The sequence below is a fragment of the Chenopodium quinoa genome, unplaced genomic scaffold, assembly GCF_001683475.1.
Source record: "Chenopodium quinoa cultivar QQ74 unplaced genomic scaffold, ASM168347v1, whole genome shotgun sequence".
Taxonomy (NCBI): domain Eukaryota; kingdom Viridiplantae; phylum Streptophyta; class Magnoliopsida; order Caryophyllales; family Amaranthaceae; genus Chenopodium; species Chenopodium quinoa.
In genome coordinates this window covers 3,856,910-3,928,817 of record NW_018742205.1, presented here as the reverse complement: position 1 = coordinate 3,928,817, position 71,908 = coordinate 3,856,910, and the positions used below count along the sequence as shown (strand labels likewise).

At 33.1% G+C, this 71,908-nt stretch overlaps 6 protein-coding genes and 1 non-coding gene across 8 annotated transcripts; 3 read left to right on the top strand and 4 right to left on the bottom strand.

The window, feature by feature from the left end:
• Positions 1-5,509: 5,509 nt before the first annotated feature.
• LOC110732176 (F-box/FBD/LRR-repeat protein At1g16930-like) lies at positions 5,510-7,018 on the bottom strand. The gene is made up of 3 exons (XM_021912093.1): positions 6,221-7,018; positions 6,072-6,138; positions 5,510-5,733 (listed from the first exon to the last, which is right to left on the bottom strand). The coding sequence occupies exons 1-3, from the start codon at positions 7,016-7,018 to the stop codon at positions 5,510-5,512; spliced, it is 1,089 nt and encodes a 362-aa protein (XP_021767785.1).
• A 4,018-nt stretch (positions 7,019-11,036) lies between these two features.
• LOC110729681 (peroxidase 57-like) lies at positions 11,037-13,871 on the top strand. Its single transcript, XM_021909458.1, has 4 exons — positions 11,037-12,098; positions 12,761-12,940; positions 13,032-13,191; positions 13,361-13,871. The coding sequence occupies exons 1-4, from the start codon at positions 11,148-11,150 to the stop codon at positions 13,765-13,767; spliced, it is 1,698 nt and encodes a 565-aa protein (XP_021765150.1). The 5' UTR covers positions 11,037-11,147; the 3' UTR covers positions 13,768-13,871.
• Positions 13,872-14,691: 820 nt separating this feature from the next.
• On the top strand, positions 14,692-14,763 carry TRNAK-UUU. The gene has a single exon. It is a non-coding gene; the product is annotated as a tRNA-Lys (tRNA).
• Positions 14,764-22,511: 7,748 nt separating this feature from the next.
• On the bottom strand, positions 22,512-23,930 carry LOC110732169. Its single transcript, XM_021912080.1, has 4 exons — positions 23,607-23,930; positions 23,161-23,515; positions 22,918-23,071; positions 22,512-22,821 (listed from the first exon to the last, which is right to left on the bottom strand). Exons 1-4 carry the CDS (start codon positions 23,928-23,930, stop codon positions 22,512-22,514), a joined length of 1,143 nt encoding a protein of 380 aa, XP_021767772.1.
• Positions 23,931-40,427: 16,497 nt separating this feature from the next.
• Positions 40,428-43,806, bottom strand: LOC110729698 (UPF0426 protein At1g28150, chloroplastic-like). Its single transcript, XM_021909477.1, has 3 exons — positions 43,640-43,806; positions 43,401-43,529; positions 40,428-40,785 (listed from the first exon to the last, which is right to left on the bottom strand). Exons 1-3 carry the CDS (start codon positions 43,679-43,681, stop codon positions 40,606-40,608), a joined length of 351 nt encoding a protein of 116 aa, XP_021765169.1. The 5' UTR covers positions 43,682-43,806; the 3' UTR covers positions 40,428-40,605.
• Positions 43,807-63,327: 19,521 nt separating this feature from the next.
• On the top strand, positions 63,328-65,160 carry LOC110729709 (ubiquitin-like). The gene is made up of 4 exons (XM_021909486.1): positions 63,328-63,607; positions 64,059-64,179; positions 64,568-64,634; positions 64,748-65,160. Exons 1-4 carry the CDS (start codon positions 63,418-63,420, stop codon positions 64,796-64,798), a joined length of 429 nt encoding a protein of 142 aa, XP_021765178.1. The 5' UTR covers positions 63,328-63,417; the 3' UTR covers positions 64,799-65,160.
• A 230-nt stretch (positions 65,161-65,390) lies between these two features.
• On the bottom strand, positions 65,391-67,694 carry LOC110729667 (beta-fructofuranosidase, insoluble isoenzyme 1-like). Of its 2 annotated transcripts, XM_021909450.1 has the most exons (5): positions 66,841-67,694; positions 66,430-66,588; positions 66,096-66,337; positions 65,878-65,971; positions 65,391-65,787 (listed from the first exon to the last, which is right to left on the bottom strand). In XM_021909450.1, the coding sequence occupies exons 1-5, from the start codon at positions 67,687-67,689 to the stop codon at positions 65,602-65,604; spliced, it is 1,530 nt and encodes a 509-aa protein (XP_021765142.1). In that variant the 5' UTR covers positions 67,690-67,694; the 3' UTR covers positions 65,391-65,601. The 2 variants fall into 2 exon arrangements, with proteins under 2 accessions (XP_021765142.1, XP_021765134.1); XM_021909442.1 differs by having other exon boundaries at positions 65,391-65,971.
• Positions 67,695-71,908: the final 4,214 nt, after the last annotated feature.

The following is a 71,908-nucleotide window of genomic DNA, read 5'->3' as shown; positions in this document are numbered from 1 at the left end:
ATTACAGCATTGAAAGCAATTAATTATTCATAAGCCTTAAAGGCTTAAACAAACAACCAAACTTAATACACAAACAACAACTCACCCCATCCTTTCTACTACCACCACTTCCACAAGCATCTGAAGATTTCTTCTTTGTCATTATCCAATCTTGGCAAATTAACACAAGCAATTACTCATCCATTTTTACATAGCCAATGGAATCAATATACTTCAATTACGCAATAATTTACTTCTACATTGACCAACAACTTTAAAAAAGGATTACAAACAATCGTACCACTTAGTCCTACAATCATCAATAACTTTAAAAAAAGATTACAAACAATCTTACCAACACTCCACATAACAATGGAGATCACATACAAAGGGAAATCATTATCCTATCTTCACATTCCTAACTTAGACACCCCAAATTTTACATATTCAACATTCTTAGCAAAATACACTCATAATTAAAGGTTTTAAACCTTCTCATACATAAATAACTAAATAACAGAGACTATAAAACACATCTGACTTAAGTCCACACCACACTTCAATTTAGGTCCCATTAACTTCAACCTAACAATCAACAATTACCCAGACACTAGCACACATAATAAATTGATGAACAACCCACGACAAACCCATTTTACAACACCACTAACAATTTTGTATAATAACTTCAGAATTTGTAACCCTAATCACAAACCCTAAGTCACTTGCAAAACTCGAAATTCGAAGCTAATAAATTGCAAACAATTAAGGAAAAATTCAGAAAATGGAATGCACAAACTTTCCAATTGTAATTGTACAATCTAACAACAACACAGCCAAGCAAAGAACACGTTCAACACCCAAACAATTTCAACTAACAAAACCAACAACTACGTAGCTTCAACAACACCAAAACGCCACTTTACTTAACACGAAACACCACTTTACTCAACACGAAACCACCGTTGTAGCTAAGTTGAACCGTCCAAGCGTATACGACGAAGGTCGGAAGAAGAGAGACAAATAAACCAGAGAATTCGAAGAGAGAGAAACAAATGGAAACCAAGGAGAGAGAAACAAGTGAAATAATGAAAAGTTCAAAAGTGATATGACTTTTCAATTGCAAAAAACTACTCCATTACATTTCAAAAAATAATGGGGTTATCAAAAGGTTAACAAAAAAATAAGGGAAACTCATTAATGTTTATTGAGTCAGCAACCGAAGATTGCGATTTTACCCTCCTATGTACAAACTTTGCATATAGGAACTATGCGCCTATATGGACTCAAGAGAGGGAGATTTGAGGTGATAGGAGAGAGAAAGTAAGTATTGGAGTACCTATTACTTATTTATATACTCCCTTCGTCCCATAATATAGTTCTTGTTTGTGTTTTTTCACGGTATTTAAGAAATAGGAGGAAAAGTGGATGAAGTACATTAATAAAAGCGAAAAGTACAATTATATGTACAAAACTTAGAGAGAGAAAGTGGAAAAAAGTACAAGACATGCGCAAAATTCAAGGGTAATTTAGAATGTACAATGAATAAAGTTAAAAAAGTGAGGGTATAATGGTTTTTACACACTATTCAAAAATAGAAACAGGAACAACATTTTGGATCACCAAATTAGGAAAACAAGAACTATATTATGGGACGGAGGGAGTACAAGTTAAAAATGAAAGTGATCATCTAAATTTAATAGAAACGAAAGAAGTAATACGGAGTATTGTCCCACAAGTCCATTAAGAGTACGAAGTAATTGCATCTCCTTAAAAGATTGCTTTATACGAAAAATTTAATTTAAGTGATTGTTTGATTGCAATGTGAATTAATTTTCACGGTAACCTACATTTTATGGGAATCAACCTTCCTTCTCTATTTCCTAGGAATTAACTTGTGTTTGGTTGAGACTATGGAAATTACATTTTCTACTTTTTTTTTTATTTTTTTTATTTTTTTCGAAAACCATTTCTTATGAATTTTAAATGACCTAAGGGGATTAGTGGAATGAATTCCTACATTATGTGAGATTGTAGGAATTTCAAACTCAAAATTCCAATTCCTCCATTGTGCACTTTTTTAGTTAACCAAATTACATAAGAAAAATGTTTTTCTAAGGGATTTTGAGTTCCTATAAAATTTGGTGCAACCAAATAAGCACTTAATAAAACTTTTAACTTGTTTTCACTCTCCTCGTCAATATATGTACCTAACATACCCATGCGGAAATGTGGTCATCTGAATATCTGAAATTTGACTTTTGTACGCATTATAACGTGAGTAGACACATACTTCCTTCGTTATAATAATATTGCAATAACTGGACTTTTATATTATTCATAACGCTTGTTTGACCACATATTATGATTTATACATAAAGTAAAATATAGTCATGTGGAGTCTTGTTAAATTCATCTCGTAAAATATTTTCACAATATCAACTTTTTATAATTTTTACTCTTATATAATTATAGATATTTAGCATATAAAATGTTCTTTGGGATGCGTAATTTCATCCTTGTTGCAATATTTGTGGAATAGATGAAGTATATTAATATGAGAGATAGACCGAGAAAGACTATGTTTAGTTCACCTTATTTTTTACTAATTTCATATCAAATTAGAAAAAATAAGTTCTAATCATACTTATCAAATGTTAATTTGTTTTAACTAATAATCTTATCTAAATATATCTAATCTAATTAGACTTTATTAGAACTTATTTTGATTATAAATTAAATTCGAATAAACTTTTATTTTCTTGAAATAAATTTAATAAGGTGAATATGACAAGGTCTAAGCAGGAAATTTGATGGGGAAGACCGGAAGAGTATCATAACAACTCTTCATTTCTTTTGGTGGTAGAATTTTCTTGAGTTTTCCGGAAAAAAAATACTCCCATTGTTTTTATTTAAGTGTTTCATGTTGACTTTTTGCAATATTTACATACGGAGTAATGCACTTTGACCAATGTTAGTGATTTATACATACAAAAAATTATAGATAGTTGTTAGAATCATTTTAAAATGTACAGTTTTTGAATACTAACATTTTATAATTTACTTGTTTTGATAATTAAAAATATTATTATCACTCAAAGTTCTACATTAACACATGTGACCAATCAAATTTCGACAACTAAACATAAACAAGGGGAGTATAATGGGAGATTGGGAGGTATATTCAATGTTTTAATGAAGTGTTGATAAGTCAATAATAAAAAAATAAAAAAAAAGAAAGAAAGAAAGAAAGAAAACAGAATACTATTGCCGTCATTTTTATAAAGATGCACCCATTTACTGTTGAATACGTTTGTGTGCGACTGACCACACCATGTGGCCGTTTGTAAACTAGCAAATTAACCCTTATAACAGTGACCGAGTATTTCCTATAATATTGACCGAATAGATCTTATAGAACTGATAACTCCTGTAAAATTGACTAGGTGATCCCCATAACACTAATGAAGTAACCTCGACCCTATAATGAATGACCACACAATGTGGCCGACCACATATAAGAATTTGTGTTTACTGTTTAACCATGAATTACTACTGGTTTACTTACTTTACTACCCCTCCGACTCTATTTGCTTTTCCCATTTTTCGGCTAGAGCGAATCAAAAAGTTTTTTAATATTCCAAAATTTTCCAAACATATTATTTATCAATGAATATGTCAAAATTTATTACGAAGTACCTTATTATCTTTTTCACATACTTCGTAGTATTTAAACAATTTTTTATTAATAATATATAGAAAAACATGGTGATATGAGATTTTGTTAAAATCATTTCAATATCTACTTCCTCCGTTTTCAAATATTTGTCACTTTTGATGAAAATTCACGGGAATTAAGGTGGAGAATGTAGAGTAATGAAAGTATATGAGAAAGTGAAATTCCCGATCAATAAAGTAATAAAAGTGCATGGAAAAGAGAAATTCTCAATTAAAAAAGTAATTAAAATACATGGAAAAAAAATTGAGAGATTCAAGAGTGTAAAAAATTAAATTAGTCAAAAGTTGGCACAATTTTTATGGCAAATGTTAGGGCAAAATAGGAAGAGGACTAAATAAGAACAAAAAAAATGAGGATATAAAAGTCTTCATGTATCTTAATAATTATGAAAATATGAAATACAACAAACTTTTAGGGGTACCCAAAATGACAAAAGTGATAAACATTTAGGGATGGAGGGAGTAATATTCAAAATACTCCCTCCTTCCCAAATGAATGACCCCATTGAGCAAATTTCACGGGAATTGAAAAAGTGAAAGGAAGTAGTAAAAGCATATTGAAAAGTTAAATTCACATGAGATTTGAAAAAAAGTAGAGAGAGAAAGTAACTTTGCACAAATATTGTTGCAAATTGAAAGGTATTTTAATGCAAATAGAATTATCATTTTGGGACTAGATTTTGGCTATAAAGGTCATTCATTTGAGAACAGAGGGAGTATATAACTTTCAGACTTTTTAACAATACATAATTACGGAGTATTATTAAAGAAACGCATTGAAAATAGTAGAAAAAACTACTGTAGATAAAAAAAAGTGTTCCTAAAAAGGTTTAAGTGTCATATGGCACTCACTCATTTTGTTTTTCATTTCATGAAAGTCATCAACTTATATTACATAGTATAAAAAAGCAATTATTTGTATAAGATTTGAATACATAACCTCCAACTCAAACACTAAATGTCTTTACCACAAGTCCACAAATCTAGCTATGTCTTTCCTTTCTTTTTTTAATAACAAAATACGAAGTATTCCTACGTAAGTATGTTGAGAATGACAATATGAATAACAAATTTAATTACAAAAATTGAAACTGAGTCATTATTTAAGTATATACTAATGGTTAACCCTATATAATAACGACCCGGGACATTTTTAGAACCCCTATACTAGTGAGTAGTTCAAAAGAAAACAAAGGTAAAACTTCATATAATCGTACTAATTAAGTGAACCTAATTTAAAGGTAAAAATGAACTTTTTTGGTCGAACTACCATGTAGAAAGAAATACTTGAATATGTTCAAATAGTGTGTTAATTAATATACTGATTATGAGTATTCATTTAAGTTCTGCAATTCTAAGACAGAATGTGCAAATCAATCTCAGACATTCGTGAGCACAAGATCCGACGATCCTCGCGCAAGGTTTGAGCAACATTATAGTATCTAATTACCTGTGAGATAAAGAAGTTAACATCATATGCAAGTATTCGGAAGAAATATTAAGGGGTACCCTGCCACTAAAGTTTAAGGCAGTTGTTGAGGCAACTCTTAGAATTAGATATGCATTACAATATAACAACATTAAAAGAGTTTTAAGACTTTTAAGTTCTAGTCTTAAAATTAAAGGGCATTGAGCAATAATATATCTTACAACTCAAAACTCGAAAGAGAAGGATATATATAGCAAAAGAAGATCATAGGAACCATTACCGCGTATTACTGTTCTGCTGTTTGATGAAATCCACGAACCTCAGCAATATCGGATCATCGTACATTATCCAAGGAGAATTGTATTAGATAGAACGAATATGTTGGAAGTCTCCATCAAATAATACTTCCAGTAAATCCAAATCTTTCTCAGAAAGCTTCCTCTTTACCTTCTCGTAAACATGGACCTCACAAGTCTCGGAAGCTGTATCAAACATCAGTATTTCCTCCTCCATCTCATCGTCTAGTGGATAAGGATCGGTTGTGATCACCATAGCCTGTAGCACTTGACCATTTTTCAGCAGATACTCTGCAAGTTAGAGCTCATCTTCGCGTCCTTCAAAAGATGAGAACTGAACATACTTCAGAGACTTTTTCAAACAATCAGGAATATTTTTAGGTGGATTCCACAGGAATTGGTCATTGTCATCATCCCAAGGGTAGTCTTCTCCATTGAGTAGTTCCTATTAGATTAGAAAACTCAGCAGCTGTAAATATGACTGTATCACCACTTACAAACTATGAACGATTAAAAAAGAACTCCTCAAACTATGTCGAAAGGCTCACCTTGTTCAACCGTAGGGATTCTAGTTTAGGCGAGTTTTGGAGAAAATGTGGCAGCAATTTCCAGTCAAGGGACTCACTTGCCCCCAACTCCAACGCCGTCAAAATGGGAAAATTGTGGCCAAGGGCGACTGACAGATGATTTCAGATTCTACAGACACACAGACAAACAATTTCATTTCAAAGAAAAGTTAAGGTTCATACAAGTTATGCTTTAGGAATGGAGAAGTTACCAGTAAAGAATCAACAGATATTGATAATTCCTTAGTCTTAGCAATGCCAAAAAGAAGCCCAAGCAGTCGACGAATATGATCATCTTCAGGAACATCGGTCCAAGAGGCTTCATAATCAACATCAACAAAATCTAAAGAACCCACATTCTTCATTACATACTCTGCACAAGTTCCATCTGCTATATCGAAATCTTCCAGCTTCGGGGCATCAATGGTGACAGTGTGTGGATGAACTCCGTGTACATCAGTTTTCAGATTTAACCTCAATCGCTTCAGAGTAGGAACACATAAATCAAACTCAAATTCAGCTTCTGATTCAAGATATCCCTCAAGGTGTAAATCCTCTAACACAGGACTGTTAGAGAGTAGTCTGTCTAATGCAGAGCAATGGTTTTCGTAAGGAAACCAGCCCGTAAACTGCAGGATTTTGAGACACGGAAAAGAGGCCAATGATTCAGGTATCTCAATCTCGAAGCATGACTTCAACTTGAGGATTACAATCGTGTTATAGGTAATGCTGCAAGTAGGGTACGAAGAAAGTACGATTTCTCTGAAATTGATAGTATCACCAAACAAATCCAAGATAAGCTGTTTAGGTTTTCGACTCACTGCAGAAGAAATCCAATCGTCTATAAGGCACAAGTCCCTTGATTCTCGACAAGCCAAACGGAATTTTTCCAAGTTAATCGACTTGCAATGTTGTAAGACATGACTAACAAACCCATCAAATTTCTCTGGCCTTTCATCTTTAAAATCAACCAATTCAAGAGTGGTCACCAAAGTCCAAAGATACTTCATCTCAACGACAAAATGCAAGTTCTAACAGCTTCTTTAGTTGGAATCAAAGAAAGAATTTTGCCCAACACATGATCTGGCAAACTGCTGATCCTATCCTCCCCTATGTCCTCACGCTTGGCCGAACACCGGCCTTTTCGCTTCATTTTAAACAAGCCTTTTCTCTTCATGTTGAACAAATAATGTTCTCTTCACAAAGATGACAATGGAATTAGAAGATTGTTGGATGAAATCATGGAATTGTTAAGCAAAAAAATACCCAACAATAGCAAAAGTACATAATGCATTATAATTGTAGTTTTAGTGTAAGGTCTAGCAAAAAATACATGCACCCGAGAGTATGTACAATCAAATTCCAGTTTTTGAGCACATAATGACATAAACATACATTTACTAAGTATGAAAAGATAAATTTCATTAAGCACTAACACAATTACTAAGTATGCTAATTGCGTATTGAACAAAAAATTGTAATTAAAATATTGTTTGTTGAAATCATGGAATTCTTAACAATAAAATCCCCAAACCAGTAGTACAAGTGTACAAGTACATAATACATGATAATTGTAGTTTTATTGTAAGGCCCAACAACTAAATATATATGCACCCGAGAGCATGATGCACACTTGGATTCCACTTATTGAACCTACTTGTTAAACCGAGAGATTGTGAAATGTTAAAAAATTCATTAAACACTAACACAAATAAAGTGTGCTAATCGCAGATAAAATAAAATATAATTGTTGATTTCTTGAGCATAACAAATAGCAAAAAAGATAATTGCACAAAAAAAAGGACACATTAATACTAAACAAAAGCCAATCTTGTTAAAATTGAACATAAGTTAGTTAGAATTTTATAATAGCACAAAATTGAGAAGACTTACCACGTAAGTTGGGTTAGACCGTTAGAGCTGAGTAAAGTGAAGATGGCAGTAAAAACCAAAATCAGCAACCTAACTTCCTTCAGATTACGCGCGCTTTTAATTATGTGTCGCTCTCTCTTCATTTTCCCGCCAATAATTTGTTATTCATTCTTCCTTTTCCCGCCAATTTTTTTTAATATTACATAACCATTAAACTCTTCGTTTCCCACCCAGTGGCGGACCCAATTAAGTGACATGGAGGACAGCTGTCCCCCCATTTTTAAAAAAAAATTAAAAAAAAAAAGTGAAAAAAAACCAAAAAAAAGCAAAACGTGACACTGCTACAGAACGAAGAACAGCCAACAACACTCAGTCTTAACTCCTCCAATTCGCCATTGCCTCCACTGAGATCGACCGTCGAGGCGTGCATCACTGCTCCACCAACCAGGCAACCACCGCCCTGCTGCGTCGCTGCTCTCAGTTCCTCACCACTCACCAGTTCACCAAGTCACCACAGCACCACTTCGGTCTTCGCAAATCGGCAGCCTCTTCACTAGCTGCGTGCATCGGCGCCGCCTGCGTGCAACTAGGCAACCACCTTCTGACCGTCGAGCCTCGGCCGTCCGTCACTGATGGTATGTCTTGCTATTTGCTAACCCTAATTCGAAATTCCCAATTTGAAATCCCCAATTGACAATTGTTAACCCTAATTTCTAGATTTTTGTTTAATTATTGTTAATTTTAATTGCAATCTTTGTTGAATTTTAATTTTAATTGCAATTTTAATCTTAGGTTTTACCGTTTTATTAGTATGCATTCTATGCAATGATGTGAATTGTGGAAATTGATATATATTTTTCAATTTAATTAGGAAATGTCAAATGATTCACCTAATTCAAACAAATCCAAGGCTACTAGAAAACAACCCGATCTTCGACAATTCATGTTTAAAAGAAAGAAACTCCATGAAAATGAGTCCAATAACTCCCCCTCATTAAGCTCCCCTCAAAGTCAAGAAGATGATATGGAAATGGGTGGTTCAAGTACTTGTAATGTACCATAGGAGAAAAATTTGGTATACGATGTTGAACTTCTTCCTCATGATCCGGGAAAAAGAATAAACATAATGGATTACCCTGCAAATGAACGAAATGCAGTTAAGAGGGGTTATATTTTTAAAAAACCTTGCCAACCAAAAACTCATGACTTTCCTCAAAGACAAGTGTCTGGTTTACGCCGCTTTAGTGTTCATTGGTTCAAGAAATGTAATTTTTTTCATCATTTTGAATTGTATGACTAAGTATGTTTTTTATTTTGAAATTTTAATACTAAGTATTAACCAATTTGTGTGTTTGAGTTTTTTTTGTTTTTATTTTTTGTTAAGCTTTTTGTAAGTTAAGCATTTTGTCCCCCCGAATTGAAAATCCTGGATCCGCCACTGTTCCCACCATTTGTTTTTTTTAATATTCCATAAACCATTAAACTCTTCGTTTCCCGCCAAGTATAGTTTTGGACTCTTCGTTCAATATCTAAAAGTTTGACCAAGAATTCTTACTACGGATTACTTGACGGGAAACTATTTATAATTTATATTTCGTATTTATTGATAATTAAAATATCCTTTATCTCTTTTTTATCTTTATGGTTACCATTTTTCTTTCACAAAAAGAATCAAAATATAAAGATTAAAAAGTGTATGTGCAGTCAAAATAGGTTAATAGGACATTTAAATTAAAAAAGAAAAGAAACATGAAGAGGGAGTTCCCTTTATCCTTATAATCTGTTTGTTTCCATATAACTTTATATAGTTTTCAAAATACGTCATACAATATATATATATATTTTAAAACACGAAGTAGCACCTTTATTAAGAAATAATAGACAACTTGTCCATGAATACACAAGGCGAAACAACGTGAGGGCAATGTTTCTCTCAAACTTGTTTGTTTCCAAAAGGTACTACTCTAGCAAGATTATGAGCTACACTATTTCCTTCCCTTCTAACATGTATTCAAGAAATAAAATCAAAATTTGAGCTGAGAAAAGGCACATCATCAAGGAATTTATAAAGGAGGATACGTGATTTGATAATTAGCCATATGTACTTACATTTATCAATAACATCACTCCCTTCTATATTGGTTTATACCGTTATAAATGACAATATTCAATAACTTTCAAATAGAATTACATGACAATAAATTTAATTTGATTAATCTTAAATGATTTTTTTTAAAGTAATTTAAATATTATCAAAAGAACAAAATTGACTTTAATAAAGCTACCATATTCTTAACTCTTGAGTTAAATAATAGAGACAATTTATTATTATCTGTCATACTTCGTAGGAATTTTTTTTTATTTACTAGTAAAAAAATTAATGAGTCAAATCTCATGTGATACTAATAAATTAAAATGAAAGAATTTCTTTTATTGTTTCAAATTGAAATCTTTAGCTAATTAAGGGGTAATGGCCCTAATGGGACATTGGAATTACTTAAAGGATTGAAAAGATAAATAAGAATCACTAATTCCTTTGGTTTCAAAAAAAAAAAAAAAAAAAAAATCACTAGTTCCTTTCAAATTTGACAACCAGGATGATAATCAAGTAGATTGTTTCATTGACTTTGTATAATATTCCAAATCGTTCATCACCTGTTGACTTGTTGTAACCGGCTTTAGTGCTGAGCAACTCATCTTTGTAATATGCTGGCTTCTCCAATGAAAACAAAGACAAATGAATAAAAGAATTGGCACCATATATTTCTTTTATTTCAAAATAATTGTACTTTGTAACACCTTAATTAAATGCTAACTAATACGAAGTATATAACATTGAACACTAATATCTATAACTGCATATTTAAATATATCTAAACATCTATTATCATGAAAATATACAATAATGAAACAACTCGATCCAATACTTCGATCTGGTACAAATTAAAACAAGAATTATTATTAGAATTAGTTTTAAGAATCTACTAGTATGAAGATTGTAAGCCTAAGATCAACACGGATTTTATATTACAGAACACTAAGCTACTAGATTAATTTTCTCATTAATTTCATCAGTTACATGATAGCACGTAAGCACGTCAATGTCGTATAAAAGATATGGGAACCCATTACTTTATATGGCACGTAAGTTAATTATGTCAACTCAGGTATAAACTACTATATAGTTAGCCAAAATTGGCTCTGATTTTCATAAATCGTTATAAAAAAAATTATCCAAAACAACAAGATCAAAGAAGCTAGCTAGCTATGGGGCTCTTGTATGCACCATTGTCTAGGCTCGGTTTAACTCTAGTTGTTGTACTAATCATTTTAACAACGAGCCAAAATGTTGATTGTAAGAGACACAACTTGTTGAGTGTTGAAGCCGGTGTGGTTATCACTTCCAATGATCGTCCTAACCCTCCACCAAAGCCGTCACCTTCCAATGACCGGCCTAACCCTCCACCTAAGCCATCGCCTTCCATTGATCCTCCTATTACCCCATCTTCGAGTCCTCCTAGTCCTCTTTCGACTCCTCCAATAATGGAGCCACCGAGTCCTCCTAGTCCTCTTCCGACTCCTCCAATAATGGAGCCACCGAGTCCTCCTAGTCCTCTTCCGACTCCTCCAATAATAGAGCCATCGAGTCCTCCTTTGCCTATAGACGACACATTTACTCCCGTGCCTTCTATTGATTCTCCCCTCATCACGCCTTCTCCTGAAGCCTATCCTCCTCTTTTGCCGCCACCTCTTGCACCATCCCCTTCTCCTGTTGGCCTTCCTCCTCTTTTGCCGCCTCATATTCCTCCTGTTGTTGCTCCTTATCCTCCTACAGTTGATCCTCCTCCTTCTCAAGTACCTTCTCCAAAGGACGATGCTCATTATGAAGAACCTTCTAATCCAGCCTTATCACCCCCTTCTCCTACTGTTCCTCCTCCGCCTCATTCGCCATCAAGACCTCCTTCAACGACGCTCTCTCCACCTCCGCTTTCTAAACCTTCTCCGTCTCCTCCTTTAAGACCTTCTTCCCCTAACTCTTACCCTTCTACCTCTAATGACACTCCTAAATTGCAAGTTGGTTACTATCAAGGGAAATGCTCTAATAAGTCCATGGATGTTGAAGCTCTCATATCAACTATTGTTGAAGAACATTTCCTAAATGATACTTCTATCCTTCCCGCCCTACTTCGCTTACAATTTCACGATTGTTTTGTCCATGTAAGTATATATGCTCGTTTAGTATCAACATTTACCTATTCAGTTGTGTTTAGTCTGTTTCAAAATACTGGTTACACTTTAATTATTTTGATATTTCCAAAATAAGTAGTGGTTTTACTTTCATTTTTTTTTTTTTTTTTTTTTTTTTTTATGTTTTGGGTTATATAGCTCACAATTCTATTACTTCCAAAATTTACCCCACTTTACTTATCATACTATTCTTTTGATCTCTTGCAACATTTCACCACTATACTAAGTATTAAATTATTATTCTTCATTTTTTTTTTCCTTTTTTCTCTTACTTTCCAATAATTATACATACATTTATATAGTCTCACTTGTGAAACAAAATGAATTGAAACTAATATTTTGAACTAAAAGGTGTATAAATTATTCAAGATAAGTTGAATTCAGACCAAATCCTAATGGATTCATAGCTAAACCCATTGTTACCCAAATTTGTATTCGGAGTCATGGAGCAAAAGTTTAAATCTAGATTCGTCGAAAATAGGTTAGAGTTGGATCCACATGTAACCTTTCTTTGTTTAAAAAATTGTACCGTTTGAAAAAGAAATTACAATACCTACCTTTTGCTACATTATTATTTACAAAATAACTTTAAAAAAAAAAATTCTAGCCTAATGTATGTTTATCTTGTAAAGGGATGTGATGCTTCAATCCTAATAGAAGGAAATGCAACTGAAAAGACTGCGATCCCTAATCTCACTGTAAGGGGATATGAACTTATTGATACAATAAAGGCTTCTATTGAAGAAGAATGCCCCGGAATTGTCTCTTGTGCAGACATCATAGCAGTAGCTACTAACGTCGTAATAAAATTGGTAAGAGACTTTCAAGATTTTCCTACTTACTTTCATACAACTTGATTATTTAGATAACTGAACGTCAATAATGCTTTTGTTTTCTACAAAGGGAGGAGGACCAGAATATTTAGCACAAACAGGAAGAAGAGATGGAATAATTTCAAACGATGAAGATGTTGATCTTCCAAGTCCTACTTTGACAGTGCAAGAAACTATTGATGTTTTCCAAGCAAAAAATTTCACTGCTGAAGAAATGGTTGTTCTTTTAGGTACCTCACTAAACATACGTATATATACCCTTTCCTATTATAGTGGTAGTTTTATAATATGGTACATTATTTATTTATTTATTTCTTAATGTTGCTTTGAAATAAGTACAATATTTGGTTTTCATGCATAGGTACTTTCTAATATGGTACAATTTGTTTTTGGAATTAGGTGCTCATACTGTTGGAATTGCACATTGTATATCATTCGAAGACCGCCTTTACTCAGGCACTAGCCAGTTTGACCCAACCATGGACCCAACCCTTCGCGAACAATTGTCGGAAACATGCCCCCAGGGACAATTCTCTAACAACTTCGCTCTCCTAAACCAAAACCCTCAACATTCAGGCAAAGTTGACAACACTTTCTACAACCAAATCTTGAAACAAAGAGGAATCCTCTCAATTGACCAAGCATTGGCTAATGATCCTTTAACAAAAGCAACAGTTGTACAATTGTCTTTAAATGCCACTTTATTCAATGTTGCACTTGCAAATGCAATGGTGAAGCTGCAAGCAGTTGACGTCCTTACAGGCGATCAAGGAGAGATTAGAAATGTTTGTAGTAAATTCAATTGACAGCGACGACAAAGCTTCGTCTTATATTTTTTTCCAACACTATAACGTGTTCTTATGTTAATTTAAGATATGCCTATATACTAATTCATTTTTTTCCTCACTCATTCATTGTCGTCATTCACAGCTTCGCTTCGATTTTCAAATTCTAATTATCTAATATTATATTGGACTTTTTGTGAGAAACTACCTAATAAAACCTAAATTTTGTGAGAAACTACTTAATAAAAAAAATGTTGTAAGAAACTGCCTAATAAAAGGCAAAATATTGTAAGATACCACCTTTGACCGAATTTTTACCGTTGACTTAATTTTACGATGTTGATCCACATTAAAACACCCCCGAAACCACCGTGAGGGTTGGTTTTCAAGGTGGTAAGGCTATTTTTGGTGCAGTTGGTGGATTTTCCGAGCTGGTGAGGGTAGATTAGTGCTTCGGGATGGTGTTATTGTGGTTATAGGTTTGGGGTTGAAAGGTGGTTTAGGTGTGGTGGAGGCGATTTCAAGTAAGTTGTGTTAGTTTTGGGAATTAAAGCAGTGGTTTCAAGAGTAGCACTCATTTGATAAAAGAATGAGTGCTAGAAAAAAAAAACCATTTAAAAAAAAAAAAGAAACATAAACTTTTGGAAAGTCTAATAAAAATTGGTGTATGGTAGGACTATTTTAAATAAACAAAGTTTATCTAGTTTAATGTTAAATAAAAACGGTATTAAACAACATAAGTATTGTCGAATTACTTAAGTAAATTATAAGAACTTAATTTTATCAAACTGATCATTAAAAAAAATAAAAAATTGAAGAATAAAAACTTTATTTGAAAAACATTCAACTTAGGGAAAGTTAAAACTTTTGGAAAGTCTGTCTGTTTAGTGACAGATCGAAATTAGCTGTTTATAATTTAATGTTAGTTACAACAACTAAGATTGAGCCGTCTTAGCTCAGTGGTAGAGCGCGTGGCTTTTAACCACGTGGTCGTGGGTTCGATCCCCACAGACGGCGTTCTTTAATGCTGAACAATTTTGTTTGGACTTTATTCATGGCTTAGTTAATTGATTTGATTCAGGTATTTTTTTTCCTTGGAAGAAGGTTTTTACTATTAAGCAATTAAACAGTAGGTTTATGGTTTAAAAAAAAAAACAGTAGGTTTGTGGCTTGATTAATTGATTTGATTCAAGATATTTTTTTTTTGTTTTTTGAACAAGGTTTTTATGAGGCCGCCCCAGTTACTCAACATGAGAAACAAATTTTATTCTCAAGGGGTTAAATTTATGGCAAAACTGCTACTTCGCTGATGAACGGTACAAAAAGTGCTTTTATTTACGTCTTTGCCATTTGAGAAACATAGTTTGTTTCTCATGTTGAGAAACTTGGAATTTCTCAGGTTTTTACTACTCCGTTGTCCGTACTATTAAGCAAACAATAGAGAGATATAACTTTTTTTTTTTTTTTAAAAAAGATACATATAACTCTGTATAAACGAAATTACAATTGCCAAATATTACAAAATCAATTTTCTTAAAAGTTCGAAAATTAAACTACAAAAATTAAGGACAATTTTCAAATGGCTACAATAAAATTGTGGCCATTGTATTAAAACAAATCACAACTATTCATTTGTATATGACTAATGTGAAATTGTGAACCGTTGATATAGTTTATTATTTTTATTTTATTTATAAAAAAAATTGAGAAAAAAAAAATTAAAAAAACTACCACGTTCTTATTAGTTTCTTCTTATTTAGTCTGTATTTTTTCCCATTTACTTCTATTCATTTTTTTTTCCTTGGAAGAAGGTTTTTACTATTAAGCAATTAAACAGTAGGTTTATGGTTTTACAATTGCCAAATATTACAAAATCAATTTTCTTAAAAGTTCGAAAATTAAACTACAAAAATTAAGGACAGTTTTCAAATGGCTACAATAAAATTGTGGCCATTGTATTAAAACAAATCACAACTGTTCATTTGTATATGACTAATGTGAAATTGTGAACCGTTGATATAGTTTATTATTTTTATTTTATTTGAAAAAAAATTTGAGAAAAAAAAAATTAAAAAAAACTACCACGTTCTTATTAGTTTCTTCTTATTTAGTCTGTATTTTTTCCCATTTACTTCTATTCAATCTTTGCTTGTGATCCATGTATGCTGATTATAATTATTTGCTATTGGCTCCAAGTCCAACCATTGTTGTCTTCTTAACTGTAACTTTTCTTAAATCCACCCTTTGCTTAACTCGGTATGTCATTAGCTTTTTATTGCTTGAATTTCAAAATAAATAGTTGGGAGTTTGGAAATTGATTTCAAATACTACCCCCGTTACACATTATGTGCAACTTTGAGCCTTGGCACGGGCTCCTAGGCAAAAAATGAAAATGGTTGTTTAAGAGAATTAAATGCATGTGATTTAAGTAATAAGAGAGAGAAAGTGGGGACTGCTGGTACGTATTTTATGGTGGGAAATTTTTCTGCCACCTTTTAGAAAGTGGGAATACTCATTGTTTCCCTCCTAAATTTTGGCAGCCAAAAATTTCAACTTCAATTTTTCAAGTTTCCCTCCAAAGGGTCACATTCCTCCAACCTTATAAATACAACCTAAATTAAGTCATTGTTTCATTACAAAAGATTTTACCCCCCAAATTACAGACATGGTACCTCCTACATTAATGTTCATTCAATTCCACAAAAAAAATGATAATAAATAAAAAATAAAAAACACATCTCCATATCAGCAGCAGCATACAAAACACGCAGAAATTTCTTCACCTTCTGCCTGTGTTGGCTTCCCATCCATCAGCTAACTATACAACAAAAAGAGGAAAAAAAAATGGGAGATAATTTTGATAATGGTTTTTTCAGTTTAGACCAGATTTTAGAAGAAGAAGCCATAATAGATGATGAGGAATTTTTTGGCGAAGAAGACATGTTTGAAGAGGACAACACATCCCAACATCAAAGTGAATAAGATAACATGATAGGAATTCATCACAGATAACATGATAGGAACTCAGCCTTGAGAAAAAGCGCAAACTTGTTGACAATATGTTAGCAATGGAGAGGGATAACAAGTTACCAAGGGGAAGCAAAGCATTACTTGCAAGGCAATTTGGTCTACACAAATCAACAATTACTCGAGTTTACAATGATGTTCAGAAACAAAGACAAGAAGGGAGTGTGATCGATGTCAGGACAAAAAATTGGGGAAAACAGGGCCAAAACCAAAAGAATTTTCAGATGAACTGTTGCAATCAATACCTTTGTATAAGAGGACTACCGAGAAAAGCTATGGATCAGACTGAAGGTATCAAATGTTACAATACATAGACTGAAAAAAAGGGCGGTTAAGAACTCACACCAGCACTAACAAGCCAAGTCTAACAGCAAATCATAAGATTGCAAGACTCCAATGGGTATTATCTCATATACTTCCTGGTTCCCCCACTTCAAATCCTACTTTTGATGACATGCATAAAGTGATTCACATAGATGAAAAATGGTTTCTGCTCAATCCAGAGACAAGAAGGTTTTATTTGCTACCAATGGAGCTGAGGATAATCCATACAGAACTCAGCAATCAAGAAATTACAAAATCAAGGCAATGTTCATGGGAATGATTGGAAGACCAATCACAAACAGCCAAGGCAATATGATTTTTGATGGAAAGTATGGGATTTTTCCCTTTGTGTACCAGGAAAAAGCCAAAAAGAGCAATAAGAATAGAAAAGCAGGAACTTTAGAAACAAAAGCATGTCAACATGTTACAGAGGAGGTCATCAGGGAGATGCTACTCACTAAGGTGATACTGACAATCATACAAAAATGGCCAAGACAATTGGGAAAAAATGTGATTATTCAATGGGACAACGCAAGGCCCCAAAAAAATACCAACTGATCCTGATTTCACAGCAGCATTAACTCAAGAAGAATTCAATATAAGGTTTGTATACCAACCCCCCCAATCCCCTAAATTGAATGTGCTAGACTTGGGCCTTTTCACTTCAATACAATCAATCCAATCAATATCAGTCTTTTTCCAAAAATTTGACTGAGTTGATTGAGAAAGTGGTAGAAGAATATGAGTCATTTGATCCAACTGTAAACAAGCACACTTGGCTCACCTTACAAGCTTGTATGCTGGAAATACTCGAAAAACAAGGTGGTAATAACTTCCCACCACTTCATCAAGCAAAACAAAGACTTGAAAGACAAGGTTTACTACTAGACAACCTAGAGGTAAGCAATGAGCTGATTGAACAATTTGTTAAGTTCCTAAATGATAGGTTCAGGCCAGAAAATGTAGCAAATGAAGAACAAGACAGTGAAATAGAGGCAAAGATTGATGCTGATTAAGTCATGAGAGTATGAACAAACTGCTACACATAACCAACAATTGTTTGCAAGATTTTGTAACAAACCAGTTCATGGTTAAGTGTATTCTGGTTATGATCCTTTTTTTTTTTTTTTCCTTTTGTGAAGGGCAGTTAGTTCACCATAGTTGTCTGATATGTGATATTAGTGGGACTTTTGCTAAAATGGAATGAAATGACTATATTTTGAAATTGCTTCTTAATCTTGCACATTCAAATCGGTTGGGGGTAGGGTCAATAACAAGGAATCATCATGTAGCATCATTCATCATATGATCTCCTTAATCCATCAGAAGGATTTAAATTTTGTTATCAAATTGATGGATAGCAATGTTTGGCACCTCAACACTCATTTCAATGGAAAAAAGTGGAGCAAACTCAAACTAGTCCATCAATGCATCATATAAGTCCCTTCATCACGTGGATTCAAATAAAAAAAATAAAAAAAAATCTCTCTATAATGGTCATTGACATCTTTAAGGGATTCATTTCAACAAGCATACAAAACAGGTGTCGGGGACCTTTTTTTTTTTTTTTTTTTGTGAAAACAAGGATAAGCTTACAATGTTTTTTCTTTACCTCTCCAAAAAAAGTCATTGAGATAATGGGCTCATAAAAACCTTGCTCATCGTCCATCAACCACTACTAACATTGGTTTAATTATCTTTTATAAGTCAGTCCATATTTTATTTGATATGTATGTTGTTATCTTAGTTAATAGTTTTTAGCAATTTTAAGACTTTTTAAGATAATACCTAATATATATATATTATGATTTACAACTAATTTTAGTTTTGATATTATCTAAAGTATTTATATAATAACTTGGTTTAATTATCAAATTCAATTATTTTATTTATTTAATTATGATTTTTGTTTTTATTAAAAAAAAATTAAATTATGTTGGCGGTGAGTTGAAGATGTCAATCATGGCTTTATCTTCATATTCTTCAACCTTAAGTATCTTACTTTCTATCTTACTTCCCTAACCAATTAACACCTATCTTATTCTCACTTCTAATTCTTTTCATTAGATTTTTCCACATGAATTAATCTAGACCAAATGTTACTCAAATTCATTTAACAAACTTAAATTATCATGTTCTTAAACTAATCTCATTTCTTCTTGAACTCTATCTTTTCCACCCTTAATCACCTATAAATAGACCCTTAATCTTCCTCATTCATTCACACCAAAAAATTAGAAATTCTCTTCTCTAACTCTCAACTCACGACCCTCTCTTTCTCCCCCTATTTCCTTCTTTCTTCTTGCTCAAACAACCACCATCGTCACCACTTACAAACACCATTGCTGCCACCTTAGCTTATCATTGTCCATCTCTGTCGACCATATTGCTATCGTTGCCGCAAGGTGCCACACACCCTTCTGCTAATTATTGCAACTTGACTCCTTATAATACTACTATAAATCTATTATTACTTGTTTTAACTACTACTCTAAAGCTAATACTATTATGCTATTATTGCTATTAATTATTGCTCTAAAGTAAAGTATAGCTTTAATGTACTAATTTTACGTACAAAGAATTTATTATTAGCAAAATATACTAATATTATCATTATGATAGTATTACATCTATCATAAGGATTGGTTTATAAGTTAGGGAAATTATCAATGGTACCCCCCAGGTTTTGACTTTTATCAATGGTACATATCATTAAACTTTCATTATCAGTGGTACCCCTAAACTTTTACCTAAATTACTACAGTAAGCAAGACGTTAATTAAAGCGTTTTGGGTCTGACTTTGGTTGACTAAAATTCCCCCCCCCCCCCAATTCATTACTCCTCCCTCCAAGCCCAACCAACTGCATTAAGTACAAAAAAAAGAAAAAAACGATCACTCATCTTCTTCCTCTCTCCCCTGTTCTACTTTTGCTTCTTTAAACCCTTGACGCCATTCTTCTTCTGGTTTGACGCAAAATTCGTGGAATTTCAGCAACATTGTGTGGATTTTTGATAATTAAAGGTTAGTGCTTTCTTGAATTTTGGATTTTGTTAGTTTAAATTGTTATGTTTAAATTGTTAGGTTTACATGAATATATGTATACTTATGTAGTTTGTTGTTGGATTTTGCTCTTAATTTATCTCGATTTCCATATGATCATATTTGTGTGCTAAATTTTTTATTTTTTGCTGGATTATGCTCTTAATTCGATGAGATTGTCAATGAATTTGCATGGTACAGTGTAAATGTTGAACTTTGGTTGATATTCTTGTTGTGATGTTTTGGTGTGTTGTAGTTAAATTAGTTTTGTATGATTTTGCAAAATGAGTGACAAGGTTGTGTTCAGATTTAAGTATAAGTCTCATAGTATTAACATTGAAGTTGATCCAGATATGTGCAATCTCATGGATTTGATCATAGAATTTGAAGATAGGTTACAGAAAAAGGGAGTAGTTATATTGAACCCTAGATTTGCTTATGCATATAGAGGAAAGCATGTGCCTATTAAGGATGATGGTGGTTTGATTAGTATGTTTAGGACTTTCCCTGAAGCTGATATTTTTGACATTTTGGTTGGGACTGATGAAAATTCTGATTTCATGAATGATTTAGTGTCTGAGTTTAGGTGGAAAAAAATAGCTGAGGAACAAATCAACCAAGTTGTACTTGAACCACCTCCTGTTAATGAACCACCATTTGAAATTGTACCACCACCTATCAATGTCCAAGCTGCCCATCCTATTGACCAAGCTTTAACCCATTCTGCTTCACTTACACAACCTTCTAGGATCAAGCTCCAACCTAGGAGGAGATTGAGACTAACATACCAATGAACTCCTCAAGCAACAAACCTTAAATCAACTCCTGTTTCAACAAATCCTCAATTAACTCATCAAGCAACAAATTCTGACTCTGTTGTAAACCCCTCATTAGAAGACCTTGACAGTAGGATTATAAACTATGACCCAGATGCTACCTTCAATGATGTATATGAGGAGTTTGAACTAAATAGTGCTAAGCAGTCTGCAAAAGAGTACACTAAGGGTAGGAAGGAGTTTGAGAAGTACATGGAGAAGACTAAGGGTCCTTCTGGTGGTACAACAAAGGGCAAGGGTAAGGGTAAGGGTCCTTCTGGTGGTACAACTTGTTCTTCTGCTGGTGAGAAGTTACCCCCAGCTCCCATGTCACCACACACAGTGTTTAAGACACTACCTGTTAGAAGAAGCCCTAGGTTTTCACCAGCACAAACTACTACCAAGAAAACCTGTGACATTTCTTCATCTAGTCCAAACACTAGAGGTCCAAATCCAACCACTAACCCCATGCTTTTTTCTAGAAAAATTCCTAAGACTACACAAAGAAGGAAGGGAGTTTGGACTGGTACTAAGGTTAGAGTTAGTGCTAAGGCAAGTGAGGGTAAGAAAAGCAGTGAATCAAATGCTAGGAGGAGAGTCAACTTTAATAGGGACTGTGATGAGGATAGGGGTGATGATGGGGGTGATGATGGCAGTGATGATGGGGATTATGATGAGGATGATGATGGGGATTATCAGGAGGATTATGATGAGGATTCTGATGGTGAAGTACTATCTGTTGGTGAAGTACCAGAAGATGAGTTGGTTGATTTAGGACAGGTTCCCCAAATAGAAGACAATTGGGAACAGGGTTTATGGTCTGGTTTCATAGATGATGATGATGATGATGATGATGACTACTTTCAGCAGCTTTATGGTCATGGTGAAATGTATGAAGAGGTGAAATTAGGGAAGATTAAACTTAGAACTTGGATGATTTTCATAGACAAGGCTCATTTAAAGGAAGTGTTGAAAGATTATGCAGTGTAGGAAGGTTTTGCTTTACATGTTGTTGCTGCAGACAACATGAGATACACTGTGACATGCTATGCAGAGTGTTGTGAGTGGAGATTACATGCCAGTAGGTTAGTTGATGGGAAGACATGGGCAATAAAGAAAATTTGGCCAGATGTTCATAATTGTAGGGGTTTGGAAACCTACAACAGTATTTGTACTGTTAAGTGGGCTGCTCCTAAGGTGATGGAAGATATTAGGGCTGATCTAGACATTCCAGGCAAGGCATTGAATGAACTCCTGTTTCAGAGGTTTGGGATATATATGAAACAAGCTTCATTGTACAAGCTGAAGAGGTTTGTAATTGAGAAACTGTTTGGGGGTCATGATGAGTCTTACTCACTTATGCCACAGTATGCTGACATGATATCCTTCACTAACCCTGAGTCAATGGCATTTGTAGCTTGGGAACTGAGTGAAAGCATTCCTAGGGTCAATCTCTTCACAAGTATTTTCATAAGTTTTGCTGGACAGTGGAAGGGTTTTCTGGGAGGTTGTAGGCCTTTGATTGGGGTATTCTGGTGAAGGCACATTTGAAGGGCAATTATGGTGGTATTCTGCAGGCATTGTGCCCCAAGTTCCCACAGTTGCTGCATTTAATTGTTCTAGACCTCTTCCCTAGTTGGTCTTCACCCTCTTTTCTCTTCCTGTTTCTACTTGGCCTACCAACACCTCTCTTTATCTTTGGTGGATGAATGTGAGGGTGGTTAGCATCAGCAGGTGGCCACTGACTTGAAACGGGAACAGGGTTTATAACATATTTGTAAATTTTCTTGTATGTTCTTGCAGTATACCAGGAGCTTACATAATTATGAGGATCAACCTTAGCATGGAGCATTGCCCTCACTGCATGTCTGCAGGGGATACCAGAAAGTTGCCAAGCTCCACATTAGCAAATTTTGGAGTTTAGACTTAGAGGAAACTGGGACTTCCCCTCATGTATCTCATACTCTCCTGGACTTGACTGAAAAGCTCTGCAGGTGGAGGTAGCTTTGCTAATTTCCCTGACCATCTTTGCAATCTTGGGGCATAAATCATTATCCTCCCATCCTTGTGCTCTCTCATGCCTTGAAGCAATCCTGACCATACAGACTCTTCTAATACCTTTTAATTATGCCAAATACAAGTATTAGTACACTAAATCAGGTGATCTTGTATGAGGAGTAATAATTTGCAAAATGTAGAAGTATTACCTTCAAGGAGAGTTAAGACAGGTCTGCACCTGTCAACACCTAGTGTGGAGTTAAAACTCTCAACAAAGTTAGAGGTGTTTGAGTCATTACAGACATTTGGATCAAAGGCATGTTTGCTCCATTTTGACTGATCACCTAACTCAGCAAACCAAGTCATAACATCCTCTCCTCCTTCCTTTTGCAACTTCTCCATTGCTTTTCTAAATGTGTTCTTATTTGTTGCATTGCATGCCCTCCAGAACAACGTATACATCAGAGGACTTGGGAATGCTTTTTTATAGTTTCTGCTTAAATGCCTGCAGCAATACCTTCTTTTTGCAGAAGGCCATACTTGTTTTAGGGCAATATCAACTCCCTGGGTTTTTAAGCCACAAAATTGATAAGGTTAATTACTAATCAGTTATGTTAGTAGAAAAGCTAAATGAGGGAAGGTAAGAAAGTTATACCTTTTGTCTGTCAGATATAATAGTCCAATGTTCTCTGCTTGACTGCTTGACTATGTTGTGAAGATGCCAGAAGAAATAAGCCCAAGTTTCTTTGTCTTCAGATCTCACTATGGCATATGCTAAGGGATATATTTCATTGTTGGCATCTACTGCAACTGCAGACAGCAGAATACCACCATAATTGCCCTTCAAATGTGCCTTGCCTGGAATAAGTTGGGTGTGCAATGGAGGAGGGTGTGCAATGGAAGCAAGCTTATTGACATCAAAGGAGTTGTGGAACTTGATGTCGAGGTCACTTTCAAGTTTCTTTGCGACGTGATCCATGTTTTGGCCAATTACTACTACGCGAGGGTCTGAAAAGAAGGAGCGGAGAATGCAAACACCACGAGTGTCACGATTGTAATAATAACCCACTGCTACATTTTTGACCAAATGCAACGGCCTAATAAAGGCTAATACAACGGTATTTTAATTGCCGTTGCAATAGAGTAGGCTAATGCCACGGATTTAACGCTAATGTTCTTAGAGGTAGAGCTATTGCCACGGCTCTAAAGAGCCGTTGCATTAGCCTAGCTATTTTAACAAAAAAGAGAGCTATTGCCACGGTATGTGTACTGTATGAAATTTAGAAGCGCGCGGATACTTCCCTCTATAGTTTTGCCCAAATATTTTGAACAACACGTGTTACTATCACTCTGTACCCATTTTCTCACAGTATCCATTTTCTCCATTTTCCCCAATTCTCCATTTTCTCACATTCTCATATTTTCTTCAATTCTCCAGAATTACTTCCAAATTCTGAGAGGAAAATTACGAAAAAAATTACTAAAAAATTCTAAGAGGAAAATAAGCAAAGAAATCTGAGGAAGTAGACGAAGGCGGCACTCAGGTGGTGGTGGCTGATAGCGGCACTCAGGCGGTCTCATTTTCATCTTGCATGTCCCTTCCTTGAGCTGATTGCTCGAATTTCTATTCAAGGTATAAAACGAATTTTCGTTTTGAGATTGCGGTCTCATGAGGGCTTTGTTTTTTTGGGTAAAACACCACGCACGGTGGTGTTAGGGTTAGGGTTCCACCACGGAACCACTCCAAAACCCACCTACGTTGACGAATTAGGGTTTTAGCGAAGACAATTGGGCATAAACAAGGAATTAGGGTTTGGTTTTGGGTCTGGATCATCACTTCCTGTCTTGAACAAGCCCAGATCTGTGGCCAAACCCCCTCCAGTCCGTAGGGTTTCTTATCTATCTCAATTTCGAAGGATTCGAGGTCCTCCTAACAAAATCACTTGTGATGATGATGATGTGAACGTGGAGTCCCCCCCTCTAAGCTCGTTAAATAGGCTTAATTTTGCCGTTGGTAACTGTTTTTATGAAACCCTAACTCAGTTCATTTTATGTCAATTTTTTTTTAGAATCTTGTTTAGGTGGTGGAAGAATTAATCATGCTTGTATACCAGTAACCTAGGTTACTGGCGGGATGGATAATTGTTGGTGAAATGTGTGTGGTTGTTGTTGTTGTTGTTGTTGAAACAGCATGTGTGTTATGCTGTTTAGGCTATAGTGTGGTTAGTTGTTGTTGGTGTTGATCCAACATGTTGTGGTTGTTGATACGTGTGGTTAGTTGTTGTTGTTGTTTATCTATTGTTGTTGTGTATGGCAAGTTGGGTTGGGATTTAATTGGGTTGAGGTGTATTTTGGGGCAATAGATGGTCAGTTAGGGTCGTTTTATGGTGATTGTTAAGCTATTGTCCCTGTGATGTTCGTTTTGTGTGTTGTTCTGTTATTGACGCTGCCTCTACAGTGGTTGTTGCCCTACTGTTAGTTATTGTTGTCTTTCCCCCTCCCCTGTCTGCTGCCCTGATGTCTTCCCCCGTAGCTTGTTGGTTACTGCCCATGGTTTCCTTTTAAATCACCCCTAATGCATTGGCAGAGATAAAGACATGTACTAGCAACTTTTTTATGAGTCAATTATTCGAAAAAGGACCTATTGAATGTGTTTATAAAGCCAATTATCTAGATGGCAAGGTATCAGTAACTTGAATACTAACTCACTGTTGTTCTTAATATCGCTAATAATTATTCTCAATGATTATTCTCAATATAATTAAGATTTGAAAGTGGTAATGCTAAACGCTTGAACATGCTTCTGAGGTAAATTACTTGTGTTTTTTATTCATTAGATTTTTTCTAGATTATTGCAATTGGTCGATAATTAATTTACAATAGATGTTAAGTGGTGACTCTAAACCTGTTTCTCTTTTTCTGCCCGGATTTCAAACCATTCTAGAGCTGTATGATTTTCTCTAAAGCCTCAACATAACTAACCTGATGCATACTAAATTAGGTATAAATTGTCATGTATTGGATACTAATGTATTAGCATATTTAATTGTGAGCATAAATTAAACCTGTCAATAATAAGTTTGATTCACTAATTCTTAAAAACACCCTTTCCATTACCATTAATTTAGCTTAATGTTACATTAGAAGAATAGCCTTCTCTCTCTCCTTTGGCTTAATGTCAGGGTTCCACTAATTGCTTTTGAAAGTTGTACATTGATTGATAGCTATGGGGTGTGTTAGCCAGTGGTATGCTCACGTTATAGACAGCATCAAGGTCACCCTTATTGATGTATATATTTATCATTTACTTGTCATTGATTCTCTAAGCATTAGTTATTTGCTTGTGATCTCAATATCACCCTAATTACCTCCCTTCGAAACATGCCAATGAAATCTCAATATGTTTGCTAAAAGCCTATAGTTTATTCTTATTACTCAAGGCTTTAGGCTTACTAGTTCTGTGGCTTTCTTTTTGGTGAATGTTTTATTTCACAACATGCATATTCTCTTATGATTACCGATCTTCCACTTCTCTCCTTCTTAACACTTTCCTCTTTAAAAAAAAAATGAAATAGAGGGTCGTAATTGCTTGAAAACCAAACCCATTTCCTCGGCTTTCTGTAATTCCTCTTTTTTTCACCCTTTGATTTGGATAATGAAGAGCCAATGATATGATAGATTGATAGTAGTCTTAGTAGATTCTTAATTTTTCTCTTCAATGTGAATTAAGGCAACGACACTTGGGCGCTATCAATGTCTCATGCTTTGGTGTGTCAATCGGATTTATGGAAGTTGTTCACTAGGACAGTGATGTATCATACTATAGCATTTCTGCTTAACTTACTTTGCCTATTGAAAATGTAGAATAACAAGCTCATAAATACAGCAAGGTTTAGTAGATTTGATCAGTTTAACAAACATAAACCTTTGTCTTTAACCTTTTATTTACTCTATACTCTATAAGCTCTAAGATTTTCAGTGTCAAAGGCCAAGAAACCTGGTGAAGCAGTACAGAACATAGCCAGCCAGCTTGATCCCGGTCTTTTCAGATTTTTTTTTTTCAATCAAACAGGTGTAAAGTTAGACAAGCCAGCTGAGGGAACCATGGCAGAGGGTGAGACCCTGAGACCATAGAAGTTACTGGTGTCTAAAACAAAAATTTCTTTATTATGGTTCATGTTCTAGTTAAAAAGATGCTGTTTGGCAAACTTTTACGATGAGATTGAGTTGTTGCAGTTTTGTAGTGGTTAATCTAGTCATCTTCTTTTTGTTAAAAAGAGTTGTAACGGGGATTTTGCTGAATTATTATGTTGGATTTCCTGTGTTTCATACTGATGATTATTGGTGTCTCACTATCTTCAAAATTAACATTTTTGCTTTTTTTTTCCTATGTCTATTTTTATTGATATCTCCTGTAAACATTTGCATCAGGAATGGTGTTAGTATCCAAAATAAGCAAATTCTTCTTTCCCTGCTCCGTTGCTCTCTATGCGTTCTGGGCAGCTGCTGCTGCTATTCTTCTTCGGCTTTAACTTTAACCTGTAGCAACATGTGAATTATTTCCCCCTATTTTTCCACCATCCCATTATTGAGTCTCAAAGGTTTATTCTTTCTCCCTTAAAACTGACTGTATAAGAAAGAAAAAGTTATAGAAATTGTATTGGACTGTCTAATTATATTGGAATTGTGACTAGTTTTCATACTCGGTAATCCTTTTGAATTTTCACTTGTATAAATCAGTTTACAATTTACTATAAATCATTCAATTCATCAAAGAAATTCATATTGTGTGAGACTAATCATAATTAGTTTATATTCTTTATACTTTATGTTAGTTTAGTCTGTACTAAGTTTAGTATGTCAAGGCTCACCTTTGGTTAGATGCACAACTTTTTTTTTTCCTTAAATAAGGAATCAAATGCTATCTTAAATAAGGAATCAAATACTACGGTTGTTCAGTATTTTATCAGGCTGTTTCTGGTCTTATTTGGCGTCGATTGTATAAGTATGTGTCTAATCTGTTGATATCGTTTATATATTGAGTTATTGAAGATTGAAGATGGACTTATTCCTTGTCTATGAGCTTACTACTATGTCATTAGTATTGAGTGCAATATCTTGTAAATACTATGCATGTTCAACTGTGAACTTTCATTCTTTCCTTTTTGTTTAAATTTGACATTCTCTAATTAGATTCTTTACTCATACTTTGTGATAGTGAAGGATTCTTGTACACGAATAAACTTTCAGAACTTCGAGTTTATTTTCATTAACCTTGATACAACTGCTTACTTGTATGTTATGAGCTTTTGAACAATGTCCCTATGTATTGCACACCTCTCATGCACAGACTGCAGTGTAGTTCTTAGAGAATAGTGAAAATGCTTAAAGTTGCTTGTTATTACATTTGCACATGTAATTTTAAGGTCTAAGGCACATGAAATGTTTTTGATCTAGACTTTATTGTTTGTTGTAGCCACTACATCCTCCGGGTATTTTTTACTTCTTTTTTTCTGCTTGAATTATATATGAGAAAAGAGGAATGATGGATGTTTATCTTCTTTTTTGATCTGAATTCTTGAAATTGGATTGTGTTTTTATAAGGTTTTTGGGTTTTATTTGATATATGTAGGTTCTAGGGAATTGACTACATTGATTTTTGACTTTGTGTTTTTTTACTGGTATAGCTTGCAATTATAATTCATGAGCTAATTAGTTTTCGACGATAAGAACGAACTGACCTATATTTAGGATGATGTAGGTGTAAACAATTGCTTGAGCACATCAACGATTGTTATGACATGAGTTGGACTCGATTAAGGAAACTTTGAACACGGAGTTGCAAAGAGCTCCAACAGCATCCAGCATCATCAAGTACTAGTAAAATAGGTTGATACTAAAGCTGAAGAAGGTGCTTCCCGAATTGCTTTACTTGAGAAATTGGAGAAGCGAGAGAAAGAAATGATAATCCGGTCCAAACAATTGCTGAAAATATGGTTTGGGGGACAAAATGATTTAGTTTTAACTTTTTAATTGTTTTTTTCTTAGTTTAACTAGTGATAATTTAATTTTGTAATTTTTCTTATAGATAACAATGTACAAGCTTTTAATTTATATTAATAAATTCTGATTTTTTTTTTAAAATTATTATTATTATTATTATTATTATTATTATTATTATTATTATTATTATTGGCATTAGGGTATAGGGAACCGTGGCATTAGGTATTATAGCTAATGCCACGGCAATGATGTTGTCGTTGCATCAGGTGTTGATCTAATGTAACGGATCATTGATGCCGTGGCATTAGGTGTCATATGCCATTGCATTAGACCTACTACAACGCCAACAAATGCCACAGTACATGGCCGTTGCATTAGGCCTAATGCAACGGATTTTGACACCTAACACAACGGATTTGAGGGTTGCAATAGGTCATAAATGTAGTAGTGACCATTGGCTAGGCCGTATATATATGAGGCACTGATTTCCGACGCATACAGAGAATAAATCGTAAGGATTATAATCACCACGATTGATTCTTAATGCAGTTTCCGCGGTGAAACCTACAATGATGGAGTAGCTGTTGCAAGAAGAGGCTAGGGTGGAGGGTGTTTGAGGACTTCAGAGAACCATTCCTTGGTTGTTGCTGCGCAAGCGGTGAAAACGGTGATGATACGGAGTTTACCGATGGAGATTGTGTAGGTATTTGATCCTAACCAACCAAGATTATTTCAAGCTTCGGTTAATTGTAACTTGATTTTATGAGAATATTATGAGTATGATCTAATTACAAAAATTATTTTTATGAGATTTTATGTATAAAAAACCGTGGGATATTAGGATTTAAATTATTAAAAAAAATAAAAATTATCTTATGAAATTAATGGTTTTATCTAAATACCCGATTAATAAGATTTTTTTTCATAATAAAAATTTAAAACTTAAAATGCAATAAAAAACTTTACCTTCTTTAAACATTTTATGCCTAAAAATTTGAAAAGACATATAATTTGGTAGAGATCACAAGAAATATACAAAATGATATAAAGATTTGAGAGTTTAATTTCAAGTGTAAATAGCAACGAATAATGATTTAGGATTTAAATTGTTTTAAAAATAAAAAATTATTATTTTTTCACCAAAATTTGTAGATTGTTCATAAAATATCTTACATACGTTCCTCTCAGTACGTATTCCTATATTCATCTTTTCCGCCATTGTTATTGCAAAAGACTACGGTTGTGAGCCATGGCAGAAGCAGTGAAGATGGGATGGATGCTCCTTCTTCTTCTCTTACCTTTCATTTCCGATGCAAGGCAGATGCCCAAATACACCTTCACCTCAATAACTTTGGGCCCGGATCAGCTTCTTTTTATTCTCATTACTGATTATATATGCTTTAATTTCTTTTTTTCACTCTTCTATCTAATTTACTCTTTCATTCCCATCCGCGGTCCTCTTCCGATTAACATAGCCGCAAGGCATGGGGCAGTTTCAAGTTCATATTATACAATGAGTTGAATAGTTAAAAAAAAATTGTGATTTGTCAGGTTTCATCAGTTATCTTATTAGTTTTTATTAATAATAACCCCTTATTTTACAATCTGTGGGAATGTTTGGGATTAGGAGCATTTGGTTGATTTATTATGTATTTTAATATTTTCTTTGCTCTCCTAACAGGCCAAGATATGTTAGGGGAATACATGATGGAATATAATAATCCTAAAGTGGCCTTGAATGAAAAAGAAAAACAAGCATCGGCTAATGAGATTAAACCATTGTTACGTGCTGATGCCGCCTCCCCCGCCGGAAGTAGTTCTACAGCTGGCTTTGAAAAGGCCTTCAAGGACTGGGGACTGTGGGTGCTGTTAGTGCTTTTCTCTACGGGTGGCTTGGGTTTTTCCTGCAACTGCTATTTCAAGGATTCTACTGTTCCAGCATCGTCTTCGGCTCCTCTACCCACCACCAATCGCACTATTCAAATTGCTTCTGTTATTCCTTGCAACCCGCCGGTCCACCCCGCGAACTGATGATTGATGGTCATGTGATAAACTTAAAATTACACGTAATTTTGTATACTTGTATTTTTGTTGTATGAATAAGTAATTTATTGTTTATGGTCTGTAAGTAAAAAAAACAAATATAGCTGTGAACACTAATTCTGGGATTGTTACCTTATTGATTTTCTTGTAATGGGTAATCCGTAATCGTATATACTACGTATATGTTTTGGGTTGGTGTTACTATGAGTTTTTGACTTTTTAATTCATGTTGTTGCATGTTCTTATTAGCTACTTAGCTTTGTTCAATCTCGTCATTTTTTTCTCCAACTTTTATCATTTTACAATAAAATTTATTTTAATTAAAAAAGAAAAATCATTTTGATTGCATACTTTGGGTTAATCTTAAAATTATATATAACTTTTAGGGTATTTTGATTTTTACCACCTTCAAATAACCAAATAATTGAATTTACCACCTCCAAAAAAAAAAGATTTACTTTACCACCACCAAAATTTCCAAAAAATCGATTTTACCACCAACTACCAGATTCCGTCCATGAATCCGTTAGTAGGGCCCACATTTTTGACGTTTCTTCTTCATCTTCCCCGATCTTCCATGTCAACCAACCAGCAACGAAATCAACTACCTCGGTTGGTCGGAATTTCGTGTGGGTTTCGCGTCTGGGTGGTGGTGGTTTCGAGTCGCGATGGTTTCGCGTCTGGCTGGCGTGGTTTCTGGTGGGTGGTGGTGGTTTTGAGTCGGGGTGGTTTCGCGTCTGGGTGGCGGTTGTTTCTGGTCTGGGTTTGGATGGTGGTGGGGTTGGTCGTAGCTGTTAGGTGGTGGCTAGGGTTTTGAGGTCGGAAATTGGTGGAAAGGGGTAGAAATCGGTGCGGCTGTGGTGTGCGGTGCGGTGGTAGCGATTAGGTGGTGGGTTGGTCGTAGCTGACTAGGGTTTTGAGGTCGGAAATTGGTGGAAAGGGGGTCGAAATCGGCGCGGCTGTGGTGTGCGGTGCGGTGGTAGCGGTTAGGTGGTGGGTTGGTCGTAGCTATTAGGTGTTGACTAGGGTTTTGAGGTCGGAAATTGGTGGAAAGGGGGTCGAAATCGGCGCGGCTGTGGTGTGCGGTGCGGTGGTAGCGGTTAGGTGGTGGGGTTGGTCGTAGCTGTTAGGTGGTGGCTAGGGTTTTGAGGTCGAAATCGGTGTGGTGGTTGTGGGTCCCGACGGTGGCTGGTAGCGGTTAGGTGGTGGGGGCTGGTTGTAACGGTTAGGTGGTGGGGCTGGTTGTAGCCGGTCCGGCGGTGGGGGTCCCGACGGTGGCAGCAACCATCGGTTGCTTGATGGGGATTTTTTATTTTTTATTTTGTTTTTTTTATTTATTTTTTTAAAACTTAACCAATAATATGGCGACACGTGTGCAAGGTAGGCCCCACTAACGGATTTTTGGACGGAATCCGTTAGTTGGAGGTGATTGGTGGTAAAACTGATATTTAATTTTTTTATGAGGTGGTAAAGTAAATCTTTTTTTTTTTGGAGGTGGTAAATTCAATTATTTGGTTATTTGAAGGTGGTAAAAATCAAAATACCCTAACTTTTATGAGAACAATCGAACAAAATCATATATATTGGAAAATTCAATCTTATTACTATAAACATTTATGTGATTATAAAATAAAAAAAAATTAAAAACCCCTACTACTCACTAAAAATATATTTAAAAAGTTGATTACGGAATACTAATTATCCTAAAGTAAAATAAATTCAACTAAATTTTCATATAATGCCGATCAAAGTGTGTCAACAAAATATAAGGGCAAATATATATGAGTTTGTATATGGGTACTAACCTAAGCTAATATTTTCATTCATTTATATAAAACCTTATAGCTCCCAGTTTCTATTACTATTTTATACAATCCAATTCAATAACCTTTACGTATTTAGTATTAGTATAAATTAAAAATCAAGTTAATTATTTTGTTACAAATATTATTTTTAGATAAATTATTGTTAAATTAGCACCATTATTTATAATTTATTTGTTGTAAATTGTAATTATGACTGTACATGGCACATAACTTAACCTAATCTACCTACGACTCTACGAGTGATGAAAATAATAAAATAAGATCAAGCATATACTCCGTAGCTGACCAACAAATTTTAACTGACCTCCAAAAGCCCAGAAGCTTTAGATCATCTAGCTTAGCCCAACAATTTCAAAGTACCTCGCAGCTTCCAAAGCCCAGCAACATTGCATGATGATCTACTCGCAGCACCATAAATAAGTCCATACCTTCCTTTGGCCCGCATTTACAGCTTGGTCCGCAACACGTCCGCAAGCCCGAACAGCCTGCCTTAGTTCCTTGCTACAACTTTTTGATAAGGCTTCGACAAAATTAATTCACCGCCTTTTGTGTACACCGGGTGTACAATAATATTAGCGTACATTATATATATAGTACTCCCTTATTTTTTTATAGGCTAGAGATGAGATTGCTCGGAGTTTTAGGATGTTTAATAAAATAAGATGTTAGTGGGATAGATAAGGTTATTATTTTATTGAAAAGTAAAGTGGTGTGAGAGAGAGTGGGGACCATTGGAGGGGTGAGAAATGATAAAGTAAAAAAGAGTGGGAGCATTAGTGGATAAAGATATATTATTAAATTGTAAGAGTTTTCCAAAAATAGTTATCTAGCTTATATAAAAAAAAGGAACAAAAGTAGTAACTCGTAAAAAAACGGAGGGAGTATCTTTTTAAAAGAGCATCTTTATCAATAAAAAAAATACACGTAGATAACTTTTATTAACATTAAGATAACTTTAATTATTTGATAGTAACTTTTCAACTAATGTACAAACTATATATTGTACACCCGATCTCTATCCCCAAGAGTATGGGATACAATTCTAACCAAAACAATATTTATTAAAATTAAATGGATATGGCCTATCAACTACTTGTATTATGATTTATGATTGATATGAGTTTTATGCTTTTATTGATAAGCACATTGCACATATATGAGCATTGCTCCTTCTTTTCTTTTCTCTTCTAGGGCTGTTTAAACCGAAAATAATTTGAAAGCTATTAGACTATTTTTGACCTTTTTTCTATAATTCAAATCAGGTGTTTTTTTCCCCCTATGATTTGAAAATTATTATTATTATTATTATTACAAAAATCTACAAAGTCAACCAAATTACAAGAAATTAGTGGGTAGCCGAGATACAATCTGGACCCTACCCCTCTAACTATAGTGAACCCAATCCCGCTGAAGATGTGAGCAGCTGCACGAGCACCAATATCCGGAGTCCTAGCGAACGCCTGAACCCGCTTCAGCAACGCAACAACATTTTTCTCTAATTCCCCCAATGAAGAAAAGGAGAAAGCAAGAAAACCATAGCCAATAGCCCTGCAACGCGCCCTATACTTGTCCTGCTTCCGTTGAGCAGCAACCGACACAACACGACCAGGAAGAAAGTCAGACAATCTAGATTGTGTTAAAGGAGACAACCCATATTATTATTAATAATAATAATAATAATAATAATAACAATAATATTTTATTATTATTATTATTATTATTATTATTATTATCATTATTATTATTATAAATGTCGTCACATTATATACAATGTGTTGCATTCGCTCACACGGTGCGTTGCATTAGCTCCACAAATTGCCGCAACTAGTTGTCGCGTAGAGATATTTTTATCGTTGCATTAGTTGTGTATTACATACGACGAGCATATGTAGTTGTTGCGTCAAATGTAATAGCTAATCGACGGGTGTACAAAAGTGTCACATACATTAGGGCTACTTAAGCGTTGCATTAGGCCTAATGCAACGCGACCGGATGCGATGACTTTAGGTCGTTGTATTAGAGGTAATATGACGATTACATGGCCCTGTGGTGACAACTTTGTGCGTCACATTACCTTTGAAATGTAGTAGTGACATAGCTCACAACTATGATCTTTATTTAGTTCACATCTTTTGTTTCAGGTGGTTATATATGTGTGATAGATATTATATTTAGATAATATTTGTTATAGTTGTCGGATATATTTGTATATATTTTGTATCCTTATCAAACTAGATCTCTGAACGTGATTAGGTTTTATTATGAGTACTAATTCAAATCATTCAGTATCTATCTGTTGGGGAGATTCTTCTTCTACGCCTGGTCTTTGGGCATCAATTTCTTCCTCTGTAATTCCAGAAGCTCCGACTGTTTTTTTGAAAAAAATTAAAAACTTTTTTTTTTTTTAAAAAAAAAAATTCAAAATGGTTTAAATAGAATATTTGCATATCATATAGCAACAAGTAAAGTTGTAGCCTAGTGGTTATTTTTACCTCCCATCACACAAGAGTTTGTGGGTTCAAAACCCATAACTCACACTTTCTTTTTTTTTTTTTTATTTTGTTTCCTGTTTTCCTCAAAAGTTAGAAGCTTTCCTCTTCCTCATTCCCCCAAATTGCAAAACCCTAACTTCTTCCTCCTTCTCTTCCCGTTCTTCCTCCTTCTCTTCCCGTTTTCCAGAGTTCCGGCAGCGACACGCCGGCGCAACAGAACACGGCCGCAACCTCGCATCCCCGCAGCAGAGCAGAGTCAGCAGACCCACCGGTCACACCGCAGCCGTGTAGGTAAGTGAATTTGGGGATTTTTTTTTTGCAAATGTAATTTACTTCTCAATTTGGGGATTTTTTTTGCTAAATCGTAGAATACTTGAAATTCATATGCTAATATATATTACAAATTCTGTCTCCCAACGAGGTTAAATATGAATTTATTTGTTTATAATTCAACGAGTTTCAATTGATTTTTCCGCTTTTTGTCTGGAATTTTCTAGGTTTTCTAGTTTGATTGATTTTATGTATGTTTATGTGCTTTGATATTGCAGTTGTGGCTGATTTGGTTGCTGAGACTAGCAAGTATGTTGTTCCGAAGCGATTCGAGAGTCGGAATCTCGAAGAAGCTTTAATGACTGGTACTCCTTCATCTTCCTCTTAGCTAAGCCTCTCTTGTTGATCATTTAACTAATCAGAGCAAGTTTTTATGAATTCAGGCAAGATTTTATCCTAAATAGTAATAATTGTATATTAGCATTGAGAAATTTGATTTACATGAATTTGAAATATTGTTGGTTTAGTGAAGATTGGTTATAATTTGCTAATTTACTTCTCAAGTTCTCAATTTGGGGATTTTTTTTTTTGTTACATTGTTGAATTTCATATGCTATTTCGTTTTCTGCCTTCTGGATTTCGTTTACTAATTGACTGTAAATCTTTAATTACAATAGTTTTAATTAGTCTTCATAATTTATTAGTCCCAAATGATTTTTTAAATATGGTTAGCTGATTAAAAACTGAGCAGTGGTTTTGATTAGCCGATTTGGGGAAAAACCTCCAGAAATTGAAGTTTTGCTTGACTGCTTGTGAGTTGTGACCGTATATTTGAGTAATGAGTATTTGAGCCGTAATGCCGTATAATAGTATAATTTCTATTTAATTTATACTGATTTATTATTTGATTATTTCTGATATTCTATTTAATTGATAATTTGATATTATCAAATTGATTATTGAATTTATCATTCATTCATTTATGTACTGAATATTTAATTATTATATTTTTATTCCTTTGTTAATTATGATTTCAAATTTTCAAAGTTTCAAACCCACACTTCAAAAATCCTGATGACGCCACTGTCCTTAAGGGGCTCTTCGTTCAAGTCGAGCTTAAGAAGGCCTGCGAACATTCCACCCTCAGTTATATACAAGCAGACAATAAAAAACATTTGCCAGCAGAAAGCCTAGTAATATAAACAGCATTCAGCTTACATAATACGGAGTAATTAGTATATAGTTTGACTCCACTTTCTTTTGCCACGCTCTCTTAGCTTGAAGAGGTATACAAATTTGGTAAAACAGGGATAAACCAGTAATCTATCAATAGCGTGCCTGCAGAATGTAGTTCTGCATCGTATCAACAGCGTGCCTCCAGAGTCCAGACTTTTGGCTTTCAAGGATCTTACTTGGTAATTATCCAGACATTCATCCATTAGTGAAACACAGGACCAAAATTGGTTAACTCAGTCCAATCTCCATAACTTTTTATAGGATCTTATATAATTACACTAAACATGGACTAGTCATCCTTCCACGATATTTACTGTTTTGGTCAGCTGCAATGGGCTGAACCAAAAGTCTCACTGAAGTGTGTTCTTTTGTTGGCTTAGCAAGTTAGCAGCACCAAGCTAATGCTTGTCTTCAACTTCACTGTAAAAGTTACTCCATAGATTATTCTTTTATTTTGATTAGGAGAGGGGGTGGCACTAAGGTGTCAATAAGCTAAGATGGTAGGAGGTAAGATATTATGACGGCTTCACCAAGCTGATTCTAATTTTCTTGACTATGTACTTCTGGCAAATTTCAATATAGAAAACAGCTAAATTTTAATATTAAAAAAATCAAAACGTAACCAATAAAAAGGAACGGAGGGAGAATATTTACAATAACTATAATTAACATTAGTAGAAGTCGGATCTAATGTTGGCAAAATTGTAATATCTCAAAAAAAAAGTAAACAAAGTTCAATTCTAACTTTTATGATTTTATCATTCCAAAGTCTTTAACCAACTATGCTAATACCAATTACCAAACTCAATGTCTTCAAATCTCATAATATCTCAAAAATTTCTTTAGTCCTATATTTCATTTTAATCTTTTTCTTCTTGTTCCACCTCTTCCTCTTGGATTTGGAAATACCAGAGTAAGGATCGAAATCGGCATATCCACAAAGAAGTTTATCACCAAGTGCGTAAAGCAGACCAGCATCAAGAGTTAAAATCACAGCGTATTCATAGCTGCAAACATCATGATATGATTTGTTGCTCACAAAATCAGCGTTGACAGAAGTACCATTCTTCAGCACTCGGCTACAATTTATTGCACCTCCAATAATCCTAGGCACTTGTTAACCCAACACAACCCAAGCAAGATCGTCGAGTCCAAATTTTTATAGTGCACGCAACCATTGTCTTCTTCTTCATCAGCTCGCGGAGGAGGGTGTGCAATGGAAGCAAGCTTATTGACATCAAAGGAATTGTGGAACTTCATGTCGAGGTCACGTTCAAGTTTCTTTGCGACGTGATCCATATTTTGGCCAGTTACTACTACGCGAGGGTCTGAAAAGGAGCGGAGAATGCAAACATCACGAGTGTCATAATAATCAGTATCTGCGCTGTATATGAGGCACTGATTTCCGACGCATATAGAGAATAAATCGTAAGGATGATCACCACGATTGGTTGTTAATGCAGTTTCCGCGGTGAAACCTACAATGATGGAGTACCTGTTGCAAGAAGAGGGTGGATGGTGTTTGAGGATGACAGATTGGCTGTTGCTGCGCAAGCGGTGAAAACAGTGACGATACGGTGCTTATCGATGGAGATTGTGTAGGTTTTTGTTCCTAACCAACCAAGATTGTTTCGAGCTTCATTTAATTGAAACTTGATTTCCATGGTCATTTGCAGGGTTTTTGCAGGGAGTATATATATGATTTGCAAGTTGTTAAAATGTAATCCTTTGTTTATATAAGGATTCATTCTGTCAGTTTATACAAATTAATGTAATATGTAAAGATAATTTATAAAATAACAATATATGTAAAGATAACATGTATGAAGTCATATAATAGGTAAAGATATGATTGTAAAATATATCCAAACCCTACGAACAGTAAAATTCCTAATAGGTAAAGATTTGATTGTAAAATATATCCAAAACCTATAAACAGTAAAATTAATAATAAGTTTATACATAACATAATATAATATGTAAAGAAAATATTCACTCCGTATAAAATAACATAATATGTAGGAAATTTTGATTTTTACTGCAAAAAAAATCAGAAATTGTTTTTCAACCATCAAAACTTTTCAAAGTTTTATTTTACTATCACAAAAAAATTCTAAAAATTGTTTTTTGACCACTTGCCGTCAAGAAAACTATTATATCTAACGGTTCAAAAAAAAATTCGATTTTCGTGTCAAAAACATGTTCTTTGGAGGTTTTGAGGTTATTTTTGTTATTTAGGACCGATTTGAGGCCAGGATTGAAAAAAAAAATATTGTTAATACCTCGTTTTACGTGTTCAAAAAATCTTAATAAGATGATATATATGAAGTAGGGGTGAGCGAAAAATCAGGGTACCCTGAACCGAAACCGAAACTTGTTAGGAACTGAGGTTCTGGTTCCGGGGTGCAAAATGGGGAACATGTTGCAACACTTTCGGTTCAGGTTCTCAATTTTTTGAAACCAAAACCTTTAGGGTATTATGTAACCTGATAAAAGTATCACTCAAGTTCAAATTATACACCAATTCTAACCTATTTATTTAAAAAATAGATATCAAAATTACAATTATAAATATATGTATTAAATTTGTTCAACAATTACTATTAATTTATTTTGTTTGCGAGTTATAAACATTATAAATTAATGATCTTCTAGTTTTTTATAAAAAAAATCAGTAAAAAATTATTAAGTATATTACAAAACAGGGTACCCTGAATCGGAACCGAAACCAATTTCCACTTTCAGGTTCCGAATCCGATTCACAATATGAAAAATTTGTTGCAACAGATTTCGATTTCGGTTTCAAAAATTTTAACATGGTACCCTGTTATGCTCACCCCTAATATGAAGTAATATAATAGGTAAGTATGTAATTGTAAAATACATCCAAAACCTATGATCAGAGATTGTAAAATATAATAGGTAAAGATATGATCGTAAAATATTCAAAACCTATGATTGTAAAATATATCCAAAACTCTGAAAACCAGATTAATGATAGCAATTTTATTATGAAAAAAAAATGTTTATGAGTGAGAGCTTACCGATGATAACGAACGAGGAGAGGTCGAACCAGGAATGCAAGAGACTGACTAGAGAGGATGAATTTGTGGGTGTTCTTCCTCCTGCCTCCCTTTCCTCGAGCAGTGATCAATCTATTTCAAAGATTGGATACAATTCATATATAAAATCTAGCTTTCAAGGCATATTTGTATCTTATTCATAATATAGCTAAGTGTATTTTGAGGTTAATCTTGCCGATGTTCAACTTATTTTCCCACTTTGGCAGGTTTTTTCATCGTATTTGCTCGTTATTTTTTGTTTATCTTAGAAACAAATTCGCTATGATGTTTCAATAGTAACTATGTGTCATTTAAGTCCATAATCTTTTCATATTTGTATGTATTCTTATTAAAGTTCTTGTATCGATCGAATTTACTTCTCATGAAATGGCAAATGCAGCCTGGAAAAGTGGCTAGTCACTGACTCACCGTTCTCATGTATTGAGTATTTCTTACATAAGAGAGCTGGCGCAAGCGCAAAATAATACTTTGTATGAACCTGTTGGCAAAATAACAGTAGCAGAATACATGAGAGTTTGAATCATTTGAACCAAATATGGAAATATATTTTTTAAAATTGCAGATAAGGATGTACAAAAGTTTATTACATTGCACTGCTAATGAACAAATACACAAGACATATTACAGAGCTAATAAAGTGTTTCAATATCTTACAAATTATAGGTGTTGAATTGTAGTGCGGACAGAAGTACTAATTCAAATCACTCAATATCTATCTGCTGGGGAGATTCTTCTTCTACGTCTGGTCTTTGGGCATCAATTTCTTCCTCTGTAATTCCAGAAGCTTCAACTGTCTTGTTTACCCACTCCTTAAGGGGCTCTTCATTCAAGTCGAGCTTAAGAAGGCCTGCGAACATTCCACCCATGAATGCCACAGGTTCCTGAAAAGAAAATTTTGAAGCTTAAATCATTATAAACAGTGCTGCACATACGAAGTATATGACTGCATTTCTATGTGTGTTGTCATGGAATAATGGCATTTAAAATTTTTGAAAGATCATAGGGAAAAAAAGACAACATAGCAATTTTGAGAGCTGTAAGTTGTTATAGGTACCCTAGAAAATAAAAAAATTAAACATAAAATAATAAATTAAAAATAAATAAAAAAAACCACATCAAAGCAAGTACAGTGTTATTGCTAACAGAGAATATACATACAGGATCCAATATTTAAAGCAAGTACAGTGTTATTGATAAAATGATAGTCATGGTCCTCATGGAGCAATGGAGGATGACAATTTAAAGCAACCAAGATACTGAGCTTAGTTGTACCGATGTCTGAACTGCTCTATTTTGCTCCCCTGCCATTACCCCTCTGATCGTGCAGATGTGTTTTTTCATTTTCCTTTCCTTCTTCGGGAGGAGGGTGGATTGTTCTTCCTTTTCGACCCTCAGTTATATACAAGCAGACAATAAAAAAACATTTGCCAGCAGAAAGCCTAGTAATATAAACAACATTCAGCTTACATAATACGGAGTAATTAGTATATAGTTTGACTCCACTTCCTTTTGCCACGCTCTCTTAGCTTGAAGAGGTATACAAATTTGGTAAAACAGGGATAAACCAGTAATCTATCAATAGCGTGACTGCAGAATGTAGTTCTGCATCGTATCAACAGCGTGCCCCCAGAGTCCAGACTTTTGGCTTTCAAGGATCTTACTTGGTAATTATCCAGACATTCCCATCCATTAGTGAAACAAAGGACCAATTGGCTAACTCAGTCCAATCTCCATAACTTTTTATATGATCTTATATAATTACACTAAACATAAACTAGTCATCCTTCCACAATATATACTGTTTTGGTCAGCTGCAATGGGCTGAACCAAAAGTCTCACTGAAGTGTGTTCTTTTGTTGGCTTAGCAAGTTAGCAGCACCAAGCTAATGCTTGTCTTCAACTTTCCTGAAAAGGACCTAATTACGACGACTTCACTGTAAAAGTTACATCATATATATCTGGAGATTATTCTTTTATTTTGACTAGGAGAGGGGGCGGCACTAAGGTGTCAATAAGCTAAGATGGTCAGAGGTAAGATATTACGACAGCTTCACTGTAAAAGTTATTCCATATATACCTGGAGATAATTCTTTTATTTTGATTAGGAGGGGGACGACACTGAGGTGTCAATAAGCTAAGATGGTAGGAGGTAAGATACAATGCCTGTTAAGTAATTTTTTAGCTGTCCCGTCATATTATTTCATTGCTTTAGTAACATGGATAGGAAAATGTAACTTTCTAACCCTTAATCATGAAGTTAGGAACTAAATTGAGCAAAAGGAAAGGGGAAAAAGAAAAAGAAAAAGAAAATCAGAATCTAGTTTAAATTTATAGTTTGACAATCCTTTACAACCACCAAAACACCTACAGGATGTCATTTTACAAATTTACAATGCATTTATATCTAGGATTTTCGTCAACACTACTTTAGTAATCAAAGCAAAACTGTAACAGCAAATTTATTTTCCTATCTTATTCCGGTGGAGAGAAGAAGGTAGTAACAGGTACAAAATAATTAGAGTGGATTTACTTCTCCATAGAAAAATCACAAAAAAAAACAGAGCAAACATCAAATTTAAGCTCATGAAGTTGCAAGGACACAAAAGTAAGAAATCCTACTCATCAGGATCAAACCAATTCAATAAATATTTGAAATCGAGCAAAAACGAATCAGAAGAGTGGAAATTTTGGTCATAGTCATGCATAAGTGAGAATGTACGCTACTGAAGTTATTATTAAGATCTCTCCAAAAAGAATCGCCGAAATTGGCTGATTAATCTAATTATTATGTTGCTGAGATACAGAGATCTGTTCAAGGCTTAGGCTCAATCTTGAACCTATATCTAAGTCAACCACTCAAAGGAAAGCATGCAGCTCAACTAAGGGGAGCAAATAACTCAACGAGTTCAGTAAAATGAGCAAGATCAGGGAAGTATCAAAGGATCAATTCAGAGCATTTTGGAGTAGGAAGAGTCGTCATTGTTAATCATGTTTAACACTTCGTATTTCTTAACACATTTCACAAATATTAAAGTTTGCAGCGTCAATCCTAAGGGTGCTGCACTCTTAATAACATCAGCAGACTCAAGATACAAAATTTGTGCATTACTTTATTTCTTAGTCTTTTCAATTTGGTTCAAGTGTAAACAACAAACTTCAGCCATTTTTAAGGCGGAAACATCGAAAATAAAAACACAACCAAGGAAGTAATTCTTCTAACCTTAAATTGGCGTTCTATCTTTAATTTTCGAAACATAACAAAGCACGAAAGCCAGTAACCTAAGGTACATCCTGTTTCGATAATTGTTTTAATAAAAAGTAATTATGTCAACAGCCCTATCTTTTGCTATGAATTGGGTTAAGGCATGATTTCAGCTCATTTTAACAATTCAAAAATCAGGTTAGCAAATTAATGAACAATTAAAACATATACACTTCAGATATCAAAGAAGATAAATATTATAAATTGAAATTGAAATTGAAATTGAATTTAAACCTTAAATGCTTCCTTCAAAATCGGTTCATCAGATGGATTGAAGAAGAAAGCTCTAATTGAAACCGTTCTTGGCGAATTCCGATGAATTAATGATTTCTGATAATTTTTGGGGGCAAATTTAGGAGTCCACTGCAATTAACAAAGTTAAAGATTATACAATGAACAAGAAAGTAAATGATAAAATTGATAGAGAAAATCAAAAGTAAATGGATGAGAGAGAAAATCTCAGAGAAGCTTACGAATGAGCTAATTGGAGGAGAAATGAGTAGAAGATTTGCCATTTTTCTGATGATTGCAATCGATAACCGAGAACCCTAACCACTTACCTCACCGATCAAAGAGGATTTGGTTTTTCAAAAGATAAATGCAAACTTGCCGAAAACTAAAACAAGAGTAAGTCTCACGAGTTCATAGGAGTCCATATCAGCGCATAGCATTAAGAAAACAAATAGGAGGGTAGTAGTGTAATTTACCAAGTTTAAGAAATGTAAAAGTAAAAGACTGACTTTTTATATCCCGTTATATATAATCTAAAATGTAACGGGATTTCATTTTTTGAATTTGAAAAGGTTATTTTTCATAAACTAACATCAAAAACGCATTCTCTCTCCTCGTTTTCTCTTTTTCGCTCCTCCCTGTAGTTATTGTACTCTGTTCCAATGAAGAGACTACGACGGTGGTTGATGCCGGTGCTAGAAAATAATTTTGGTGCGTGATAATCGTGAGCAGTTGTGTGAATTATATACCGGCATTCATTGGTTCCTTTGATTGAAGTTATGGGCTCGAAACCGACTGTAAAAATTTTGCTATGGACGCATTTGTTGGTTATTAAGAAATTTAAAAGCAATTGTTGTCTTTGATAATGTTGGTTGTTGGTATGATGTATTAGGTTATGTAATTTAGGGTTATCGACTGAAATTAGCGAATTAGGGTTTCCACCTAATTCATTAAGATGAGATGAGATTATTAATGAAGATGAGATGAGTTTATTACTAGGTGTTTATATAAATTTGCGTGAGAAATTTTGTTTTGTTGATGATTAAATTAGCGAATTAGGATTTCCTTTGTTGATGATGATATATAATTGGAATGAATTTGATTGGTAGTGTTTTCAAAAACCGTAGTTGTTAAGATGTATGGCGATTGTTGGACTTATTGTTGGATTTGCATTATGAATAAGTGAAATTGATTTTGCTATTTTGGTAGTAGTATTGATTATGAAAGTATGATTGTTGGTAATGTTTTTGGGTTTGTGAATAAAGTGTATTTAGGAGTGAAAATTTTATATGTGAACAGTTAAGGGTTGGTTGAAATGGTTGTATGCAGTTGGAAAATGTCATTTATGTAGGGTTAATTTTAACTTGGCAGGAGGAAATAATGGCGAGGACGAAGAAGGGATCAGAATTGGTGAGTTATTGTTGGTTGAAATACAAAGATTGTATGTTTGGTTAGTGATGGTTGTGTGGTGTAGTTGATTTATGTTGTAAATTATTTGTATGTGTGTAGGCGAGGTGTAAACCCGTAATGAGTCAGGTGAATGAGGCGCCTAAAAAGAAAGCTGTAAATAAAGGCAAGAAGAAAGTGAAACCTGATCCTGTTTTTGAGGAAGAGGAATTACAAGATTATGAGGATGTTGTTTCTGATGATTCTGGCGCTGAAGAATCTGGTTCTGATGATGGTGGTTCTAATGATTGTGGTTCTGAAGATGGTGATAATGAGGAGGATGTGGAGGAGGGTGAAGCTAGTGAGGAAGAATCTGAACCTAACAAAGATGGTTACCAGGATCTCCTGATCTTGTTATTGCAAGAAAAAGTTGAAAAAGGGAAGCGCAAGCGAGGTACCGGTGATCAGAAGCAGACAGCAAAGAGGGCCAAGCAAAAGGTATTGCATGTTAGATGATAATGATAAAAGGTTTTTGACTGAGTAATATTTGGATGGATAAATTACATGTATATTGTTTTTTGTAGGTTGACAAGACGAAGGGAGAAAAGGTGAAGGAGAAAGGGGTTGTCGTTAAAACCCAATCATGAAATACGCAAAAGGTACTGTCTCAACCTTTTTTGTCGCCAAATTTTTGATATAAAAATGCTTATATGTGGTTGGTCCTTTGTTTAGGTAGGTTGGAAAATGTAGTGAATAAATATGCATGTGAAGATGAGGACAATTTTATAAAATAGATTAATTGTTAATTCTAGTTGAGTTATAAGTTTGGTAATAATAATGTGATTCCTTAATTGGTTGTGAAAGATTCAAATACCTCATAAAACATTCACAAGTAAGTGTAGTGGGAATGTATTGGCATTGTTTGTTTAGCTGGTTTTTTTAGTTAATGAACAAATAAAGGCATGAACATGTTGAAAATGGTGTAAAATAGAGAAATAGGAAATTACAGGTGAGTTAGAAGTAGTTGTTGTAACAGAACATATGTATTTTCAATAATATGTTAAGAAAATGTAAAGGGGATGTTAGGAAGGAGAACTGTCGCAGTAATATAGAGTAATTCAGTTATTAATGGAAAAAGTGGAGTTATTGCAGTAAGTAAGTCAGAAATTATGAATTCGAGTGAAGTACGAGGACTACAATCGGTTCAAGATCTTATTTTGTCAGCTTAATTATTTTTTCTTGTCTCTGGTGTGAATTGATAGAATTTTATGTCCTTTGAATGTAATGTTGTAGGCCCCTAATTTTCATGGTGTGAAGGCTTTCGCGGCAACGGTGAAGAAGTTTGATGACTCTAGGAAGAAGCTTGTCACAAAAATGGGTTTTGGAGGGTTGTTAAGTATACCCTTAACTTTTGTACCCGGGAAGTTTGTGTACTGGCTGTTGACAAGGGTGATGGTTCGATAACTTTTGGAGATGAGTATGTGCCTCCTTTGAGTCCTCTCCAGGTCGAGTACATAATTGGGATTCCCATGGGGTCGAAGGCATTACCGTGTATGAATCTTGAGGATAAGCAGACAGAGCATAGTAGAATTTTGGAAAAATTTGGGAAAAATGATAGCATTTCATTAGTAGCTGCTTTGGGGGCACTGATTCGAAAGGATGAGGAAGGCAATGTGTTGCCGCTGTTGGATGACGAGAAGGCTGATTTCAAGATAGCCTTTCTCATAGTAGCTCTGGGCTACGTATTGTGTGCTACGACAAATACAAGCTACCTTGGGGTGAAGCTTGTACCGTCGTTATTGGTTTACGATGAAGCTGATGAGTATGACTGGTGCACTTATGTATTTAAATGGATGGTTGTAGCAGCCAGGAGTTTCCAAAAGAAATTTGCTCGTGATGGATATGTTGCAGGTTCTGAGGGTTGTATCCTTTTTTTGTTGGTGAGTTAATTGGACTTGTAATCTAAATATGTATTGAGTAATTCTAATAAATTATTTATCGTTTGTAATGGTTACTTGAACTACTTCTTCCTCTGCATTTTGTGTAGATTTTCTATCTAGATCACCTTGGTCGCGTCCTAGTGACTTGGGGTGTTAGACCGAGGTTGGAGGCATGGTCGGAAGAAAAAATCAATGAGGTTGTTGTCGATGTTAAAAAAGAATCTGGTGATTATGGAAAATTGCCGGTTAGTATTCGTTTGACTTTTATTTGATCTGAATACTACAGAAGTTGTTGTGTTTTAGGTTCTTATTTTATTTGATGCTTTTGCAGTCTTTGAATATAGCTTATGGGGAGGAGCATTTGTTGACTCCTCGGGAGGCTCCAAAGCAAAGGGTGGACAGAGTTGACGTGCAGCAAAGGGTGGAAAGAGTTGACATGCAACAGACTACGCAGGAGGTAGACGTGGAAAATATTACGCGGCAGGTATAATGCAAATCAATGATAGTTTTTGATGTAGCTTTGTATTTTATAATATAAGTGATATGTCCTATGCCAGTTGTTAATAGTTTGTATTTATGTTTTCCTGAAGGTGCTGGATAGAATTACACCAAAGTTGATGCCTGTGGTAGACTTGAAATTAGGTGATGTTATGAAATCAATGCATCAGTTGATGTCACGTACAGTGTGTTGACGTAGCTAATGCCTAGTGAGTGATTGGGGGTAAGCCAATAGAGAGGGGTAAGGCAATGGAGAAGGATGTTGATGTGCATAAAAACTTGTCTGGTGAAAAGCATGATGCTGTGAATGGTGCAGATCATGATTTGGCTAGTTGTTTGTTGGAGAAGGAACAATTAAAACAAGGTGGGGAAGGACTTGGTGAAGATCCTTCTACTAATACAGTTTCAGGTGAAGATGACCTGGAACGTGTGGTTCAAAATATTGCGGTTGATCCACTGTTTGCAGAGGATGAGGGTGAGGTCAAGGTGGTTGAGGATGAATCCAAGGTGGATGGGGTTGTCGATAAAGGTGTTGTCCTAGAGTTCCATAGCTATTGTGATACTGAAGTGGAAGATGAGAACATGGATCCTGGACCTCAAATAGTTGTGGGCTTGGTTGGGACGAGGGGAACTATTGTGTTGGTTGATGCTGAGTGCAATTTGGCAAATTCATCTTCATCTGATGAGGAAGATGAGTCTACTGGGAAGGGGGACGGAACTGCGGATAAGAGGGTGGTGAAACCTACAGAGGCAGCCTTGTCAGCCATGTTCACCAATGTGTCAAACACCCGACGGCATACAACGCTCGCGGCATGTTTGCTGTAGTTTGTAAAGCGCTAGAAGGACCTGAAGGATCCACTAAGGTAATTCGGAAACGTTTAATTAAGTGAAAAGTCTGTTGAATGCATGCCTTTTGTAAATTTTTGGTTTTAATTGTAAATTCTAATATGTTTATGTGTATACTTAGTGTTATGTTGTTGCTTCATAGCCCTGGTATTGTGTTGATAAAGTGTGACCATATGCAAGCCAACCAGAGGGATTGCTTTGAAGTAGTGCACCATAAATCGCAGGTTTCTACTGATTATGTTAGAATGGCCAGTGTGCTATACACCAAGCAATGGGCCACCAAAGACTTTGTGAACAGAAGCAAGTGTATTTTACTTGACCCAAGCTTTTCGGTAAGTGGTTCTTGGTTCATTTCAGCTTTGGTGTGTCATATTTACGTGCACAATTGATGATCATGCTTGTTATTTTTTTTTTGGATCGTAGAATCGACTGTTGTTGAACGAAGGAAAAGAAGAACGAACATATTGGTAACAAGTATGACAATTTCTTCTGAGCTTTAAGCTATCGCAGATTCGAGCGGTCAGCTACTTACTCTCATAGTTCAATACTCTAGGTTTAAATGTGTTTCATGTATATACTCTAAATTGTGCTTATGGCATTGACATTGTCATTTTATCAGGTCTTTATCCCAGTGCTTGAAGTTCCTAAGGATTCCCCTGACAAGTCGCATTGGTGGTGCTTAGCATTAGACATGAAGGCTCGATAGTTGTGGATGATAGATTCTAGTACCCTGACCCATTCACCACACATGCCAAAGAGTTTGATCTTCTGGTACTAATACTAATGTCTTTCATTCTAAACAAATATGGTATTTACTGGGACCCATTTGGTTATGTGTAATGTCTTTGTCAAACTACAGGTTAGTGGTATCGACGTCCTTTTTCAACTCTGTGACCCAGAATGGAAGACTGGTCAGCTAAATTCTTGGACGAGATGCACTGTTGAGATCTTAGATCTAAGGGATAAGTAAGCACTTGTTTCCTTATTTACTTACTCTGCCAATAACTTTGATTTTGGCGTAAAAAGAACGTATGTTCAACTTTGATTTTGTTGAAAATTATTATGAATTACAAAATCTGGCAGTCCACTTGGTAGATAGTAAATGGTGGAATGTTAACAAGTTTATATACAATTTTGCAAGAACAGTCTCACTGTGGCAGTGTCTACAGTAAAGATTGTCTACACCTCAAATCTCTTTTACTTCATATAATCATACCATCCAGCACCACTTTAACCACTTAAGAAGTGGTATTGAGTAGAAATGTAGATACATAAACTGGAGGCCATTATCATAAAGGAAATTCTAAAAAATTTACTTACAAACCACAAAACCAACCTAAAAAAAGGTATGATCTTCAAAGTCTGCGAATTATGTTGTTTACTTGTTCTTTAGGAAAAATACATAGTCAGAGGACCTTAAAGAAAACTTAGCACACCAAAATTTAGAGTCAATCTTTTATACCTTTTAAAGTCTGCAAATTCATGCTATTACTTGTTTTTCAGGAAAAATATTTAGTTAGAGGACCTTTAAAGAAAACTTAGCAAACAAAATTTTACATAACTGAGTAATAATCCATTTGGGTGTTCAGGCGAATGAAACTAAAAGTGCAAAATGATCATAGATTCATATTGTGCTTGCAATATAAGTGGTCTTATTTTTCTACATTCTTGTAGTGGATGGAGATCCATATGACTAAACCTAAAGAACCACATAATAGCCTCACATATATACAACTCATGGTAGCTCCGTAATATACTTGGAAACTCTCATATCAGTTCTAAACCTGTTATTTGCTCTTGCCATACCTCTCCAATTACTATATAAGGACATATCAACTATCTCATTATTTCTTTTTTGGACTGATTGAAACTTTTTATCAAGCTCTGATTCAGAATATAATTAGCTCAGAATTTGGTTGAAAGGCTGGAAGTTGTGTTTTTTGTTTATGTTGATTGTGGTCCTCCAATGTGCAGCTCATACTGTGGTGTTCTTATGCTGGCGTGTATGAAGTTCTTTTCCAGAAGATTCACCACGAGGTTTAGTGTGGTAAGTGGTGTATATATATGTGTTTTGTGTTAAGATCTCTGAAGTGGTTGGCTACGGTGTTTGTTCATACATTTACAGGGGAAGATTCCTAATGCTCGGGCAAATTTGTTCTTGGACGACGTGCAGTGTGAAATGAACGAATTGAAAGATGGTCTGGGGGATTTGATTCCAGGTTCTAGGAAAACAACGCAAAAATTGAGATGTGTGGCAATCATAACAATAACCATTCATACAATCAGACAACAATAATCATTCATACAAGCATTACACATGCCAGCCACAAATCTTATCAAACAGAAATTTCTATACAAGCAACAAAAGCTAGCCACAAATCTTATCATAATAATAATCATTCATACAATCAGACCTTGTCAAACAGAAATTTCTTGTTATAGCTTGCCCAAAGTTACAAACTGCAATTACTACCTTTTTAGCAGAAATCCAAACTCATGGCTCATCACCGGAAACTAACAAACACACATACAATCAATTCAATTAACAATAAATCCAAATTTTTGTTTACAGTGTATTAGTTGACCTCATAAAACCATAAAATCGAAATTGAATTACACAAACCCTAATAACCCGCCACCATAAAATCGAGATTGAATTACACAAACCCTAAAATCCCACAACTACCTAAATATTGCCTAATTTAATTCAATTACTTATTTAACATGACACCTACAATCGCAATTGAGTATTCAAGATAGGTACAATACCTTCAAGGATGAGAGGAAATGGAAGAACACAGCTCAGCTCGATTACAATTACCACAATCAATTCAATTAACCTCCGCATTCCATTCAATTACGGCCTTGCATCACCGACAACAACTCCTTCCAAGGATGAAAGGAGGAAAAATGGGGAATTTAGGTCACCAGAGCTTACAGAAGAAGAAGGAAGACGAACTTGAGAAATGAGCATGATTCAATACAATAACGACCTAAATAACGGGTAACTGTTTCAAACGAGAAATAAACACCCACGTATTTTGTATTCATAGTACAATACATGTATTTCTACTAAACTACAACATTCGGGACCCACAAATCTCATTAAAAACCTGTGTTGTGCCCAGCACCGTGCAGGGCTAAGAATTACCCCTAAAAGAAGTTTATTATGGAGGGAGAAATAAGAACAAGTTTATATATTTTTTTTTAAAAAAAATAATTGGGGTGTATTTGCTTTTAATGGTAAGTGAAGTTTACTAGTCTCTTCATAACCACCCCAAATGAAGCGTATTCACTTTGTGGGTCACCAAAAAATATGTCTTCACAAATTGATCGATGAATTTTTGCAGTTTGCATAGAGTAAAATGCTAAAGTCGAGATAATAGACTTGGCAAGAGGCAAAAGCTATATGACCTGTTAGCAAGAGGTACTTAGACTTCCACCTTGATAATCAACGGTCTATTTTTTCAAATACATGATTATATGAAAACTGCTAAAATTCCTCGTGATATTTGTGATAAAATTGATAAAAAGACGAGGCAATTTATATGGGGTGGTGATGAGGAGCAAAGGAAAGTTCACTTACTTTCATGGTAAATAATGCTACAAAAACCAATGGATCAAGGAGGCATTGGCATTCTCTCGGCTAAACAAGCAAATGCGACGTTCTTGACGAAGCTTGGATGGCGTGTTCTTACGGAGCCGAATGCATTGTGGGCTAGAGTTTTAAGGGAAAAATATTGTAAAGGGAGATGTAATGTCGACATGTTTGAACCAAAGATTGGTATGTCGAACGTGTGGAGTGGCATAACTGAAAATGCAAAGGTGATTGGTGAGGGAACTCAAACTGCAATTGGAGATAGGACTCGTACCTTATTCTGAGATCACCGTTGGTGCACAGATCAGCCGCTTTCAGACCTAGTAACTCAGCCCTTGTCGGAGGAATTAGCAGGAGCTACGGTTAATGAGATGTGGGAAGAGGATATAGGTTGGCGTTGGAACACTTTTTCTCCTTTCCTTGATGCTGATACTTTGAAAAAATTTCAGAATCATGTAATGCGGAAAGACTCAAGCTTGGAGACCTGGTCTATTGGAAAGATGGTGCAAATGGTCGATTCACAATAAGGTCAGCAATCAGAATTATGAAGCATGGAACGGACATAATTGATGAGGAGTGCTGGGATGTGGTATATAAGGCACCGGTGCAACAACGAATCAGGTCATTTATGTGGCTTGCTTGCCATGACCGTTTGTTTGGGAATTTGAATAGATTTAAAAGGAAGTTAGCCCTAGACCCCAAATGCTTTATTTGCGAAGCAGAGGAGGAGTCAAACCTGCACATGCTAAGGGATTGCCCGGCTGCCAAAGTGGTATGGAGGAAAACTCTTCCATTTTCGGTTTACCACCGATTTTATAATGGTAACAATGTAAAATCAAAGAATGGATAGTTAAAAACATGAAGGACCCTGATCAAGATGATGCCAAAAGTTGGGTAGTCTACTCATTGGTGGATTTGGAGATATGGCGCAACTGTTATGTGTTTAATAGAAGGGATGAACTTCCTATTGATTTTTGTGCCTTCCTTCAAGTACGGTATGAAGAAGCAAGGAGGGCTTTGATGAGCAATTGGGATGATAGCAATGACAACAAGCAGCCGCGAGTGCAAACTAATGGTACATGGAACAAACGAGCTTTTGGGTGGTAAGAATTGTGATGGTGCGGCAAAGGGGTGCCCTGGTCCAGCAGGGGGTGGAGCTATAATCATGGATTATACAGGGAAGTGTGTATCGGATTTTGCGAGTAATTTTGGTTATTGTACAGCATTTCGTGCAGAGGTGATGGCTTCAACTAGGGGCTTAGAGATAGCTCAAAACTTGTAAATTTCGAAGCTAAAAGTTCAAATGGATAACTTGGCTTGTGTCCAAGCTTTGCAAAAACAAGAGGTGCTGAGAGGGGTGAACATCCATGACATTATTTATTGCCGAGAGATGCTAAGTGATTCGAGGTGCGAGGTGAAGGTAGCGCATGTGTATCGCAAAGGGAATCGGCCGGCGAATTGGTTGGCCAACCGCGGAGTCATTCAAGACTTTCAACTTGTTTTCTTTAATGGTATTCCGGTAGAACTTAGTCGTATTTTAAAGGAGGATACTAGGGGTGTGGCTTTACCACGCTTTGTACGTCCCTCCGGAGTTAGGTGTTTTTTGCTTTTCTAGTAGCTGCTAGTTTGTTGCTTTTGTTTTTCTTCTGTTTTCTTTGGTCTTTTACCTCATTCGAATAAAAAAAATAAAAAAGCAATTGTTGGGTGATTTTAAATAAAGTTTTATTTTTTGATTATATATTTTTTTTTTTGACAGGAAATACAAGTTTTATCTTTTTCATGATAACATTAAGCTAATTCAATCGATGCACAAATATCTAAAACGCCCTTTTATGTATCTCTACCTTTTAAAAAGTATGAGAAAACACTTATGAATAGCGTGAGGACGTTTATATCCTTAAAATGTTTATTTACTTATTTACCCTCATTAATATTAATTGTATAAATATCATATCACTAATAAAAAGTCGATCTCACAGCCAGATCACGAGACAGCGACACTTGACATTCCAGTTTTTCGCCGAGTGTCGCGCCATGTAGGAGATAAATAGGTATTATTGTGACACATATGATGCTAAGTAAGCGATTTTTGGATAGATTTTTTTTAGATAAAATTGTTACATAGAGTTTTATTATCGATAAAATTTTAATATTTCATATATACAAAATTAATCATAACTTTTAATAAATATCCTATAACTCAATTCTATTCCCATCATCAAATTCGTTTTAAAAAGCTCTTTAAAATAAGATCCATTTATAATATATTTAATCACAAACTTTTATACGTAGCTGCCCAAACAGTGTCACCGACTATTACAATATCATAGTTACTTCTTTAGTGCTATAGGGGTTACTTGGTCAGAGTTATAGTGGTTACTTAATCATGTAATACGTAGGGGTTACTTAATCAGTGTTAAAGGTTACTCAGTTAGTATTACAAGGGTTACTCGATCAATTTTATAGGGGTTACTTTGTCCAGCCAGATGGTGTGGTTAGCCGCATACAAAATACATTGTTATTTAATTTATTTAAAAAATATTAGAGAATCAGTAAAATAAGTTTTAATCAGTAAAAATAATTTTGGTTTGATAAAAATACTTTTAGTTCAGTAAAAATAATTTAAATTCAATAACAATAATTTCAGTCCATAATAACATAGATATCTATTTACAAACAAAATTACAAAAAGTACATTATTCTATAAATAAGCGATTTGATACGTATGTCTAAATATCCTGTATTATCAAAAGAGATTACATGATCGTATTATTGAACATTCACACCAAAAAGTTTATCCTAAAATTTTATCAACAATCCGGGCACCAACATAGATATCTACCTACAAACAAAACTACAAAAATTACAATATCATATGGTATTGTAAGTCTAAATATCCTGCATTATCAAAAGGGATTAGATGACCATATTTCACATTCAAGTAAAAAGTTTATCCTAAAATTTTATCATCAATCTGGGCATCGCCCGGCACAAAACTAGTATATATATAAAGAGGAGTTTTTAGAGCGCCACGCAGGATTTTATTTTTTAAAAAATTATTATAGCGCTACTTAGGATTAATATTTTTAAAACGCTACAATCGGATTATGTCACGTAAGATTAGTTTTTTTTAAAGCGCTACGTAGGATTACAATAAAATAAAATAAAAATAAAAAAAAGCGCCATGTAGGATTAATAATTTTAAAACGCTACAATAGGATTATGCCACGTAAGATTAATTTTAGAGCGTCATATAGGAAAATGTTATATTTTAGCAATGAAAAAAAAAGAATTGTAATTTATTTTAGATCAAAAATTTCATATTAATTATATTAATAAAATCAACATGTTTTTTTGTGTGGCTGGCCATATCGTGTGGCCAGTTGAGACACACCCAAACACTAACTGAATAACCCATGATTGTCCGAGTAACCCCTGATCAATTGAGTAACCCTTGACCAATCAAGTAACTCCTGACCAAGTAATCCCGACCACACGGTGTGACTTGCCACATATGAAACTTTTTGAAATAAAATACTTCATATTATCTTTTTATATCACGAATTTTATCTAAATATGAGAAACAAAGTTAATAATTCATTTTATAATAAAAAAATTCAAGTAGTAAGCAAGCGAATATCACAAAGTTTATTAGATAAATTTATATTTAGTAAAATATTTAATTTAAAAAAATACAAACACACAGACTTCATCTAGTAACTAAAATAGCTCTCCAAAAGTTATGGCGCATATAACACGCTCATAATCACCCTATTATAAATATAAGATTAAATATTATATATCACGTTAATATATTATGATGAGTTGTCATACACGTATATAGATCTAGTATCTACATACGTTAAAAGGCTAATCAAGTTTCCTAATACAAATTCAACTCTTACGTAAAGTATATCTAGGAATATCAAAAAAAAAAATTCATACTTAAAAAATATCCAAATAATGCAACCTAAACCAAAATTTAAAACTTATATAAGGCCCTGTTCACTTCACCTTAAAAAAATAATATTAAATAAAAATAATTTCTAATTTAAGTTCAGTAAAAATAATTTAAATTCAGTAAAAATAAGTTTAGCAAAAATAATTTCAGTTCAGTAAAAATAATTTCAGCAAAATTAATTTAAGTTCATGTACATTGATGCTTTTTTTACTAGGATTTTTTTATGTAAATTATTTTTTCCATATATTGCAAAATATTGTCGTACGAGATTTTTTTATACTTCACATATATTTTTTTATGCATCACTTTTGTCTACACTTTTAATCACATATTGTATAGTTATAAAATATAATATCTTATATTTTGTCAAGTATAAAATATTATGTCTTATTGATAATACTGTAGTCGGTTATTTTATTTGGTAAATACAAGTACTATATTTTATAAAGAGGTAACAAAATTCATCGTGATAGGATACCTAATCATTTACAATTAATTCAATAAGATATTGAAATATGATATTCATATATGATTATATATACATGATCTATACAATACTACCAATATGTCGTTATATTTCTTTTACTTAAAATATCACATGTCTTGATATGATCAATCAAACTACCAATATTTGCTGTAATTATTTGTAAATTCCACACAATTAACCGTATACGTAGTAAAAAATTGACTGACAATTTAAACCAAAAATTTAATTAACCAGATTTTTTCATGCATGTCATAAATTGTGCTAAAGTCTTTGGGTTTGAGATCGTTAACTCCAACTCGCTGCTTTCCAAACTATTTAACGATCAACTATTTGTAACAAGGTCTACATATTTTTAATAGTCTCATATATATATATATATATATATATATATATATATATAGGGGAGGGATCCGGTAAGAACCCCTCCTTATATAAGAACCTTAGTTATATAAGAACCAATCTCATTCGTAGGATTATATTAGGATGAGCGGTCAGGATTAAAACCAAAAACCCTCCCCCAACCGTCCAAAATCTTCTCTCTCCTCAAATTTTCAATCCTCTTTACTTTCTCTCTCCTCAAATCCTGTAAATTGAACTTATTGAAGTATTTTCTTCAAATTTCGCACGAATTTCGCATAACCAACCTAAATTGTTCAAATCAAGTACGTTTTTTTTAGATTTCATTCAAATTTCGCATGATGTTCAATTTTTTCTTAATTTCGACTTCAATTTTTAGATTTCTGTGTGATTTTTGTTCCATTTTTTTTTAATTGTTTTGTTGCTTTCGATTTTTTGATTTCATCTTGCGATTTCTATTCGATTTTTTTGGATACGATTATTAAGTCCTATTATTCAGTTCGAATTCTATTCTGATTTGATTTTCGTTAATTTTTGGCGATTATAGGGTTCAAACTCAGTGATTTTAGGGCTGGAATTTCAGCGATTTTAATGTTCGAATTTTAGCGATTTTAGTTTCGAATTTCAGCAATATGGGGTAATTTCACCGCTGCTCTTGATTATTAGATTTTTCAGCCCATTTTTTCGATTTTTTTTTCTTTTTGGCGTCATTTTTAGTGAGTGAAGGTGGAGATCGAGGGTGAGTAATGGTGGTGCGGTGGTTAGGAGCAGCGTGGGGTGCTACTGAATGGTGATTTGGTGGTCCGCGACTGCTTGTGGTGTTGGGGTGGCTGTGAGTTGTGGCATAGAATAGTCGTCTCTTGTTTATACTCGTACTCATATCTGCTCATATTGTTTGCGTTTTCTAAAGAGAATGCTAGTATTTGTATTAGCTTGGTAATTTGGCTTACTAATTTTTTGAGATTATATGAATTTGATTGTTGGGTATATATATATGTGGAGCCATGATGAGTTGATGACCGACTAATTGGATGTTGTTATTTATATATGTAGTTGGGTATCTTTATTCTTGATTCCATGTCATTTTAACTAATTATCATATCTTGGAATTAAACTAGATAGCTTGGTTGATTAAGCCACAAATTTTGCTTAGTTATTGCTAGAGTAGTAGTGCACGAAAAGTGAAGGAAACTAATCTTATTATAAATTTAGAATAATATAGATTTAGAACAAAAAAAGATTAGAACATAAGTAAAAAATTTAGAACATATGAAAAATTTAGAACATAGAAAAAAATGTTTAGAACATAGGCAGAAAAATTTAGAACATAGGGGAAAAAATTTAGAACATAGTCAAAATTTTAGAACATATATTTTGATTATTAGAGAAAAATTTAGAACATAGGTATACAAGTTTTCAATATGGGTATAAGATCGAGTTTAGAACATAGGATAAAAGTTTAGAACATAGAAAAAAAAAAGTTTAGAACACAACAAAAAAATTTAGAACATAAGAATTTTAGAACATAGGGAAAAAAGATTAGAACATAAGTGAAATTTTTTTTTAAAAAAATTTATAATATAGGGAAAAAAAATTAGAACTTAAGAAAAGGTGTAGAAAATAGGAAAAATAATTTAGAACATAAAAGAAAATTTAGAACATAAGTTTAGAACATATGGTGAAAAAATTTAGAACATATGAAAATAATTCAGAACATATATTTAGAGCTTAGACAGAAAATTTAGAACATAGATGAAAACTTTTAGAACATAGGTAAAAATATAGAACATAGATAAAAAATGTCGAATATGAAAAAAAAAATTAGAACATAGTCAAAAAGTTTAGAACATAGGGTGAAAATATTTAGAACATAGGGTGAAAAAAATTTAGAACATAGGAAAAAAAGTTTAGAGCATAGGGCGAAAAAATTTAGTACATCAGAAAAAGTTTAGAATAGGAAAAAGTTTTGAACATAGGGTGAAAAAATTTAGTATATAGGATAAAAGTTTAGAAAATAGGGTGAGAAGTTCTAAGATTATAGATAGAAAAAGTTTAGAACATATGGTGAAAATTTTCAGAAATATATGGAAAATTCAAAGCATAGACAGAAAAATTTTAAGTAATGGATAAAAAAAGTTTAGATCATAGGAAAATAATTTAGAACATATAAAAAGGCATTGGCAGAAAAAAAAATTAAAGTATTAGCAAAAATACTTTTGAAAAACTAAAGTATTAGCAAAAAACTTATGAACATTTACGGTAAATGAAAAAAAGAAGAACATATGCTAAAAGGCCTAAAACCTATTAGCTCAATTGGTAGAGCACTATGCAAATGCATAGAGAATGTAGGTTCGATTCCTACATAGGTTATCTCTATAAAAAAAAAAAAAAAAAAAAAAATCGAAAGTAAACAATAATAACTTAATAGTAAAACATGAAAATAAATCAAATTATTTTTTCAACTTATGTTCTAAATTATTTTTTTTATGTTCTAAATTATTTTTGCTTATGTTCTGAATTTTTTTTGTATGTTCTAAATTTTTTCTGCTTATGTTCTAAAAATTTTCCCATATTCTAAATTTTTTTCTATGTTTTAAATGTAAACTTTTCAAAATTACAGAAATGTCATTACTAAAGGATCATTTTAGGTGGTTAGATCAAAACTAATAAAGGGCTGAGATTGGTTCTTATATAAGATTGGGTTCTTATATAGAGGAGGGTTCTTACATGAGTCTTCCTCTATATATATATATATATATATATATATATATATATATATATATATATATATATATATATATATATATATATATATATGCATGCATGTCAAAGTTGATATATTTAATTTGATAATCAGATACACTATCGTTATAGGCCAACCATTTTTATATACGATATTATGTAAATTTATATGGTTGGCGTAATATATTATCGTTATATATGCCAACTATATAAATTACAAAAATAGATTATTTTAATTACCTAATATATCTATATATATATATATATATATATATATATATATATATATATATATATACATGTGTGTGTGTATATATATATATATGTATATGTGTATATATATATATATTACGGTTTTGCCCTATCATGATTTTTATTATTTTTTCTGATTGTTATTTTGTTGCAGGTGAGACCTAAAAAGCCATCTAAATATGTTTAAGCAATCTTGCATTTTATGATTGGATTTGAGGAAAAGAACGAGATTTTTCTTTAAAATCAGACTTGATTTTCATTATTTTTTTGCTTTTAGCAGACAATACAGTGATTGGTTTTTTTTTTTTTTTTTTTTTTTTTTTTTTAATAATTATGCATTAAGACTTCTCTTTATATTTTGTCTTGTTATTTTTCTCTTTTAGCTCCGATCCTTTTATGGGCGTATAATACATTAATTAATACAGTACTGTTTAACTAAAAATCATGTCAAATCTACGATTATCAGAACACTTTTTTTTTTTTTGATTTTTTTTGACAGAATTATCAGAACACTTATTCCTTCGATAGTTTGTATACTTTATTTCCGTCCATTAAACTCATGTCCAAAAAAATAAATAATCAAAGCCAAGCCTTACTTGGGTGTGATAAACTATACTTAACCTTCTCATGAGTTTTTGAGGCAAAATTAGATTTATGTAATTCATTAAAATTTTGAGTTGCAATAAACCGCTAACTTCACCCCTAGATAAATTAGAAGTTTTATGCAAAGACTAAAGGTGCGTTCTTTTCACATTAAAAATATAAGTTTCCAATTAGATTAGGTCTAATTAGTTAATCAAGTTTAATAAATTTAATTTTGATCAACTCAAGTGGTGTTAGAGAGCACACACAATAATGTATTGTGCTAGTCTACAACATTGGACCGATTCTTTGAGTTGAGTCGTTGGATTCAAACATACGTGTGATAAATAGAGTAATTTTAGATATACTTTCTATATGACCTTAGGGTAATTTAAAATGTACTACCTCCGTTTTTTTTTTTAAATGTATCAGTTTGACTTTTGTACTATTTATATGTCATATTTGACTTAATTTTATTACTATATAAATGTTATTATATAATATATCAATAGATTCGTCAAATGTCTACTTTTATATTATAATTTTGTTACAATTTTTACTAATAGACTATTAAAGATATTGATGGTCAAAGTTACGTCTTGGCAAATGTCCCGGTCAAAAAACAAAGGGAGTACTTCCTATACGACCTTTTATATACAAAGTATGACTATGCAACTACTATTTATTTTACAGAGCAAGGTAAAAATAACTATTCTAGAAAACTCTAAAATAGACTTGGTTCACACTAATTTATTGTGGACCACTAATAGTAGAGATATTATGGTTGTTTTATTAATAATAAAAAAGGTTACTATGTTAAATAAAAGGTTATTATGTTAAAATAAAAGTGATTGTGAGATTTTTTTTTAAATGAAATTTTTAAAATACAGGTCAATATGAATAATAAAGGTTACAAGGTTAAATAAGGGTCACTATGTTCAACATAACGTCATACTTTAGGTTTGCAATATTAAAAATTACACAAGTTTTAATACTCCCTCTATGTTTTAATAAGTGTTACAATTTGACCAAACACATGCCGAGACACAACTTTGACCATTAATTTATCTAATCATATATAAGTAAAATTATAGGAAAATTGATATTATGAAAGTATACACTATAACGAATCTAATGATGTATTATACAATAACATTTGTTTTTTATATATTAGTAAATTAATCAAGTCAAAACCATTATGTGAATAGTAAAAAAAGTCAAACTATAACACCTATTAAAACATAGAGGGAGTAAAGGTTACTATGTTAAGATTAAGATTACTCTATTTAATATTAGGGTCACTATGTTCAATAAGGTCGGTTGCGCACGTATAGACCTCATGTCCACAATAATATTATTGTGAACCAGGTCCGCACAAGTTTTTCTGGTGGATTGAAACCAAACGTACACTAGTCAACCCGAGCATGACTACGCAATTGCAACTCTATACATAAGGTAAAAAAAAACTATTATAGACCTTCTAATGTTAGTAATTTATACATAAAAAAAAAAACATCTTATATTGGAATTGTCTCAATGAATTGTTTAGTAAACTTTCATTATTATAATTTATTCCTATTGACAAGTAAAAGATATTAATGATCAAATATTTGCATCAGCATACCACATACATGCCTAGGATAAATGGAGCAAGTACTCTGTAATGTAATAAAATACGGAGTGACTGACAAATAAAAAGAACAGAGGGACAACAAGTTACGATGATGACTTAAATTATCTATCAATATATTACAAATTATAATATACGGAGCAATCTTTAAGGGATGTGTGAGAGTAAAGTTATGGTCCTTATGGTAATACAATTATGATATGGAGCAATTTTGATGGGACACTCTTTTATAAAAATTGAAGCAAACTAATAGGGACAAAAAGAGTGCGTAACCGTTGTTGCATATCAATGGCATGATGTTAATTTTGTAGAACAATAAAAAGTGATAGGACCACTTTACATCACTTTAATTTTCAAGAATTTAGTGTACCACTGTGATCATTTAAGTACCATTATCAGGCCACTCTCAGTGATTTATCTCCTCCCACAATCTAATCTTTTTCTTTTTAAATGATAAAAATAAAATTATAAAGTGGCACAGAAATAAATACACAAAATTGTGAGAGGAGATAAATTGAATATTAATCTTACAATACCATTACACTAATAATGGTACAATTTCACAAGTCACAACCTAATGGTATATAAATCAGGTTCAAAAGTACTCCCTCGGTTTTTTTTTTTTTTTAATGCATCAGTTTTCCGGCACATTTGTCGAGATGCAATTTTGACCACTAGTATCTTTAATTGACTATTAGTAAAAATTGTAACAAAATTATAACATTATGACTATTCTAATAATATATTATATAATAATATTTATTTATTTTATAGAGGTGAAAAAATTTAGTCAACCATGATATATGAATAATACAAAAGTCAAAGTGATGCATTTAAAAAACAAACGGAGGGAGTATACTATTATAGTCATCTTTAGTTCCATTATGACCATTTATAGATTATTTTATTATGAATGGTAAAATTATTACCAGTGTTAAACTTTCAAAATGTTTACAAGTTTGTCATGTTATGTATTCTCATATATACATAACGATAGTGCATTTGCACTTTCACGCACTACCATACCAAGCAAAGCTTGGTTGAGTTGGTGAGGTTCGAATTTGTTAATGGGAACTCACCTTTGTGACTTTGAAGTCACAAATTCGAGCCTCACCAACTACATTTGTTTGGCAGTAGAGGGATTCCCTTACCCCTTTTCCCCCTCCCCCCTCTACTCTCAAGCGTTGATCTGCAGAGTTGGACTAGTTTAACCTGTAACTCTGTAAGAGATACCGGTTTAATAGGGTATTTCATCTTACCTTAAAAAAAAGAAAACCTTCCTCTCACTACCATTATTTTTTCCAAAATGTTTATATTTACGCCATATTATCATTACTCTATATTATTTCTATTCAAAAAAATATATTTAATTATTTTACTATATGACGTGTTGGCACAAGAATATCTATTACAAAGTACTTCATTAATTATTTTAACCTTTAAAAAAAATAAAAAACACACTTCATTATTTATTTTCCAAATGTGAGGCAAAGGTACATATGCCTTGGGGAGAGGTTTTCCACTTTCTTTAGTTTTGATGTACTTGGGGAGAGGTTTTTTCCTAAACTTTGATATACTTGGGGAGAGGTTTTTCCTAAATAAAAAAACCTAACCCCACGTAATAGCATTGAATTTCCGCTATAAATATAACCGTAAATCTGCCTATAAAATATACCATTTCAATTTACAGTTTTCATCATCACCTTTTAAAGTTGATTCGAGTGATAAGTTACAAACAAAAATGCAAATATTTGTGAAAACTCTTACGGGTAAAACCATCACCCTTGAGGTTGAAACTAGTGATACCATTAACAACGTCAAGGCTAAAATCCATGACAAAGAAGGCATTCAACCCGATCAACAGCGTTTCATCTTCGCCGGAAAGCAGCTTGAAGACGACCGTACTCTTGCCGATTACAACATCCAGAAAGGTTATCATTTTTGAAATTAAGTTTGTTGTTGATTTACGTATCTCCATTTTTAAGGATGTTAACATTTTGAATATTAATACGTTATTATTTGGAAACTTCAATTTGACCTTAGCTTCATTTGTGAGTTATAAGAATAAAAATATAGTCATAAGATCATGTTAGATTTGTATAATTGTTAAAATGTTACATACATCATTATTATGCAACCGTGTTAATGTATAAATAAATCTAAAAAATATATAATGTGTAAATAAACTATATTTTTCAATTATGACTTTTTATATTTTCTACTAAATAAACTACAACTACAAATGATTAAAGTCTATGCATTGGAAATTGCGCGTAATACAAGTGTAACAAATTGGAGTGATTTGTTAAATAATCATCATTTGTTTTCGTCTTTGGTTTAATATTGCTAATAATTGTCGTTGTTGGTGTTGTAATATTGTAGAATCGACTCTTCACTTTGTCCTAAGGCTGAGAGGAGGAGGATACGGAACATTGTCACGTTATCAACCAAGTTTATTGGCTTTGGCTCAGAAATATAATCAACACAAGAAGGTTTGCCGCAAGTATGTTTTTCCGACTTCCCTACGATCCTGCTCGATTTTTTAGTCATGTGCCATACTCTTATCGATATCGATTTTGCATTGTTGTTCTTGTTGTGGTTGCTACATAATAATATATGATTGTTCATACGGAGTAACCTATAATCTATAATTAATACTATAATTAATACGTAGTAGTCAATAGTACAATAAAACTTAACATGGTCCAATTGGACCAATTAGCGATGTTGTACAAGAATTTAAACTTGATCTCTTTTACCCTATCAAAATATTATTCGTGACTTTAACCATTAATGTCAATCTGATCGAATCCCTGGATAATATTGTACGAAGTCTCCCTAATGTTTTAATGAAACAAATGTATCTAACTATATATGTATGTGATGGCCAGGTGCTATGCTCGGCTGCCTTTGAGGGCTACAAACTGCCGCAAGAAGAAATGTGGACATACCAATGAGGTATTGATCAGATTATATATTAATACTATACTATTTTTTTTTTTCTTGTCAATTTTATCTCATTATACTTTATAATTCGATCTCATTCTATTTAACTTGAATTAATTATACAGATAAGGGCTAAGAAGGTTTATTTGGCGAATGGGAAGGCCGGAGCGCGGTGATCTTGCTCAGAAGCTATGATTAAGTGTAAAATTAGGGACAACATTTATGTAGAATTAAAGTATTGGAATAAGCATTTGATGATGCATATAAACTTCTTAGAAGTTATATTATGTGATTAATAGTAGAGTACTCCGTATACCGTATTACCTTCATTTGATCACCTTTTCGATCTTAGGCTTGTCAAATTTTTGTTAGTTTATAGTGAGTTTATCTCATGTAATCAATAAAGTTGTTTTTTTTATGGTAATCTTTGAAATGTCCACCTTTAACCATCAAATTCAAGTATGTTAATGTGTAGATAGATACTTTTGCCTAACAAACCACCCTTAAATTAAAAAAAAAAAAAAAAAAAAAAAAAAACAACACTTAAATAACAAGTGGAGGGATTGTGGTTGCAGGATTAGAGATATTTTACATAGAATTACTATAAATACATACCCTTGGAAGCAATAGTCTGCTTATTACTCCATCCATTTCATTTTTATTCGCTTTTATGGTCAACTTTTGTGAAAAGTTAATAAATTCGTCTTAAAATAAATTTTAAACATATTAAATTCTTATAATTTTTAGACTTTGTAATGCTTTATATAATTAATCAAAATCTAATTCAACAAATAAATATTACAGTATAATTATAATCAACCATGCTTGATATAATTAATCAAAACCTAATTCGACAAATAAACATTACAATATAATTATAATCAACCACTAATGATCATTGAAAAATATAGTATTGTTGCAATATGAAAGTGCTAATTAATTTTGAAACTAATTTATCTCCCCTAAAAAGATGAATGAGCTAATCATTCATTTTAAAGGGTTTTTTCATTGTCCAAGCTTTAAGATGCTCGACAATCACAGCATTCGTACCATTATTAAAAACATATAAATGAGCCTTATTCATTATTGCTAGGTTGGGATAAACTCTTGATACTATGCATGTTTTGCCTCCCGCTCCAAAACTTTCCACAATGGAGTGATCAATCTGCACAAATTGAATTAAATAATTAAGTTGAAAATTAAATAGACTATATATATATACCATTTTAATATGAAAATAGGGAATAATACTTACCAAGGTTCTAAGAGAGATTTTCTTTTCAAACCTCAAATCTACATCTACAAAACCACCAAATGTTGGTTTGTATAATCCCTTTTCCGTTGAAGAACTTTTAAAAGCACAAAATTACATTAAAGTTAGCACACAATAATTAATAAAAAAAAATTTATTACCATATAAATAATAAAATAACGGACTGTAACAAAAAAAAATAAAAATAAAAATAAAAATACCTTGAGCCTTCAGAGCACATAAGAACTACATGTTTATTATTTTGGGCCTTGAAAACTCGAAAAAATATAGGAGTGTACTCCTCCAAATTATCTGAAGCAAGTGTTAGAAGCCCAAATGGTCCAACTCCTCCTCTCACATTTGATCCTATTTGGATGCACAAATCTTGGGGATCTACCCAATTAGAATCAAATGTATCCGCTTTCTCTAAATTTGGGATCTTGAATATTACCTCAACATCAGCCTACGTAAATAATTGAATTTGAGTTATCACGTTGTCAATATTATTTTCAATGTAAAATTTCGAGCTAACGATAAATACACACTAATATATACCTGAACCGGAGTTATTCCTTTAATTTCAAAACGATTTCCTGGTTTAAGTTGACGATTGTTCAGCTCAACTTTGTTAGCCCTTAATCTTTCCACTTCCTCAACCGGCCATTGTACCAATTGTTTTCCTTTTGGATCTAGCCATATCGATCTTGGTATAGCCTAAGATAATGTTAAATTGTCAAAAAAGAAATTAATCGACAAACCCAAAACAAAAGCAATTTAATTTCACGAGTTAATATTATTTATACATAAAAATATTATCTAATGAACCATTGCATTAGTTTTTAAATAATAAAATATATAATTAGATATAACATATACCTATGACAGTCGTTAAATCAAACAAAAAAATAGAGCCATCTTTAAAATTAAAAAATAAAATAAAAATACATATAGGAATAATGATTTTACCTGAATTCCAGCCCAACCTTTGAGGGCAGTAATGTCTGGGGTCCAAGACTCATTAGACCAACCCCACAAAATCCTACGACCCTTTTGAGAATCAAAAAATGTCTTTGATGCGTAAAAATTACCATAATCAAATCTTAACCCATTCCAACCATCAATTTTAGCATTATCCGGATAATACTGATCTTTATTGGCATCATACTTTCCAATAGTATAGTATTCAAATCTTGTAACATCAAGACTAACCTTTAGCACATGTTTCACATTTGAGCCCGTTGTTGAAGTGTCCAACCCATTTTTACTTCGGGTCGAAACCGGAAAAAAATCGGGACATTCCCACATACCCGTGTTTGGGGCCGAATGTAATGGGTGTTTAGCCTTGGTCCATTTTTTAAAATCTCTACTCTTATACAAATAGGCCACCCCCCTATGCTTTCTCCTACTACCCACCACAATATGCCAATGCCCTTGGGACCACCACGCAGTGGTCGGGTCCCGAAATAACGACGTGTTTACGTCCGAGGTTGGGGTAATGATCGGGTTGTAATCGGGTTTGACCCATTTTCGCAGATATGGATCGGATAAATTGGCTGGAATTGCAACATTTTGAACTTGTACACTAGTAGCGGTAAGACCTGTATAGAGTATAACAGGACGGTTACCGGGTAGGATCGTGGCTGATCCGGACCATACCCCATTTATGTCAAAGGGCTTCGACTCGTGGATTGCGGGTTCAAGAGCTTCCCAGTTGATTAAGTCCCCTGACACTGAGTGAGCCCAAACAATGTTGCCCCATGTAGATCCCCAAGGATTGTACTGGTAAAATAGATGGTACAAACCCTTGTAATACATAGGCCCTGTTTCAATGATATAATATCAATAAATAATTATTTAAAAATTAAGGATTAAACATAAAATGTAATCAAAGTATTTAATCGAGTTAAAATTACCATTTGGATCTGTTTTAGAATTGGACCGTTGCGAAATTGCATGACCAAAGAAGAAAAAAAAAATGGTTAGTGAAACAAGTCAAAAAAAGTACAAAAAAAAAATTATTAAACTTATCAAATGAGCATACATGCTTATTTGATAAGTTCTACGTAAAAAAAAATTGAAAATTTACAACGTAGTTGTGTAATACGAAATGTGTACACGTTTATTTTTAATTTTATATTTTTAAAGAAATGAGTACACGTTTGTTATTTTAAAGATATAACCAAATGCCTCTAGTTTATCCACTGCTAGAAATTAGATAACTAATTATATTATAAGTTCGTTTGTTATAAGATAGAAGCAAATGCCTCTAATCTATCCCACTGCTAGAACTTAGATAACTAATTATAATATAAGTTCATATTAAGGATCAGTATAATAAAAATATTCTATCAAACCAAAAATGCCTTCTTCCATAAAATAAAATTAAAAAAATAAATAAAAATGCATGTACAAATTTCATATAACAAAGAGATGTAATTATGATAGTAGACGACCAAATAAAATGAAAAATATCATATTTGAAGCAACGGAGGGTAACCTTTAACCACTTGTTGAACCCTTAAACCACAAGTGGGTGCTTGTGTGCTTGTATGATTAGAGATAATTTACATTAAATTAGTATAAATACATACCCTTGGACTCCCTCTACTAGAAATGATATCTCCAAATCATACGAACATTCGAAAATAAAAATTTAGACTTAAAAATGCGATCATTCCAACAAAAAATAGTAATTGTTATATTTTAGAAATTGGGTAAAAACCCATACTTATCATATTTGAATTCAAGTATTCCTATTAAAATTGATTTAGTGTATCACCCCAAAACAAATAAATTGCAATCAAATTACTCCATTATCAAATGTTTAATAATAATAACAATAGATTGCTGATTAAAATTCTTCAACACAATCACCGAAGAGATTAATTAATCAATTATAAAGAGCAAAGAAAATTACCATTTATCCAATGCTTCCGAGGTTGAAAGTGAAAACCAGTTCTATGGGTATGATCGACTTGATTGGCTACCAGAGATTGAAATTGTGGATACACATTATGTGATGCTTCTGCAACATTGTAAATTATTAAACATAAAATGATTGTTACTAAAAATTTAATCATCGTAAATTTCTTTATATTTTCTTGAGAGTATTTTGAGAGAAGAGTAGGGCATAAAATAAAGGATGAGTGAAGTTGACTATCCTATTTATAGAGCAATTTTTATTATTAAAAAAAAATATAAAAAAAAAAAAATTGCCAAATATCTATTTATTCTATATACAAAATTAATTGTCAGAATTATCCTAAAAATACACGGTATTAATTTTTTTTGTAAATACACAAATGAAATGATTTTATGCACAAGTAAATAATAATATAGGAGTAGATAATATTAACTTAATAATGATTTTACCTAAATGATAATATTGGAGTAGATAATATTAGTTTTAGTTCAGAAATTTTATTTTTTTTTTTTTTTTGAAAAGAAGGTTTAATTATTTAGAAAGTTAATAGTTAGTTAAAAAAATATTAATGACATATATTGTGAAAGTAATTAAGTTGTATCTGTATATGTAAATGATGTGGAAGATTTGAACCAGGGAATGGAAATGGATATATTATAAACACACTGTTAATTTGGATTCCTAGCAAACTTGGAAGATTATTAGAATAATATAAAAGTAAAATTAACAACTTGTGTATCCACTAATAAATAATGAACGAAGGTGATTTTCATAGTTGTGAAACTTTGACATGGGTTCTTCTAAAAAAAATTAAATCATTTTTTTTCTTCATCTCGATGTCCAATGGGTACTCATTCAAACCAAATATTTGGAACTCAAATTTCCTTTTTCATTACAGTGATCAATACAATTAATTTGATATTTTTCTAAAAAATCTCTATCTAAAATTAGAGCACGCAATCTTATATATTTAATGTCAAATTAATTTGGTGTTTTATAATATAATAATGTTGAGCATTTTTTGTTGGCTTTGATTTGGCTCGGGTAATTTTAATCAAGAGATTGTTACATACATCTGGGTGCACGGTACACCCATAAACATTTTTCTCTCATTTTGATGATTGTTTTTCATTTAATCATCAAACACAAACGTTTATATGTGGCTGACCACACCGTGCGGCCAACCATCATGGAGGTTACTTTGTTAGTGCTATAGAGGTAATTCACTCGGTCAGGGGTTACTAAGTCGGTCAGGGGTTACTCGGTCGGGGATTACTCACTCAGTCACAGGTTACTAAGTCGGTCAGCGATTACTCACTCAATCAAGGGTTATTAAGTCGGTCATGGATTACTTAATCGGTTGGGGGTTACTCGGTCGGTCAGAGGTTACTCGTCGACCAAGGGTTACTTGGAGTGTGTGTCTACTAGTCACACCGCATACAAAAGTTGCGCAGAAATATTTCAATTTGGTTTACTTAGGTGTATGGTACACTCGATGTGTATAAAATATTTTAATTTTAATCTGAATATCATCAATATACTTAATCAATTTGTTTAAGAATTATATGGCTTGGTCTTTCTTTTATTTTGTTTAAGAATTATATGGCTTGGTCTTTCATTTATATCATATCGTTGGTGATATGTAGATCAAGGTAAGTTTAACTTATATAAGCAAATATTTACTTATTTTAAATTATCAAATTATAGTAGACCATACCAGATAATACCAAATATCTTTTATCTGTATTTGTTTATAGCTAATATCTTTTATTTCATAATGAGAAAAATAATAAAATTTCGTATACTTTGTATTTTAGATTACGTTCTTATGAATATGTGATAATTTATTTTTGTAGTGGAGACCGGTTTATTTCATGTGAAGAAATCTAATGGAAAAAAATATTTTATAATGGAATAATAGTTGCTTTGCTAGAATAACTTAATTTAATACAGTACAATTTCTATTAACAACATTAAGGAGATATATATATACTTCTTTGTTTCATTTTCGTCATACAATGAGTTAAATTTGATAAATTTTGATTTTTTAAAAAATTATAAATTACAAAATGAAATCGACGTAACTTAGATTAGTGTCCAAAGTCATACTGCAACCCGACATATCAAGTATCTTAAATTTTGTTTCCCTCATTTTTTTTTTGTTGTCTATCAACCAAACAAACACTTAATATCAATTCCACTAAAACAATTTGTTTCAACCATACATATCATGACAATTTCCTACTAATTGCATAATGGAATTAACATCTTTTGAAATATATATACACATAGAAATTAATTAATTTTCCATGTGAACCAAACAACCAAACAAAAATATGATAAGTGGTACTTTTCTATGAATTATCAGGATAGACCTTTTTTTTTTTTTTTTAAGCCTATCAGGATAGACCTTAATTAATTTTAAATTTAAAAAAAGTGTTACATAATTCATTTAATTTCAATTTATAGACATTAAATAATTTTAAATTTAAAAAAATAATTACATAATTCATTTAATTTCAATTGACTATCATTGTTAATAAATATTATTATTATGAATTCAAAACTAAAATATACTAAAAGACATGCTTTTCATTCCTCACAAAAAAAAAAAAAAAAAAAAAGAAAAAAAAAAAGACATGCTTTTCATATTAACAAGTGGCATCTCCAGATGCATCCATCTTCTTTTTTTTTTTTTTTGGGTAAATATCTACCTATAAACTTTTATGTCCTTAATAAAAATGAACAAACCACTATCTAATTTCATAGAAGTAGTTTTGTTAGATGTAAAGATGATTTATTATTTGTAATTAATGTATATACGTGTATGTTGTGCTAATAGTTGTAATATATGTTGTTTGATTAATATTTTGATGTTTATTAATAAGACATTTAGAAGTAAACTATTATTTAAATTATATTGATGAAAAAAATGGCGGAGAAGGGAGACAGTATAAAATCATGGGTCATGAATACAGATTAACATTAGAATTTTCTTTGCTCTTGTAGAGGAGTTGAAAAAACAAATCTACCCATGGTTTTGATTTGAAATCTTATGAAGTAATAGTAATTAAGTTAAGTTTTTGTTAAATCTTTCTGTAATTTCACCGA

Excerpts from the sequence above, each read along its gene's own strand:
- LOC110732176 (XM_021912093.1), bottom strand. The coding sequence starts at position 7,018 with ATGAAGTATCTTTGGACTTTGGTGACCACTCTTGAATTGGTTGATTTT. Across the intron at positions 6,139-6,220 it reads TATCTGTTGATTCTTTACTG|AATCTGAAATCATCTGTCAG; the intron begins GTAACTTCTCCA and ends GTGTGTCTGTAG. Across the intron at positions 5,734-6,071 it reads TGACGGCGTTGGAGTTGGGG|AGTATCTGCTGAAAAATGGT; the intron begins GCAAGTGAGTCC and ends TCTAACTTGCAG.
- LOC110729681 (XM_021909458.1), top strand. The coding sequence starts at position 11,148 with ATGGGGCTCTTGTATGCACCATTGTCTAGGCTCGGTTTAACTCTAGTT. Across the intron at positions 12,941-13,031 it reads CTAACGTCGTAATAAAATTG|GGAGGAGGACCAGAATATTT; the intron begins GTAAGAGACTTT and ends TTTTCTACAAAG. Across the intron at positions 13,192-13,360 it reads AGAAATGGTTGTTCTTTTAG|GTGCTCATACTGTTGGAATT; the intron begins GTACCTCACTAA and ends TTTTGGAATTAG.
- LOC110732169 (XM_021912080.1), bottom strand. The coding sequence starts at position 23,930 with ATGGATCACGTCGCAAAGAAACTTGAAAGTGACCTCGACATCAAGTTC. Across the intron at positions 23,072-23,160 it reads TGTCTTAACTCTCCTTGAAG|GTATTAGAAGAGTCTGTATG; the intron begins GTAATACTTCTA and ends CATAATTAAAAG. Across the intron at positions 22,822-22,917 it reads TTTCAGTCAAGTCCAGGAGA|ACATGCAGTGAGGGCAATGC; the intron begins GTATGAGATACA and ends TATCCCCTGCAG.
- LOC110729698 (XM_021909477.1), bottom strand. The coding sequence starts at position 43,681 with ATGGCAAATCTTCTACTCATTTCTCCTCCAATTAGCTCATTC. Across the intron at positions 43,530-43,639 it reads CTCCTCCAATTAGCTCATTC|TGGACTCCTAAATTTGCCCC; the intron begins GTAAGCTTCTCT and ends TGTTAATTGCAG. Across the intron at positions 40,786-43,400 it reads TTTTGAAGGAAGCATTTAAG|GAACCTGTGGCATTCATGGG; the intron begins GTTTAAATTCAA and ends TTTTCTTTTCAG.
- LOC110729709 (XM_021909486.1), top strand. The coding sequence starts at position 63,418 with ATGCAAATATTTGTGAAAACTCTTACGGGTAAAACCATCACCCTTGAG. Across the intron at positions 63,608-64,058 it reads CGATTACAACATCCAGAAAG|AATCGACTCTTCACTTTGTC; the intron begins GTTATCATTTTT and ends GTAATATTGTAG. Across the intron at positions 64,180-64,567 it reads CACAAGAAGGTTTGCCGCAA|GTGCTATGCTCGGCTGCCTT; the intron begins GTATGTTTTTCC and ends TGTGATGGCCAG.
- LOC110729667 (XM_021909442.1), bottom strand. The coding sequence starts at position 67,689 with ATGTATTACAAGGGTTTGTACCATCTATTTTACCAGTACAATCCTTGG. Across the intron at positions 66,589-66,840 it reads AAGGTTGGGCTGGAATTCAG|GCTATACCAAGATCGATATG; the intron begins GTAAAATCATTA and ends ACATTATCTTAG. Across the intron at positions 65,972-66,095 it reads ATGTGCTCTGAAGGCTCAAG|TTCTTCAACGGAAAAGGGAT; the intron begins GTATTTTTATTT and ends TGCTTTTAAAAG.